The sequence below is a fragment of the Malus domestica genome, chromosome 03, assembly GCF_042453785.1.
Source record: "Malus domestica chromosome 03, GDT2T_hap1".
In the NCBI taxonomy this organism is placed as follows: domain Eukaryota; kingdom Viridiplantae; phylum Streptophyta; class Magnoliopsida; order Rosales; family Rosaceae; genus Malus; species Malus domestica.
Window position 1 is genome coordinate 18,477,994 of NC_091663.1, and position 61,624 is coordinate 18,539,617.

The 61,624-nt window shown below is 36.4% G+C and overlaps 2 protein-coding genes and 1 long non-coding RNA gene across 7 annotated transcripts; 1 reads left to right on the forward strand and 2 right to left on the reverse strand.

Annotated features, from left to right (window-relative positions):
* Positions 1-7,231: 7,231 nt before the first annotated feature.
* LOC139194226 (uncharacterized) lies at positions 7,232-7,976 on the forward strand. 2 transcript variants are annotated; one of them, XR_011578987.1, is made up of 2 exons: positions 7,232-7,576; positions 7,707-7,976. It is a non-coding gene; the product is annotated as an uncharacterized lncRNA (long non-coding RNA). The 2 variants fall into 2 exon arrangements; XR_011578986.1 differs by having other exon boundaries at positions 7,719-7,976.
* A 2,919-nt stretch (positions 7,977-10,895) lies between these two features.
* On the reverse strand, positions 10,896-13,308 carry LOC103425529 (protein disulfide-isomerase LQY1, chloroplastic-like). The gene is made up of 4 exons (XM_008363624.4): positions 12,963-13,308; positions 12,629-12,665; positions 11,539-11,622; positions 10,896-11,117 (listed from the first exon to the last, which is right to left on the reverse strand). Exons 1-4 carry the CDS (start codon positions 13,272-13,274, stop codon positions 11,065-11,067), a joined length of 486 nt encoding a protein of 161 aa, XP_008361846.1. The 5' UTR covers positions 13,275-13,308; the 3' UTR covers positions 10,896-11,064.
* Positions 13,309-26,300: 12,992 nt separating this feature from the next.
* LOC103425512 (ubiquitin C-terminal hydrolase 12-like) lies at positions 26,301-45,546 on the reverse strand. Of its 4 annotated transcripts, none has more exons than XR_011579315.1 (32): positions 45,294-45,546; positions 44,884-44,953; positions 44,434-44,584; positions 44,201-44,358; positions 43,425-43,690; positions 43,112-43,330; positions 42,925-43,033; positions 42,726-42,841; positions 37,861-37,959; positions 36,965-37,074; positions 36,106-36,180; positions 35,170-35,248; positions 34,931-35,077; positions 34,494-34,574; positions 34,270-34,389; positions 32,260-32,382; positions 31,458-31,535; positions 31,283-31,371; positions 31,074-31,182; positions 30,611-30,679; positions 30,428-30,535; positions 29,805-29,860; positions 29,486-29,663; positions 29,354-29,408; positions 29,155-29,226; positions 28,890-28,955; positions 28,192-28,257; positions 27,986-28,072; positions 27,742-27,858; positions 27,530-27,604; positions 27,301-27,387; positions 26,301-27,136 (listed from the first exon to the last, which is right to left on the reverse strand). XR_011579315.1 is itself a non-coding variant. In XM_029099961.2 (32 exons), exons 1-32 carry the CDS (start codon positions 45,321-45,323, stop codon positions 27,095-27,097), a joined length of 3,354 nt encoding a protein of 1,117 aa, XP_028955794.1. In that variant the 5' UTR covers positions 45,324-45,546; the 3' UTR covers positions 26,301-27,094. The 4 variants fall into 4 exon arrangements, 2 of the variants coding, with proteins under 2 accessions (XP_028955794.1, XP_028955793.1); XR_011579314.1 differs by having other exon boundaries at positions 44,434-44,587; positions 45,294-45,535; XM_029099961.2 differs by having other exon boundaries at positions 29,307-29,408.
* Between the last annotated feature and the right edge of the window lie 16,078 nt (positions 45,547-61,624).

The window sequence follows — 61,624 nt, forward strand, 5'->3', positions numbered from 1 at the left end:
CATACTCTTTTAATTTTAGGTCAAGAATCGAATGAATTGAAGAATATCAAATGACAGAAAATAACAAAGAGTGAAAAAGATAAAAAAATTGTGTGTGGATAGCACATCGGACATTATCAGATTATTGAGTGAGTTGGTGAAGTTGCTTACCGACTTGATCTGCCTCCAAAGTTGTCAAGAGTGCATAATGTGTTCCACGTGTCCATGCTTTGGAGATACGTCTCTGATCCATCACATGTGATTCCTGATCAGCCGTTAGAGATTAACCTAGATTTGACTATGATGAGGTTCCAGTGACGATTCTTGACTAGAAAGACAAAGTTCTCAGGAACAAAAATGTTCCTATGGTGAAAGTTTTATGGCGAAACCACTTTGTTGAGGAAGCTACTTGGGAGACAGAGGAGCGTATGCAAGATCTTTATCCATGTTTGTTCTTTGACTGATCTTTAGTAGCGTTGAAATTTCGAGGACGAAATTTTCTTAAGGGGGTAGATTGTGACGACCTGTCCCTAATTTTCTATGTAATTTTCTCCCCGAGTGTGTAAATTGAAGTTTATGCCCTTTTGGGCAACGTGGACGTAGTTATTTGTCTTTAAATTATTTTTCTCGTTATCGTAAGTAAATAGTACTCGTCGTTATAAGTGAGTGAGCGCTAGCCAGATCCGAATCGAAGTCGTAATGAAAAGTTACGTTTAGTTAAAGTACGTAAACAACAGGTATAATTGTACATGTGTGCGCTAATTATTTAGTACTGGAAACTACGATTTTTTTATAGGGTATGCTAGATTTCGTCTGATTTCAAATTGTACAAAACTTATCTCTTTTCTCTTTAAAATTTGATCCGTGCCCTACTCTACCTCACCACCAATCAATTACTTTCCCACATTTTCTCACCCAATCAAACAACACCCTCTCTCTTCTTTCCATCCAATTAGAAACTTCTTTCTCTCTTCTTCTTCTTCTTCTCTCACCCCTTAGCTCTCTTCTTTCCTCTGCAACACCAAGGATCACCATCAAACTTCATAGATTGAGCCTAAAATTATCACCATCGAGATCCTCTCATCCTCACGAACCCATTCGTACCAATTGATCCTAAAATAATCGAGTTTTGAGGGTCCAACTCGGAGCTCCGACTCGGGTGGAGTTTTCCCCGACATTTTTCTAATCGAGTTACAAGATTTTGAGAGTTTTGGAAGCATCTAGGCAACTCCCCGAGGCCATTAGCCTAGTTGTGAAGTGGAGCCGACGAGAAAACCCACGGGTTTGAGACAACGAAAATAGGATCGAGAGTCTTAAGCCTATTTTGATCCATTTCTGTTCACCTTTTGGACTTTTAAGAGGTACAATCTTGTTCTCTTCTTCTCCAGCTTCATTTCCATATAAAGTACGTTGAAAATGGTTGAGAAATGAAGAAGATATAAAGTTTTAAAAATTTCCCAAAAATCCGACGAATTTTTCCAAAAACTGGCGAACCAAATAGTGGAGGTCAACCGGACCACCAACTGGCGTGTGCTTGACGTGTACAGGTCCGTGACATCGAGTAGAATGTTTTCGTATATTTAAACCCTCCGTTTGAGCAAACTATGGGGGATTTTCCTAGCCTTTTTGTGTAGGTCCTAATTAATTAACTAGTAAAGTTATTTCACATATAGGTGAGACTTACCCCAAGAAGGTATGAGGACAAACAAGGCTAGGAGGCTACAATCCATCGACGTATCAGTGAGTGGACATTTGCTTATATATATAAAGTTTGATGGTTTTCACAAGTGCTTTTGGTTTGATTTACACCTATCATGCCATGTTTTATTTAATTTTAAAAATACTATTATGACGTTGAGATTTATATATTGTCATGGCATGTTCATACACTTTATATTTGCTCATTATGCATGCTTGCACTGGTGTAGTACTCGCCCCAGCCAGGGCCAAGTTTCACATGTATGTTCACATCACACCACATGCTCACCTTGGATCCATTGTAGGTGCCAGTCTTGTCGTCCAGGTTGCAATAGGCAACTTCGACTCGTATGTAATGCGCCTAGTGCCAGTCTTCACATGATTGTAGTACTAGAGCATATGTTATGATTACACCCAGTCATGTTCATGTCAGATTCCCTCTGCATGAACTCGTGTATTAGCATAGATTGATGAACACTTGATTTTACTTATGCTATTGTTGAGATATTATGATTGGAGTATTTTTGGATTTACTGTTGATTTGCATTTGATTTCATACTTATACGTAGTATGATTTTCTGGAAACTATACAAGTTTTACGGCAAGGGGTTAGTATGTTCCGAAAATAAATGTGTTTATAAACCCTTGTTTTTGCCCACTCGCCCTTCTGTTTTTCGCCCCTCCAAATCCTAGTTAGCTTATTACTCTGTGGCGTACAAGGAATATCTTGCGATTCTGACATATCCATAAATAATTGTAGGGGCTTTTCCTGGTTGTGTATTAAGCACTTTAACTAGTTTCGACTGAACACTTTTATGTCATCTATACTCTGAACACTTGTGTTTTATGGGTTCTTCCCACTACTACGCACTCCCTACTTTAGATTAAATAAATGTTAGCTTTGGTTTAAATTTTATCCATACTTCATGCTTCACTTTCCTTTTTGGTTACGTCACATTCGGGTGACGGCCAGCATGCCTTGACTCCGATCAGGGTGTGTCAGACAGAGTGAGTGGTGCTTGAATTTTTTTTTTTTTGAAACTTCAAATTGACTTCTTGCCATTGTAATAATGAGGTGGTGTAAATACAAGAACAAGGAGGAATCGATTATTTTAAAAGGCATTATAGTGTGAGAGGATGTCCGCAACATTGTTAGGGTTAAACTACCTAATCATGGAAGCAAGTGAATGCTAAATAAGGAATTGCTAACCTTCACAAAAAAGAGAATGCTCATCAACATGATTCAAAAGTTTTTTAACAAAGCATCATGATTTGGAATAAAATTCTAAATCTATTGAGTTGAATCATGAGTTGATCACTAAGGCAATTGAAAATGAAATAACCTAATCAATATGATTAAGAGCATTGTATTATAGAATGAACATATTGCATTGTAATTGCAACGGAATACGTTTTTTCCTAAATACTACATTGACTAGGGGACCATAACATGCGACTAGGTTTCTTGCATGGTCTATGAGATCTTTGAAGAGAATCATTGTTGTCTTCACAAAGAGGTGGGTTGAAAGATGAGTTTTAGGGGGTGTAGTCAATTTGGATTTCAGACAATTTTAATGGATTTTCTTTAGGTGATAAATTTTAAAGGATTTTAAAGGATTTTAATAGATTTTATGATTCCATATAGATTTTGACATATTTATAAGAATTTCTATTATTAATTTGTATGGATTCCTTCTTGGATTTCCTAAGATTTTGAAAAAATTGAGATTGATACACAAAGTAGTAGGATCATTTTTAAAATCCTCCGGCTGGGATTAACCACTCCAACTTTCAGTTGGGTTTCTGAACTGAAATTAAAAAATAAGAATCACCAAGGGAATTATTATTAATGTGATTAAAAGTTAATGATTTATATCCTTTTATTTTGCTTCTTATTTTTATTTATCTAATATTTTTTTTCTATAACTTGATTTATATAAATATATGAATTAAGCCCTGTAATCAATTAATTTGTTCAAAATTTGGAACATTTGAGGCTGGCACTATCAAATAGTGATCAATTCTGTACTCTCAGTTTTTGGGTGGAGGTGTTTTAACCAACTAGGGTTTGGAGCATTTAGATTTTCCAACTTTTGTGGCTTGAATTGTGGTTATACAGCAACCGGGGCACTGCTGATGTTACTACTCTTGTATTGGAACTATGGTCTAAAATATCCATAATATCTCGATATTTTCATCGAAATTTCTATGTTTTTGGACTACCGATATTTTTTTGGACTACCAATATTTCCGATATCATCGATATTTTAGACCTTACTAAATCACTCATGTATCTTACCATGCAATGTAAAAAGTGTAACATATTGTACTAATTCATTATATATAAATGATTATGGTGTGTTTAAACTTCTTTCATTAATTACTACATATTTTCTACACTCACAATATTTGCCAGCTCGCTATATAATCAACTTAAATCAGTTATATCTATCATGCAATGCATTTCCTTCCAATTTTTTGTGATAAACTAATAGATAATTGACTAAATAAACATCCTGCAAAGTTTCAATAAAAATTTCCAAGTTTTTCTTACAATTTCCGTGGTTTTTATTCAATTTTTATTGATATCGATAATATCCCGATATTTCCAACGAAATTTTCGTGTTTTTGAACTATCGATATTTCCGATATCATCGATATTTTATACCTTGATTGGAACCAACGCAGGCACGCTATGAATTGAAGCTCTTCAACCACTGGAGCTTCGATGATATCTGGGTTTCTTGCTATTTTGCTTAAATTTCGTATCTTTGTTAACCAGAATTTATGATGAATTTGATGAAATATTGAATTAGGTAAAAGCTCAGAAATTCAAACCTGCAGTTGGTATATGTGTTTACGATTAGAACTTGCATAAAAAAAACAAGGAAAACTAATGAAAATGGTTTGAAAATTATGAGTTTTAACGATAAGGATAAAATAAAGGGAAAGTGAATAGTATTAAGATTGACTTTTTAGTGCAAAAATGTGATTTTTAGTTAAAATGAACAGTACCGGAAGTATTTCATTAAAGTTCCCAAAAAAAATTCCATTATAGATGAGGATGAAGAAGATTTAAGTCGCAGAGAACTCTGAGATATGAGGAAAGTAGGTGAAAACGAAGAGGCTGGCAAGTTTTTGTATGTGTGAAAATAAATGGGGGGGGCGGGGGGGGATAGGATTCTTAATGGCAATTTGGATTTATACCACTTTCAAATTCATCAAAATTCTCTATTTATTGAAATATTAACAAATCTTTAGTATCCTCACTACACCTAGAATTGGGTGGACTTTCTAAAACTCTTATGGGTATAGTCAATTTGAATTTCAAATGATTTTAATAGACTTTTCTAAGTGACAGATTTCAAAGAATTTTAATATATTCTAAATTCTTTATAAATTTTGGCAGATTTATATGGATTTATATTATAGATTTCTATGGATTTGCATAGAGCTTTTTCATGGATTTCGTAGGATTTATAAAACGTCACTAGATCACCAGAACAACATAGATTGAATTTCTTTGAGATATTTAGGCCTGGTTTGGTACTGAGGTAATTCTGAAAAAAATGGGTATAAAAAAAAACTAGGAGTTTTTTTGTGTTTGGTAAACATTCAGCTTCAGTTTTTTTTCACAGTTTTTGGTGAAAAAAAAAGCCAAAAACACAAAGATGCAAAACCCAGCTTTAAAAAACTGGTTTTTTTTTCACATCTGTTTTACATAAAAGTTTACCAAACACTATAATACTGCTTTTTTTTCTTCAGAAGTACTTTTACAAAAAAATTTGCTAAACACTCTGCTGCTTTATTTCGCTTATTCAGAAGCAGTTTTTTTTTTTAGAACACAGCAATACCAAACCAGCCCTTAATCAAGCCAAATATGCATATACTAAAGCATCGAGAGACCAAATCACCAAACCCTCTTATATTCTCTTCTTCCTCCTCCTGTCAAGAAGGAAAGGGACTCGAGCTTTATGAAGTGCAGATCACCTCAATGAATGGACTACGAGGAGGGAGGGAGTTTTTTCTTTGAGCACTTTCCAAACATAATTTAAGAACAAGACAAGGGTATTACAATTTGGATGACGGTATGCGAAAAGTGTGTGATTCTCTGAATTTTGCATCTAAATAGGAGCAATTATTCCAACAGAAAACTCTAGAAGGATGGCAATGTCTATGGTCATTGTCTCTGCACCGTCTAATGTTTATAGTCATGGACTCATCAAAAGGCAAAAACCCACAGGCCACGTCTACATCGTGTCTGGAGTAGTTGCTTTGAAGCAGTTTTGAGACAATTTACACATCAGACCAAAGTGGATCACTATTGGTTGAGTAATGAGCATGGAGCATTGAACTGGAGGAAGATGGGAGACACACTGACGGCTAGACGCAGGATGAGAGAGGGTAAGAACATGAATTGAAATTCTAGGGGTTGAGGTGGGATTCCTTTTAGTTTTGGTTATATGTATTTTAGCTCATAAATCCAACGAAACCCACAACTTATCGAAGTACTGCCAAATCTTTAATTTTTTTTAATACACCTAGGTTTATAATCACTCTAAAAATATCAATTAAAATCCCAATTGACTACCCATAGACTTAAATGTATTTTTTAAATTATCTTAAATCATAATTTGACTACCGCATGATTTCAAAGTTTTTTAAAATCTTCACTGACTACACTCTGATTTTAAACTCTATTAAAATTCTATCAAATCTTATCAAATTTTAATTTGACTACACCCTTCTTAATGGATTTGGAGTATTTTTTAAAATCCTATCAAATCTTAATTTGACTACACCATGATTTCATACTCTTTTAAAATTTTCTTTCAAAATCCTAATTGAATACACCATGATTTTAAAATCTATTAAAATTCCAACAAATCCTAATTTGACTACACTCGTCTTAAATTCGGCAAAATAATTAGAAGAGTCAAATCATCTACAACCTAAACCAAGAGAACCTAGAAGATTGCACTCTCTATTCTAGGTTTAGGGTGATGAAAATGATAAATTAGATTAATTAATTTGGAAAATAATTAATTAGATTAATTAATTTTAGTTTGGGAAAGTAATTAATTAAATTATTTAATTAGTTATTATTATGGTTATATATATCTAAGATGGGCCTCGAAATAGTGTTAGGAGTTGCCGAGTCCATAGGGCCGAAGTCCATTGGGCTTGTTTCAAGTTAAAATATGATTTGGAGTCAATAGTGGCCCAAAAAGGCCCAATACATATTTTGAACAAGAATGGCATGCAAAATGGTGTTAAAGGAAGGGGTGGAAAAAAAATACCAAAAATCCCAAACTATACCCAAATCATATTAAAACCGAACCGAAAAAAGCCCATACCGAAAATCTCGAAAATTTTAGTATTGAAACCGAACCGATCCCAAATTATTCTGTATGGGATTCGGTCTCACATTTTAACATCATTGGGTATTCTCATCCCAAACCAAAATTTAATAAATATTATATATATATATATATATATGTGTGTGTGTGTGTGTTGGAATGTCTATAATGGGCCTATTATATATTAGTATTATTAAAATAAGTAAAGTGTGCAAAAAAGCACATGGGTGTTGTCTAAAGACACGTCACATAATACTCTCTCTCTCTCTCTCTAATTATCTCTCTCACCAAGAGTCTCAGACTTTCTCTATGTTTCCTCTTGAATTCGAAGCTCAACAGCCACACACCCACCCATCCTCTCACAATCTGACTCTGATGAACTCTCTCCACTCTAGCAACCACCACACTGCACGGCTTCATCCCCACCTATGATTCTCTCCAACGATTCTCTCTGTGTGTGGGGTTTCGAATTAAGGTTAGGGTTTCAAATTGGGGCTTAAGGTTTCAAATTGGGGGCTCAACTCAGGAGGAAGACACAGGTCTAACTATCTCTTCACTCTGTCTCTCTCTTGACCTTCAATCTTCACCGATTCACTATCACTGTCTCTGATTTTAGTTTGGGCTTTTAACGCAGTTCAAATGATTACAATTTCAATTTGGATGATTTAGATTTTGATGCAGGTTTGATTTCGGAAAATCTCGAAATACGGAAAGCATTTCGGGAATCTTGAACTTCGGGAATACCGAAGGTTCGGTTCGGGATCGGTGGTCATATTCTCATCCAAAAAAAGTCGGTTTGGGACTTGATATGCCGTTTTTGGTTCGGTATCCCATACCAAACCAGCCTTAGTTAAAGGCAATTTGCCTTGTTTAAAAAAAAAATTGTTTATGTTGTGCTGTGAGAATGAACAACTATAAAATAAAGTAGTTATTGGTAAACTTTGGTTGTTAAAGTGTTTTTTTACAATAAAAACAATGTGTAAGTGTTTGGTACTTTTACGTAAAACTGTTGTGACTACGTTATATGACTAAAGAATGTATGATGTTGTAAGAAAATTTTGGATGACATGCAAAATGGCGACAAAGGCAACATGCCTTTATGCGGTGGTGTGTGAAGGAAGATTGGTGAGTAAGAACTTCCACAAGAAGCTTTAGTCTCACTCATTATACGCATGCAAGTTTCACATGGTGGTACATCAAGTATTTTTATATAAGTTGTGGAAAATTTTATTTTTTAAGTTAATAATTTTTTTTAATATCATATTCCATCATTTGTATAGTAACACATGGTGTACCATCCCGTGTTCCGGTTACACTGAAAAATCTCTCCTTAAAAAGAGAGAGTTGTCATCCATTTATTCTTATGAGAGAGAGAGAAGCTCTCATCCTCACATGCAGTCTCTCTAACTAAGTAGAAAATGTGAGTTTTCAAGAGTGAGTTTTCTTTCTGAGCCTCAAAAAGAAAGAAATCTATGAGTGAAAACACCAACACCACCAAAGTCATTCCTCCTGTTTGAGTAAGTGTGTGTCCTCGTTCAACACTCTTGCTCCTCCATTCTCACCTTAGTTTCATAGGTGAACTACGGCGGTTTGATCTTCGTTGGAGACAAAGTACGTAGGCAACCTACTCATATGACGGCTAGGTACAACAGAAAATCTACAAAAGGTGTTCTTGATCTTTAGAGATGGAGCATGCATATCAAGGAAGAAGGCCTACCTTAAAGGAATTCAATACTTACCACACTAGCCCTCTATTTTGTTATTATTATAAAACATGAAAGTTTTAGTCTAATTTGAATTCAATACTTACCAAATATATATTGACAAGTCAAATTCAATGATCTGAATAGTCTATGTAGAGCCAAAACTAATTCAGAAAATCATGGAGTTGAACCAAAAATTAGATTGGTGAGGCCCACATTCCGATTATAAATGAATATAAATATAAATTAAGCATGATCTCATCTGGATCCAATTCGTTTACATGATTAACCATGATCTGATCCAATAGCCACATTCTCTAATCTCAAACTACAATGTAACCATAATTACAGTTTGATTTGGTTTGATAGAAGCTTCAACTAACTTAATAATAAAAATAGAGAAAACTTCTTATCGTTTAAGATAGAGAAGTGATGTCAAATTTGAATGGTATAGAAATTTGAATTTTTGTATTAAATAAAAACTTTTGATCGCAAATAATCTTTTAAATTGATCAAATTCCTCATTTTAGTCTATGAGTTTCAAAGCCCATCAATTTTGTCTTTGACTTTCACTGCTGCACATCAATATGGTTCTTCTATTAAAGTTACGTTAGTAATTTTTGGGTAAATTATATAGTAGCCCCTCATGTTTGAAGTCTATTACAATCTCATACAATAACTTTAAAACATTTCACTTTCATACATCACGTACTATTTTATTTCAAAATAATACATCCGTTACATTTTTCATCCATTAATCCGTTAAGCATTGTCGTGGCTACCACATTTGTGCTGATGTGGCTGCTATGTGGCAAAAAAAAAAAAAAAAAAAAAAAAAACCCAAACCTAGAAATGATTCCCGGCAACCCCACATCCCACCCCCTACCAATCTCTTCCTTCCCGTCCATTCATGCCCTCCACCACCTACCCATCTCTTCCTTCCCTTCTGTCCATGCCCTCCACCCCCTACCCATCTCTTCATTCCCGTCAGAGTTGAGTAAAAAGCTAAACTCGTTTTGAGCCTCTCTTACCAATATCACAAACAAAACGAGTAAAATAAACCCTAAAACCCTAATCAAATCAATTCCAAACTCTTATTCTAGAAAATTTGAGGGATTGCAAACACCAATTCAATCACCAATCGAGAACGAAATGCACAAACTTCAACAAATCCAATTACAGAGATAGAGAGAGTTGAACCTCACATTGGCTGTTGCCGCCGTGGCGCTCGCTTCGATCTCCTGAGACGACGGTGTCGGTTGGGATGTCCCGGTCAGCGGACAGCGGCGGGGCCGGGACGATCTCCATGGGCTGGGTCGGATCAGGTAAGGGGTGGGTTGGAGTCTGCGTTGGGTATTGCCGATCGGTCCTCGGTGGGGGTAAGGTAGTCGGAGAGGGGGTCTGATAACATGGCGGAAAGGGATTGGCGACGTGTGATGTTGTGCGCTTTGGTGAGGGTCGTGAAGAGTGTGAGCGTGAGGAGGAAGGCGATGGCGGAGTTGCATTGTGTGGGTTTTGGATCTGGGGATTTTGAGGGGTTTGGGGTTCGAGAGAGAGAGAAAGTGAGGAGAGTGAAGGAGGATCGAGGGAATGGGTTGCTGGGTTTCAGTTTTTTTTTAAATTTTAAATAGGGTTAATATTATAATATTTTTAATGTATAAAAGATTTTTTTTGCCATGTGGCAGCCACATTAGCACAAATGTGGCAGCCACGTCAACACTTAACGGATCAATAGATGGAAAATGTAACGAATGTATTATTTTGAAATAAAATAGTACGTGAGGTATGAAAGTGAAATATTTTAAAGTTGTTGTATGGAGTTGTAATAGACTTCAAACCTGAGGGGTTACTATGTAATTTACCCTAATTTTTTTTAGTGTGCTAATTTAACTATTTGATAACCATTTCGTTTTTAATTTCTTGTTTATATTATTTTTGAAAGCCAAAAATTCGTTGGCCAACTATTTTTAGGTTTTAAAAATATGAAAAACTAAAAACTGAAAGTTACTTTTTGAGTTTTGAAAATTTGGCTTTAAGTATTTCATTTTTTTTTTTAATCTAAAAGGAGTGTTACAAAATTGTCTATCAAACAGCCACTTAGTAAACGATTTTCGTCCATTTCTCACTAAACGAACAATGCTTAAGAAGATTTCGATTCTAATAAGAAACAAAAAATATATATACAAGGGAAGAAAATACAAATCAGAATTTACAATTTCTCATCCTCGACAATTTTTCGAATAAGCACATGAACATTAGAAAATTTGGCTACACTTGAAGGAACAAAAAGAAGATATGCATCTGGGGAGAAAAAGGAGTTGAGTTCATAGCCGTCGAGAGTATCCAGAACCTGCACATTTCTTGCAAAGTACCAATCCTACAGAAAAACAGAATTAATTTGAGACAGAAAAAGGAGAGACGGAATGGAACCGTACAAAACCAAAGCCGAAAAAAGTTCACAATCTGATGAATAACTTGACAATTTGATTATTACCAGAATCATTGAGGGGTTAGATTATCATAATACACCTTAGTATTAATCTACGCGATTTACTTGTTCAGTACTACAACTTGTGACATACGACATGGTACTTCTGTAGTACCGCAGACATCTCAGTACTACAACTTGTGACATACGACATGGTACTTCTGTAGTACCGCAGACATTAAAAAATCAGAACGGCGAGAAGTATTATTAACCAAAATCATAGATCGATTATGTCCTTTGATGACCATACATGCCTAATTGAGGTCTAAGGGCCATAATAATACAGGAAACAAGTGTCAGAAACTGTTACCTGCACCCTTGCACACCTTGCAGTCAACCAAGCCCGTCTCTACCTTCATTTTTCCATTGTTGCAGAAGACACATTTTGTACCACCTACCGGTCGCAAATCACATTTATATATTAGGTCAAGACGGACAGTGAGACACCACCACGGCAAGTCTCACTGTAAAGTGGCAAAATGTTGAAAGAAATAAAACAATTACTAAATGTTGAAACAAAGAAACATAACCGATAATGTACAGATTCATATAATTTGACAAGCAGTACTAACATTTTTTGTTTGCAGCACTGTGATCCTAGTCCTATATATGATATATCCTTGAATGCTTCAAACTAATATTCTGTAGAGTAGGGATCAACTATTAGATGTTGAACGCTACATTAAGTTCTAATTGTTCGAGAACGCATCCAAAAACCTAACTCAAACTGTGAACAATACTGCAAAATGCTTACAAAGAGAGATTCCACCAAGGTGTATGGTGGTCACCTTTTTCTTCTCTATACTTTTAGCCTTAACGTTTCCTTTCTAGGTTCTTGCAATACTTGTGCTCTTCTGTTAACGAGTCTATCTTTTCAACGGAAAGAACATAAATCGTAGTATCCACAGCACATTGAAACTGAGAGAGCTCAAAATTATGAGGAAGATACAATTCAGAGTAGACTGCACCCAAGTTATAACGTGCGACAGTGCGAGCTATAAATGGTAGTTGTACTTAAAACCCTTCAGTCTAAACTGGTTGGGTTCAGTCCTCTGTTAAAACCTCAATCTACGCAGGTCACCACTGGAAAATCTTACTTGTCCGGTGACCGAAACTATGTGAGGAATACTTCTAATCGAAATCCAAAAACCACATCTTGTCAACCAAGTCCATCTTCGGCTTATTTCTAACAATGAAAAGTGCTTTTGCCTAAGTTTGGGAGAAAAACTAAAAAGTAATTATGGGTCATAGAAGTGCTATTTAGAGAAGCACATAACTTGGATTTTTTAATAAAATTTAACGTGTTTCTAATAAAAGCACTTCTAGTATTTCTGTCAATCATTCATTTCTTATGTCAAAATTAAAAACCAAGATAGCAAAAGCAACCGGAAAGTGATTACCGTTGCCAGCACATCTCTCACAAGGCACAGGGTCACCCTGCAAATGATTCATCAAGCTTAACTCAAAGAAGCTAAAATCCATAATCCCCATTTAGTAAGCATAACCCTAATTTGGAAAAATAGCTACAATAAATAGATTTTGACATTTGGCGTGCATAAATGATTTGTAAAGACGACATATTGATCCCATATATCGACCACAACCCAACGATGATATAATAAGGACAAAATAAACACTGATCAGTTCTGCAACCAAATGTCAAAATATGTTTATTGTAGCTAATTGGCCTTATAATTTTTTGGAAAAACAAAGGCAGAAGGGGTAGGTAGTGACCTTCAGACCGAGAAAGAGGGAGAAAGCAATGGCGGCCAAGACACTGATTGTGGCAAGAAAAGTTTGGGTGTCCAAGGGTCTGTCGAAGCCAGCAAACAGGAAAATGGGTTGGACCAACAGCCTCGCAGTTGGCTGAATTATGATTTCAGGTCCGGCGGCGGCAATGGTGGCAATGCCGGTGGCGGAGCAACGGATGAGTGGAGGAGGGGTTTCGGGTTTTGTTTGAGGTTGGTGTGGAAAAGAATGAGAAGTTGCTGACGGAGAAGAAGAAGAAAAAAGAGGGTGGAGGGAATAGCAGGAAAGTGTGGCCATGGATATAGAGTATAATGAGTATGTGGAGCTCAATTTCGTTATTTGTATTTGATTTTTTTAATTAATTAATTAATTATTATTATTATTTTTTTTATCAAACGATATTATTTACATTAAAGTAAGGGAGGTGATTAGTAATAATGTGGTTCAAATTCTCTTTTGGCAAGAATCGAACATAAGGGATGGGCAAAATACCCGCGGATATAGGTAACCGTGGTTACCCGCTCATTTAAATTTCACGGTTACGGTTATGGGTAACCGTTTAGATAAATAAACTGTTATGGGTATAACCGTTTACTCCTGAAATTTAAATAGGTGGTTATGAGTATTAACCGCGGTTATAAACGGGTAACCGTTTACCCATTTATTTTATATATGTAAAATTAATACAAACCATGGTTTCTATCGAACAAAACTTAAATCAATGCTATTGACTATAGTGTATGGTTTATATAGCTAATTATATATATTATGTTAATACTTTACATTATAGGTTAAATAACTCAAAAATATTGTTTTCTAAACAGTTTTCGTAACAAAAAATATTTAACAAATATTATATTACCTTCATTGGTAACATGGATTAGTAGTAAAAGTTTTCCCAAAAGATTAGGAAAATAAATAACAATTCCCCTTAGTCCCACTCACTTAATTCAACCCAAGGCCTGTTCCTCAAAAATGTTGCGACTTGCCATTTCAACTAATCCCTCACTTTTGTTAGCATTGTTACTAATTTATATATCCTATATTCCAATTTTGTCTTTTAAAACTATTTTTCTTGCTTTTTCATTCTTTATCAATTAAAAATATCGTTCGTAAATTATTATTTCAATTATTGGAATAGTATGAGGACTTAAAAATTAAAATATGGAAATGTATGATAAATGTACCTATAAAGGTGTTTAATTCTTAAAAAAAAATTATGACAATTTTTTTTTTAATTTTCAAGTTGTTAAAAAACATGTAGACGGGTGAAAAATGGGTAATGGTAAAAAAAAGAAAAAAGATAAAAGGGTTAAAAAGGGTAAATGGGTATTAAGCGGTTGCGGATAAATGGGTATGTGGCTATGGGTATGGTTAACCGTTTATAAACGGTTATGGGTATGTGTATAACTGTTTAGGCAATTACCCAACGAGTAAAAGGTTATGCGTGTATGAGCATAAACGATTATGGATAAAAAACCTCGGTTACCTGCTTGCCATAACCGTTACCCATCCCTACTAAAACCTCTTACTTACAAGTAAAAAAGATATCACTATACCGTAATACTAAGTAGCTATTTCTAATTTTTTTTTTCAAGGAAAGGAAAGAAGGGAGTAAAAGACCCTTTCCAACTTTCTTCGTAAAAATTCTTTTCCTACGCTTTTCTCTTTACATACACCTTATTATTCTTAGTATTAATTTAATAATTTGAGGGAAAAGAAGACATAAAAAAAAGGTTGCATTGAATGGTAAAATGTGTGTGTAAATAACTTTGACTTTCAGTTGTTTGGTAAATATTTTGGCATCAACTTGAAGTTGTAGGTCTTCGATACAACTCTCGTGGATGACAAGTTCGATAAAAAATTATTATGGATAACTCATTGTGCCGAGTAGTCCAAGTCTATCACCACTAATATAAATGAGTAATTATCAGGGAGGCCAACTATTTAGACCAAATTTTGTAAAACATATGACGTGGTGGTTGATGATCATATTATTACTTAAGTATTTGTTAACGTGCTTATTTTATAAGAAAAGCTAATGAAAATGGCTTGAAAACTTTGAGTTTTAACGATAAGGACAAAATAAAGGGTAAAGTGAATACTACCAGGATTGACTTTTTAGTGTAAAAATGTGGTTTTTCGTTAAAGTGAACAATACTGGGAGCTTTTCATTAAAGTTCTTTATTTTCTATTGGTGAAACACCACATAGTTTACAAATTTGGTATTCCTAACCTTCTTCAATATGAAGATATTGTTGAACTCAAAAGAAAAAAAGTCATAACTTGGTAAAGGCCCAACCAAACTACGCTATGATGTGAACCCGACCCAATAATTGTTGGACATAGACTTGACGATCTATGGGTGCAACTCGACATATAATCTGAACGAATAGTAGGTGAGGCCTAACTTTATTAGAGAGATGATACAAATATGAGATGAAACATATGGTAAAGGTAGTATTTTTGAAACAAGTGACCGTTTGAACCCACTTAGTGACATTCGAACTGGATCCAACGATAATCGGACTCAACATGATGACGACCACCTGTTGAATATTTCAAGAACATATGGCCTCGTTTGGTAGCTCATATTGTACTGACTATTTGAATCGTATATGATAAATAGTCATCGGATAGTACTGACTAAATTAGTCGGCCGTATGTCGGATTAATCTGTCTATCAGTAATATGTCGAACTATGATAATTTTCTAAAAAAATTCACATAATAATTGTTGGTAAAACTTAAAATGAAAAATGTGAGAAAACCCCAAAAAAAACCCACAAGCCAAGAAAACTGACACATAAAAAACCCACAAGCCAAGAAAACTGACACATAGGACTTTGTTTGATTTAAGGAAACAGGCTAGCTAGTGCTATAGATATAGATTGAGTTGGGCAAGCTTTTAAGTAAATACTAGTGCTCCACTTCTAGAATATTAAGTAACTGGTGAAGAAGGAAGGTTAGCTTTAAAGAAGTCATTCATTGGCGAGGAAGACTAACCTCTTTTACACAAGGTTAAGAAGTCACTTAGGTATACAATATAGAATTTCTATTATTCCTCAATTTTTTTTTGGAGAGGAAATTCAAGGAGGACTTTGTTTTTTTTTTTTCTTTCAACAAACCAAGAACACTCATCGGACATAAAATTGGGCTGACTATGATTTGGGCATTGGGCTGGGGAAAGGCATTGACAAAATTTGATTTGGAGAAGGGGAACGGTCGAGTGACGCCTCCAGATATCAGCCAATATGACGGATCGACAATACCTAACAACCACAAATGTTTCCCCTGCAAGACTTCATTCAAAGGCAGACAGGAATACAGGGTCATACTCAGCTCTCGAGCGGCTAATTCCTCAGGTTCCCTTTACCCTCTCTGTACAGCTTGTGGAACACATCGTTTTGCCGCCGATCTCCATTCTTCTCTCTCTCACTCTCTTCATTGTTCTTCTGTGTGCTTTTCGCTGGACGAGACAGAAAATTGCTCGGCGACTGATTGCAGAAGAGTGGCGCCCAGGGTGGAGAACTTGTCAAGGAACTGCTCGAAGGCCTACAATGAAAAGTCGTTAAAGGCGGCCTCGTGAAGATGGAAAGGATATCGCCCAACTAATTATCCCCAGCTTTTGAGGTGTTTTAATAGTACGGTGTCAACCGTATAAAATTTGATGGATGGATAATTAAGCGGGTGCTTATTTAGTATAAGAGTGCACCAAACAATTGCTTCAGTATTATTTATTCTATCTAATTCTTTATACGGCTTGCCAAATGAGGCCTATATGTCGACTAGTGTTAGAAGAGAATGAAGTTAGGTATTTGGCCAACAGTTATTTCTCTTCAAATTTAAGCATTGGAACTTTTCCATTTTTGGCTAAAAGGCACGATCCATGATCAACTAGTGCATCTCTTTACTGACAGACATAATATTTGGGTCATTGGTGCTTTGCGTCAGACATGCCCCATTGAAAATATTGCTTTTTTACTCAATTTTCTTGCTCTCTCTCTCTCTTTCCTCTCCATCACATTCATATAATTTCTTTCTAGTTATTTCTAAGGGAACTCTGCATGTGTAAGTTTATCTTACATTGCCGGTCCCAAGCCTGGATAAAGGAGGAGGGGGAGGGCGTTAGGTAGTCGACAGCTGGCACTCCTAGGTTACGTCGAATCCTTATGAAAATTAATCTAGAACGAATTTGCGCTAAACTAGGGCGTCACCCGTAAGTGGTGCGCTGTGTGGCTCGAGCACAGTGATAAGTGAGCAAGGGTCGCTGTATCTCCATCGGCACCCAGATGCAGTGTTAAATGAGCAAGGGGGTCATAGAAACTTCTTTTTGAATGACTCCACTCAAAGTTGTTTAGGAGCATATTCTCCTATCAACTTTACACATGACACACAAAAGAAGTACTTTGATCCTATTAGACGGGGGAGGGTGAAGAAGCTAGGACAGAAGGTTAGAGTTCAAGAGAGTAATATGCGTTTAGGAACGTGGAATATAGGAACATTAACGGGAAAATATATGGAAGTAGTGGAAGTTATGATGAGGAGAAGGATAAATATTAAGTGCCTACAAGAAACTAAATGGGTTGGTCTTAAGGCAAATGATCTAGAAAACTCAGTTTTAAACTTTGGTATTCGGGCACAAATAGAACGAGAAACGGTGTTGGCATCATTGTGGACAAGATCTTGACACAAGATGTTTTAAATGTCAAGAGGGTAGGAGATAGAATCATGGCAATCAAGATTGTAATAGGACAAGAACTCATCAATGTGATTAGTGTGTATGCACCTCAAGTAGGGTTAGATACGAGTTTGAAGGAGAAATTTTGGGAAGACCTTGGAGACTTGGTGCAAGGAATTGCTCAGATGGAGAAGGTATTTATATAAGGAGATTTAAATGGACACGTGGGCAAGGAGATAGGCAACTATGGAGGTTTTTATGGTGGTCATGGTTTTGGGGAGAGAAACGAGGATGGGAAAGCTATCTTGGATTTTGCAATGGCATATGATCTCTTCGTAGCCAACACCTTCTTTAAGAAGAAAGAAGAACATGTGATCACCTACAAGAGTGGGTCATCAAAAACACAAATAGATTTTCTTCTAATGAGGAAAGGGGACCGTATAACTTGTAAGGATTGCAAAGTTATACCAGGAGAGAGCTTGGCTAATCAACATCGCTTGTTGGTGATGGATGTACATATCAAAAGAGAGAGAAAAAAGAACAAGACTTGGAAGTGCCCAAGGACTAGATGGTGGAATCTTAAAGGAGAAAAACAAGTCATTTTCAAAGAGAAAGTAATCACCCAATGCATGTGGGATAGAGAGGGGGAAGTTAGCCAAAGGTGGGATTCCATGGCTAGTTGTATCTTAAAAGTAGCAAAAGAAGTATTAGGAGAGTCCAAGGGCTTTGCTCCATACCAAAAGGAATCTTGGTGGTGGAATGAGGATGTACAAACAAAGGTGAAGGCTAAGAAGGAATGTTGTAAAGCCTTATACAAGGATAAGACCGATGAAAATGGTGAAAGGTATATAAGAGCGAAGCAAGAGGCGAAGAAAGCTTGAGAGAAGCTAAGCTATCGGTCTATGACGATATGTATAAGCGACTAGATACCAAAGAAGGAGAGTTGGATATCTATAAACTAGCTCAAGCAAGGGAAAAGAAGACAAGGGACCTGAACCAAGTGAGGTGCATCAAGGATGAGGATGGAAAGGTTCTTGCTACAGAGAACGCGGTCAAAGACAGATGGAGAGGTTATTTTCATAATCTTTTCAATGAAGGACATGAAATGAGTACTTCTTTGGGGGAGTTAAGTAACTCAGACGAGTGTAGAAACTACTCATTTTATCGCCAAATCAGGAAGGAAGAAGTGGTTGTAGCTTTGAAAAAGATGAAGCATAGAAAAGCAGTGGGCCAGATGATATACCGATCGAAGTGTGGAAGGTCTTGGGAAAGATGGGTTTAGCATGGTTCACTGACTTTTTCAATAGGATTTTGAAAACGAAGAAGATGCCAAATGAGTGGCAAAATAGCACTTTGGTGCCTATCTACAAGAATAAGGGCGGTGTACAAAATTGCATGAACTATAGGGGTATTAACCTAATGAGTCATACAATGAAGCTTTGGGAGAGAGTCATTGAGCATAGATTGAGGCAAGAGACACGGGTTTCAAACAATCAATTTGGGTTCATGCCAGGGCGCTCAACCATGGAGGCAATCTATCTCTTACGAAGATTGATGGAAATATATAGAGATGGGAAAAAGGATTTACACATAGTCTTTATAGATTTGGAAAAAACGTATGATAGGGTCCCAAGAGACATTCTTTGGAGGATTTTAGAGAAGAAATGAGTACGAGTAGCATATATCCAAGCAATAAAGGATATGTATGATGAAGCAAAGACTATTGTAAGAACTTATGAAGGACAAACCGAAAGCTTCCCCATAACTATAGGGTTACATCAAGGCTCATCCTTAAATCCTTACCTTTTTGCATTGGTAAGGGATGAGTTAACATGACATATTCAAGAAGGGGTAAATGCAAAGCTTAACCTTTGGAGAGAAGTGTTGGAAGCTAAAGGTCTTCGCCTAAGCCGATCAAAGATAGAATATATGGAGTGCAAGTTCAGTGCAAATGGAGGCCAAAATGAGTTAGGGGTGAGGATCGGAGATCAAGAAATACCAAAGAGCGACCACTTTTGCTACCTAGGATCTATCTTGCAAAAGAACGGAGAATTAAATGGAGATGTCAACCATAGAATACAACCTGGATGAATGAAGTAGAAGAGTGCATTCGGTGTGTTGTGTGACCGCCGTATGCCACTGAAGCTCAAGGGAAAATTTTATAGGACGGTAATAAGGCCGGCGATGCTGTATGGCACATAATGTTGGGCGATGAAGCATCAACACGTACATAAAATGGGTGTAGCGGAGATGAGGATGCTTCGTTGGATGTGTGGGCACATGAGAAAGGATAAGATTAGGAATAAGGATATCCGAGGTAAAGTAGGAGTAGCCCAAATTGAAGGAAATATGAGAGAAAACCGGTTATGGTGTTTTGGACATGTGCAAAGGACGCTCCGGTTCGAAGATGTGACTACCGGACAGAGGTTCAGGGCCTAAGGGGTAGAGGAAGACCTAGGAAAACTTTGGAAGAGACTCTAAGAAAAGACTTATAGTACTTGGATCTAACGGAAGACATGACACAGAACCGAACGCAATGGCGTTCTAGGATTCATATAGCCGACTCCACTTAGTGGGAAAAGGCTTTATTGTTGTTGTTGTAGTTATTTCTAAGGGAATATAATTTGGTTTTGCTAATCAAATATTTCATACTTTGCTATATCCTGGAAGTGATTTGCCAAGAACCCTTTGGTAAATTCATTCGAGTAGATAACACATAGAAAACGACTCAAAAGACATGGTTCAAATTATTCTCTATATTTCTACATTTATTCTAACACCACAGAGCCAAATCTAATGATTCACAGTAACAGAAAAAAAGGACACAAGGAAGCATGCATGGCTAAGTTTCACTGGACTAAGCTAGCTTAGCAAGAACTCTTAGTCCGTGTTTGGTGCAAGCACGAACTAACTTTAATGCGACTAAGTTGGACTCATGTGGATTAAAAGCTTCGCTTGGTTGCCTTAGTGAGAACTTCCAAAAATGAGGGGATTACTAGTCCTGTCTCCAACACCTTCTTTCCTTCACCTAGGACTCATCCAATCTACTTCACACCATCTTCGTAGCCGTTCAAAAAGTTGACGATGAACCTGCATTGCCGCCGAAGGTATCCGTCGAAACCAAAATCCCAAAAAATGAGCCTCTTTGCAAGCGCAAGACTAGCCTTACCATTAGGACGACGTCTCCCACTGCAAAATTTGATCACTAGCAAAAAGGGATGACGATCTTGCACTGCAAAATTAGGACAACGATCTCGTATTGCAAATGTAGGGCGGCAATCTAGCACTACATAATCGGACATCGATCGAAAAAATCTCTTGAAAAATTTGGGTCTTGCAGTAAAAATAGTTCTGAAGGATTTGAAATTTTGCAAAAAAAAAGAGGGTGAAACAAAGAGAATGGGATGAAGCCAAAGAGGGAGAAAAGCAAAGAAGTTTCTAGGAAAAATGAGAGTTTTTTAGAAAAAAAGATAATGTTGCACTACAATAAAATATTACTAGATAGAAATTAAAATATTAACATATATGTATTAAATAATATAATATTAGACCATCTCTAACCCTTGGGTTAAACCTAAAATTTTTAATCCAGAAAATATCGGTTTTAACCAAGAAATAACTTTTCTACTCCAACCCTTAATGGTTAAAATTGTAGCCCTAGATTATTAAATAATGAATTTAGGCTACTTTTTCTTTTTCAATTAACTTTTAAAAAAAAAATATGTAGACTATCCTAAATTACTTTTATGAACATTTTAACCTAAAAATATTTAAATTCCAATAAATATTAAAAAATCACTAAATCGACACATGAAACACTATGGAAGAATATGAAACAAATGATAGAGATGTATAAACGCAAAACACATGAAACACACAAAACACATATGAAACACATACAAAACACATGATAAAGATGTATAACACACCAAATATATGAAACACACGAAACACATACCAAATACATATGAAACACATGAAACACATAAAACATAAACTTACACACATGAAACACAAACCTTCAATCATCCTCTATAAAAACATAGGTTGAATATCTAACCATCACACAACATATTCACCAATCATCCAACTTTCATAGTGTTTTTGTTTCCTCAATATCATCAATATCTCATCAATGGGTGATAGAAGAAAGCGTAGCTTGGCAATGCAGATGGTACAATACCAAGCAAGCCTTGCAACTGGGGATGCAGAAATGAACAACGAATTTGCAAACTCACTTATGCAATCCAAGCACCTTGCTGAATCTAGCTATTGTGGTTCTGTCACGACACATTTGTGCAGTATGATAGAGAAGAGTGTCATAACTGGATGATGAAAGACTATTTCATTGAACATTAAAGATATCATCCTCATGATTTTCGGAGGCGGTATCAGATATGGATAGAGCTTTTTGAAAGCATCATGACCACTACTTTGCAAGGAAGATAAATGTTATAGGCTGACAAAGTCTATCACCTCATTAGAAGCTCACATCTGCATTTTGGATACTAGCCAATGGGTGCTCTGCTGACTCAACTGATGAATATTTTTGACTCGCGGAGAGCAATGATATTGAGAACCTCAAACGCTTCTGTAAGGCAATTGAAGCCATATATGGAGCCACATACCTCTGAAAGCCAAATCGTGAAGATTTGAAGAGGCTTATACGCAAGGTAGACAAAAGAGGCTTCCTTGGCATGATAGGAAGTCTTGATTGTATGCACTGGGAATGGAAGAATTGTCATATTGCTTGGGCTGGCCAATTCAAGGGTTGTCAGAATAAGCCCACCATTGTGCTCAAGGCTGTGGTGTCTTACAACACTTAGATTTGGCATGCATTCTTCGACACTCCTATATCAAGCAACAATATCAACATTCTTTGGTATTCTCCTATGTTCAATGATTTTGTCAATGGATGGGCACCAGAATGAAGGTACAAGGTAGATGGTATACTTAACTAATGATATTTATCCTAGTTGGTCTACCTTTGTGAAAAGTTATTCTCATCTCGATAGTGCGAAGAATAAATTATTTTCGCTGAAACAATAGACTTACAGGAAAGATGTGGAGAGAGCATTCGGGATCCTACAAGCTCGATGGGCCATTGTTAGAGGGGATGCACGATTGTGGAATGTGGAAGATCTCCATTCAATCACGATGACGTGCATAACTTTGCACAACATGATTGTTGAAGATGAGTACGTAGAAATTGAAGAATATGTGGATGGCGACCAACCAACATATGTGAGAGCTATGGAAAGAGATGTTGAATATCTCGCTGCAACCACATATGAGACCTGACATGATAGGGTCACACTGAGTTAGTATATGAGACGTTTAAAAAGAATTCAAGCTCCTCAAGGTCATGACACACTCTGAAAGGATTTGGTTAAGTATATATGGCCCCGAGAAAGAGAACGGTGATGATGGATAATCTTAAGTGTGCTAGTGTGGTTGTTTTCTTCTAATAAATTTAAGTGTGCTAGTGTTATTGTTTTTTGTAATAATTTTAAGTGTGTTAGTATGTTGGTATTTTCTTGTAATAAATTGAAGTATCTTCTTGTCACGAGTCTTTTGTCAAGTACGTTGGTAATAATTATTGAAAGCCCTTTGAATTATTGATGTACAATAGATGCCTTCAATAATTCAAAGGATCTTCAATAATTATTACCAACGTACTAGACAAAAGACTTGTGACAAGAAGACACTTCAGTTTATTACAAGAAAATACCAACATACTAACACACTTAAAATTATTATAGAAAACAACTAAACTAGCACACTTAAATTTATTAGAAGAAAACAACCACACTAGCACACTTAAGATTATCCATCATTATCGTTCTCTTTCTTGGGGCCATATATGCTCAACCAAATCCTTTCAGAGTATGTCATGACCTTTAGGAGCTTGAATTCTATTTAAATGTCTCATATACTCACTCAATGTGACCTTATCCTGCGGCTTTTGTATGTGGTTGCAGCGAGATATTCAACATCTCTTGCCATAGCTCTCGCATATGTTGGCTGGTCGCCATCCACATGTTCGTCAGAATCTTCTTCAATTTCTACGTATTCATCTTCAACAATCATGTTGTGCAAAATTATGCACGTCATCATGATTGAATGGAGGTCTTCCACATTCTACAATCGTGCAACCTCTCTAACAATGGTGCATCGAGCTTGTAAGATCTCGAACGCTTTCTCCACATCTTTCCTGTAAGACTCTTGTTTCTGCGAAAATAATTTATTTTTTCGCACTATCCAGATGAGAATAACTTTTCAGAAAGGTAGACCAACCAGGATAAATACCATCAGTTAAGTAGTAACCTAGCTCATGCCTATTACCAACCTTGTACCTCTATTCTGGTGCACATTCATCAACAACATCATCGATCGGAGGAGAAGACCAAAGAACTTTGATATCGTTGTTTGATCCAGAAGTGCCGAAGAATACATGCCAAATCCAAGTGTTGTAAGACGCCACAACCTTGAGCACGATGGTTGGCTTGTTGTGAAGGCCCTTGAATTGGTCAGCCCAAGTAGTACGACAATTCTTCCACTCCTAATGCATATAATCGAAACTTCTTATCATGCCAGGGAAGCCTTTTTTGTTTGTCTTGCATAAAAGCATCTTCAAGTCTTCATGATTTGGCTTTCAGAGATATGTGGCTCCATATATGGCTTTAATGGCCTTACAGAAGCGCTTGAGGTTCTCAATAGCAGCCTTTGGCTAGCATCCGAAATTCAAATGTGAGCTTCTGATGAGGTGATAGACTTTATCAGCCTACGTCATCTATCTTCCTTGCAAAGTAGTGGTCATGATGGACAATTGCGTTCAGAATGCTTTCAAAAAGCTCTCTCCTCCTCTAATAGCACCTTCAAAAATCATGAAGAGGATATCTGGAACGTTCGATGAAATAATCTTTCATCATCTAGTCATGACACTCTTCTTTATCACGCTGCACAAACGAACGCCCTGTGACAAAACCACGATAGCTAAATTTAGCATGGTGCTCATATTTCATAAGTGAGTTTGCACATTTTGCTTCTTTGTTGTTCATTTTTGCATCTCCAGTTGCAAGGCTTGCTTGTTATTGTGCCATCTGTAGTGCTAAGCTATGTTTTCTTCTATCACCCATTGATGAAATATTGATGATTTTGGGGAAACAAAAGCACTATGAAAGTTGGATGATTAGTTAATATGTTGTGTGATGGATAGATATTCAACATGTGCTTATATAGAGAATGATTGAAGGTTTGTGTTTCGTATGTTTTGGTATGTGTTTTGTATGTATTTGGCATGTGTTTCATGTGTTTTCATGTGTTTCGTATGTATTTGGTATGTGTTTCGTGTGTCCCATGTGTTTCATGTGTTATACATCTCTATCATGTGTTTTGTATGTGTTTCATATGTATTTTGTATGTTTTGTGTGTTTCAAGTGGTTTGTGTTTACACATCTCTATCATGTGTTTCATATTCTTCCGTAGTATTTCACGAGTTTCATGTATCGGTTTAGTGATTTTTCAATATCTATTGGAATTTAAATATTTTTAGGTTAAAATGTTCATAAAATTAATTTAGAGGTATAAATTTTAACCAAGAAAGGTTGGGGTAGAAAAACTGTTTCTATATTAAAACATAAATTTTTTGGGCTAAAAATTTTAGGTTTAAACCCAAGGGTTGGAGATGGACTTAGTGTAAACTGTAGTCACCACAAGTGACAAACCGAAATGTGACTGGGTTTAACTGGAACGAACAATGAACAATCATGACATACATATCCTCTACGTAGGATGCTGGATGGAAAAACAAAACATTAATGCAAATAAAATTTGAATTAATTATTAGATGCATACATACATACACATGTACTTATAATGTTTACGTTCATACACATTTACACATATATGTATGTGTGCGCGCGTGCCCGTGCGTACATACAGACAAACATAAAGAATGTAGACTTGCATTCCATGTACGCATAGTGTTAGAATTGGAATAAATTATCAGATTCGTTCGTACATACACACATACGCACATATGAACGTACTTACATACATACACATACATATGTACGTACATACATGCATACATATTGTAGACTTGCATTCCATGGACGCATATTGTAATCATCTTATTCCTTCTCGGTGCAGCGGTTAAAGACGGAGAGGATTATGGGAACACAGATTCATTGCATACTCCGTAATTTCCAACTCCGAGCAAGCAACAAGCATGCATACATGCAGATTATACGACCCCAATCCAAGAGAAATTTTTTAGTGTGCCGGGAATATAACCTTGTGTACTAAGTGTCATAATACAAGTCACTTTAAATTCGTTTTTCTATTACTTTTTCATTTTTCAGTATGTATGGTAGATATAATAGAACATGAAGAAAAAATCTTGGGCAACTATTTTTCGTTTTCATTACTCCGGATATTAGGAAATGGGAAAGTTAAGTTGAGAAATCTATTGGATCGGAAATGAAACTAATGTTCCCGATATGAATTGCCTGATAAGCTGGTGGTTGTGGTGGTTGGGCAGCGGTGGCGGCAACATCATGGTGCAAGAGATGGTGGTGGTTGGAGCTGGTGATGGTGACGGACATAGAGAGGCAGATCTAATAGCAGGTAGAAATGTAATTTGGAAATAGGAAGATTTGTAAGAAATAAAGTTCAAATTTGTCAAATTCTTATGAACCCATACATGAGAACTGGTATATTTTGATTTCAATTTTTGTCCTTGGTCTAAATTTAAAGTTTAAATCCCTCGTTCAAATGCGAGGTTAGCGGATAAATCAACAAACGATAACGATGCTGGTTCCAGGATTCGGAAGAGGTTGCTACAAGCAAAACAGCTGTTGCAGAACATCAGAACAGGGCTTCCATAACAAAAAACACAGGGTAGAGATTTACTGCCCTCAATTCACCGGCAGCGCCTGGAAGGAAAATCTGTTTTACAAAAGTCCAGAAACATGTTTGGAACTGACTAATCACGCACGACACCACCCCCGTCCACCTCGCTACCTAAACTGAACAGAAACGCGAAGAGAAACACGCAAAAAGCTCTCAAACTGTACCCGTATACATTCACTAGTTCAAAAATCTTGTTTATTTACTGTCAAACTTTCACATTCAACCGATGGTGCAGTCCATTGCCATGACACCAAAAGACGAACTGCCTGTGTCTAAAACTGCAGTTAAGATCAATGCTTGCAGACTGATTTACGAAGAGTCGTCCCCAACAACTCTGGGAAAAGAATTAAATAGCTAACAAATCTGCCTACAAAGTCTTGCCTGACACCTTTTCAAAAGCTAATATCACTGGATGGCTGCACCATCACCCTTCACCAATTCCCACTTTCACCGCCACATGATGCGAAGAATTTACCAACGCATCTCTGGAGTGATGAAAAGTTCATTCATCCAACTATTTCCTAGTTGTAAATTTTTACTGGCTTTTCAAACATATGACGATTCTGCAAAAGAACAAATTGTGAAAATGGCAGTCATATCTACAGGCAAGCCTACGCACAAACATATTTGAGCAAATATATAATCTACTGGTTTCAATGACATCCTTTTTGTTTTTAAAGAAAAATGGTTACATGGAAGACGGACAAAACGAAACTACGCATCTTACCTGATTAGCTGCATAAGATCTTTTAGGAGCACTGTCAGAGTGCTCCAGCCCAAGATATTGCTCCCAAGCACCATAGACATCTCTTCTCTATAAAGGATGGCAAATGAAAAACAATCAATGAAAATAAAATCTTAAATTAGAAACAACTATGAAAGTAATCAACTTCTATTTCTAAAAATTTCCATATCTATAGTAAGATGTTTACTGATTTTCCATTTCTAATTCACACCTGAAACCGACTAGACACAATATCCGAGTCCTGAAGATATTCTGGGCGACCTAAGGAAAGAAACGCAAACTTCCACTGGCAAAGGAAACAAAATTAATTTGATGTTTTATCAGTAAAATACAACAATCCCATTCATTTAAAACGAATGAGAATGTCTATATTTCTAATGAAATTATGAAAGTGCATGATGGTAATGAGAACTTAGGTTGAACCTTAGCAAACTCCTCATCTGCAACCTGTAATTTCTTTTGCACTCGAGCTTTAACTTCAGCCAAAGTTTCGCCTTCATGTATGACCAAGAAAAAAGGTTCCCCAAAGTTTTGAATTTGCTGTGAAAGAAAGGACAAATTTGAGCATATGAGATACACGTCATCATATGATATTCGGTTTTGAAAGGCAAGCATATATCTGGCGGGGAAAAATAGCAGAACTGTGAAACTAAATCGTTGCAATTACCATTTGGTTCTGAGCTGTGTCTTTAGTGAAATGGTACACATGAATTACACGATCATTAGGACCAAGATTTTTCTCTTCCTCAGGAACCTATGTGAGTTGAAAGGAAACGAAAAAACATCAATTAGACACTCATAACCTAAAAAACACAACCAATAACTAGAATTAAGACCCCTTCGAGCATAAGCATGTGAGAGAAAGAGAGAGACCTCTTCAGCTCGCAATGTCCAGTATTGATCGTTTATGTTCTCAATCTTTTCACTGTGAGGAAAAACCTGCAGATATTGTACATCAAGATCAATTAGCAATAACAATAAAATTCAACTTAGTATTTATAAGTATTCTAACAGCCATATAGAACGGAAATGTGGATAAACAGTAAGCCCCAAATCTAAATAATCCCATTCTTCCAACTAGTTATATCACCATTTGGTTGAGGAAAGAACTAGGACAAAAGGAAAGGTAGATCTCAAAGAACCATGGCAAGCCCAAAAAGTAATTAACAGAATAGTGTCATGCCAAGCACAAATGTGCTAGGTTTTTATGGACTCGTGCTTTAGTTTACTCACTGTTGGATTTCATGTCCTCACCATACCTGTAGTGCTTGACGAATATAAATTTTGATGAAAAGCTATGACTATCGCAGAATTCATGATGTTGTACATTTGATATGCACAAATATAAAATAGCCAATTAACACTCAGCTCACAAAACAGGGAAAAAGAAAACAGCGCTTTCAAAGAGTGTTCTGAAAAATTGTATACAAATAAAATTTAATGCTATCGTATAATTTACTTCAGAAAGAATCTGTTGCAGACCAATATATATCAATCTTTGTCTTTCATATATCTACTTCAGAGGTATGCTAGTCACACCAGTAGTTTTCATTGGAAGATGAAGCTCAGACCTTGTAAATCTTGTGATAGAAAACTTCAAGCAGCCTAAGTTCTGCATCCGGATGAGACAATTCAACCTGCTCCAAGATGGGATACACCAGTTAGAACCATAAAATCAGAGTAGTAAACTAAGCTATTAAACTATTAAGGTAAACCATCAATAAGATCAACAATAAAAGTGGGAAAAAAATAAAGAGTTCTACACACTACTAGTAAATAGGAAGTTTCAATTGGTTGGATAGGATGATAGCAACACTAACAAGCCAAAAATGTCACCTTAGTTTTAAGATCATTAATTACATCCCCCACAGTGCTCTGTTTTGGCAGTCTTATGGTGTGAATAACCACCTGGTAAATGACAGAGATATGTCAGAAAATAATTAAAACTAACAAACCATAACCTTGTAAGATCTCCTACGTGTACTCACTTCTTCCTTAGTAGCAAGATGGAATGCAACTTTCAGAGTTTTCAAACCTTGTAATTCAGGCAGAGGGATGTCCAACACTTCATAGTACAGTATATCTGAAGTCTGCCATTAGATTGTTGTAAGAGTTTTGATCTTCTAGGTATTAAAATAAATATCACCTGGGGCTGTGGAGTTATTACCTGATTGTAGTGGACCAGCATATCAGTCAAGTGGTCAACCCCACGATACTTAATTGGCTGGGGTTTGGGTTGTTGTGAGTAACAGTTGTGCGGTGTAAGCCTAAGTTTGGATGGATCGTCCAAACCAAGTTGTTGAGCTACTCGTTCCACAACATCATCATAGGTATGAAGTTTTGACCTTAAAACCAATATGAAAATACATGAGATTGTAATGAAAAATAATTTTTAGATCATATACAGGATATTTAATGAACACAAATGCATATTGTAAATAATGTACATGAACATTGACCAATAATAGTATTATAATATAACTTACAGTTCTAGGGAGAAATCATCTTCCTTGGGTTTCTCAAGGGATCGGAAGTGAACAACCTGTGATAGATCAGATGATAAAGACTTGGTGAAATCAGGGTACCTTTTTATGAGAAACAATATTTTATTAAAAGTACACAATACTCACCTCCTAAATTAAGAAAATTGTGGCAATAAGAATATTTCATCAGCACAAGAATACATAATAAAGATATAGGATACATTATCTTAAATGATGCTCCTCAAGAATATTTATGATGAAGTAACTAGACATCGGACACAACAGTCATGAGAGAGCATGGTCTGGTAATCTAAGATAATAAATAAAAGTCCTCCCAGAAATTAGGAAACATGACTATTCCATCTTATTATACATGACAAAAGGGCAACACCTGAAGTGCACCACGGTTAACTTCTTATATGGGTGGGTGAAACAACCCAATCATCCAGAAAACAAGCATGTATTTTAAATCCTTTTTCTAGCAACATGACCAGGCACGAGATCAAGCTTCAGTAACAGTCTCACAGCTATGTCAAAAGTCTGTTCTCATATGACTACCAATTCAAATAAAGCACCAATGGAATAGTAGTTTCCAATACGTAAGTATAAGTTTCGGGAAGTCTTACTTGACGGTTGTGCACATATTCCAGAAAAGATGGGACATCAGGATAGCGGAGATGTTCAATTTCAACTGAAGTTGGCTTCTGAAAGCAGACAATGTCTCCATCCTCAAGCTGCATACAACAAGAAGAAGTTCAAATACTGACAAGCAAAAGTACTCATGAACACTGATAACATTTAGAAAATACCTGGCAGGCTCGAAATGTGAATTTCTTATCAATGGGTTCACACATGACAGTGGGCTCAAACTTGATTTCCTGAGAATCAGAGCACCAGTAAGAAACCATGGTTGACAACTAATGAAAGAATCAAAATAAATCAACCGCCACATAAATAGAAATAAAAGAGACCACTAATCAGGCAGTTCTACACCAGACAAATTCAACTCATGGCTCATGAACCTTGGATTCAACTGGTAAAGGCACAAGGTTTTGGGTACTTGTTTATAGATGAAACGAACAAATTATATTTGTTATGAGACAACCAGAAATTTCTTCAGCTAGACATGGTTACTGTCATGAACTGACTAATGTGCCATCCTTGCCAGCTAAATTGCAAGTTTCATAGACATAAGGACATATACAATGTAGTCCTAGAAGTTACCGACAGAATGACACAAGGAACTGCCATAAGTTGTAATTGCATACAAACCTCATATAGGTCAATCTCTTCCTCGGGAGCATAGCCAGCCATTTCATTTAATTTTGACAAGATTTCAGCTGCCTTACCAGTGCTCTTCACAAAAAGTCTTCCAACATATCTGACATCATGGAGAAAATACGCAAAAAACATAAACCTTCATATTCTTCCATAACTGATTAAGATTAAAAAGTCAAAATAAATTTTAAAAAAAAATGTACCGCAGTTCTTCTTTTTCTGGATCATAAAGCTTAAAGAAAAGCAGGATATCATCCTTTGTTTTGTCAGGTGGAGCAATATGGTGTAAATCCTGAATAAAAACGCAGAAAATCAGAGAAAATGCTACAAAGAACATTCCATACAAGAATGACACAATTTAGTTGTAAATACAATTACCGGCCCAAGCTCTACTTCTAAGAATAACTTTAGTTCTGCATTATGAACCTTGTTCGATACCTCCCTCAACTGTCCAACCTACAATGATTGAAAGAATGACTGAGCCGCGCACATATTTGTATACAGAGGTTTGCATAGATAGCAAAAATGAAACCAATGCACTTTTCTCGAATATGTTTGATGAAATAAAAAGAAAAGTTAAGTCATCTATGTGGTCTTTATTACCGTACTTTACACATTAGCTAATTTCAGAATATATTTCATTAAAAGCTAAAAACTCTTTACTTGATGTTGATGCATTCAACTATGCGCAATCAGAGGAAAACATTTTTATAGAAAGAATATTTTGAGTCTTTCCAGAAAAATAATTTTATTCAAAACTGTAACTTTCCGTGGAAACTTTTCCCAACTAAGAAATACAAATTGTTGAACTATTTTTATTGAAACAATGTGGTGCAATTCTCATTGAAACAATGTGGCCTAAAAAACCATATAATTTCGGCTAGGCTTCACCACCAATCAACCAAGTGTAATAATCAAGCATATATAGTGCACAAAGATGGATATAAGACTTCTATACAGAAACCAAAATAATAGGGCATCAGATATAATGCAACATGAGAGAACTGCTTCAATAACCCACAAATCAAAGACAGATAGTATGACTTTTCTTTTTCATTTTATAAATCGCACTATCTGAAAAGCATTAGCTTGTACATGCGAACGTCATCAGGAGCACTGTAGAAAAAGGAGGAAAAAATAAACTTAAAACATAGACATAGTAACAGCACAAGATAAGTACAGATTGTGTTTCCTCCATAGGCGTCAATGGACGGTTAGGACGATATGTATGGTTTTGACGTTTTGCCCACAGCCAAAAACGCTGAAATTGCACTGGTATGCCAAACTCTTTTGCAACCTCCTCCTGAATGAATCATTATGGAGAAAAATTAAGAAGCACAGGAAGGAAACACAATCAATGTTACTTGAAGCACGTCACCACCAAAAAGAAAACACAAGAATATATAATAATTTAAATAAATTTCAGAATGGATATAATCACCATATGCTAGATACCTTGAAGTCCACTTACAATACTAGGCAAAAGGCATAAATCCCTTAGAATGATTCACTGAAATTTGATTCACATTAGCAGAAATTTTCACTGAGCTACCAGCCAGTTCACCAACAAATTTTTTAACCTACGATCCATGTAACAAAAAAGCTACCTATAAAACTGCATAGGAGCTCTAGCTGGCATTCTCAAAATCTTTTACCTTTGATTTTTAAATCTCAACAGGGAAGCAGAAATTTAAAAAAATCGGGATACAAATTGAGAAATCATAGTTGAAGAAATTTAAAAACAGCTGAGCACCTTACTCCCAAAAGAAAGAAGAGTATGCCAGGAAAATCCAGAAGAACATGTATACATACCGTTCAAGCCTCATTTGGCACATCCCAGATGATGCCAGGCTATTACGAGTGTTGACTGGGACTAAGTTAGAGGTACTTTAGCTACCTACACTTTCTCTTATGTTTTCTACTCGACTCTTGTTTTCTCATTTTATTTAGTTAGGCCTATTTTCGTACTTTTGTTATACTTGGGTTTTCTTAGGTTTAGGTTCTATAAATGTCCAATTGTAATCCCTTTGAGAGGATATGGATGATTGAATAAAGTTACATCAGTTTTCCTTCCAATATTTCTTCAGTGCTACTGGTCACTAAGTGCAACAGTGTTTGGACCGTTGGATTTTAAGACTGGTCAACAAAATTAAGCCGTGGATTAAATCTAACGGTCAAAATCCTTGTTACACTTAGTGACCGGTTGCAGTGGAGGAAAATTGGTTTGCATCTACCAGGATTGTGTGTTGCAACCTAAACCTAACCCTACATGCAAAGCCACTGGGAGTGTTCCTACAAATTTAAGCCCTGCATCATACGTTCAACAATTACTCAATGGCATCAAATTGAAGCCACTCGGAGAAAAAAATATAAATACCCACATCTCACCATGAAACTTAATCGAATTCATATATAAAAAAAAAAAGAAAAAAGAAAAAAATAAACAAGGACCTGCCATCCTGAATCCATGGTAGAAACAAATAGAACATACTTTGGTATACCTATAAATATTTTGTTGCACAGGTATCCAGTGCTCAAAACCATGACATGATTATCAATGTTGAATGAACGCCAAATTTAATCATACATTTGTTCTCTATATATCACTTCAATTTCCAGTTGCCATAATATTGTCATGTTTACTACTGTTCTAATTCCCTATAGCGCAGACTCTCAATAATACTCACACACCCCTTCAATATTTTAGGTTTATATATATAAAGTGGGAGAATTTTCTTAAATAGGTAAGAAGCTGCCTCCATATTCCTCTGTGTATGCTTCCGCTTCTGTAGAATGCTTACAGTTACTTAACCGTAACTAGGGAAATGAAAATAAAATTTGACACAAACAGGTCAGTTAAATGTTATGAGACAATGTAAGAAGACTTGAAAGCATCAAGAGCTCTATCCTCTGCTTCTACCTTACATTCAACCTACAAAGGTGGGAAACAGAGCCTGCTTTCTTTAAGAAAAAAGGAGAACAATCCACAAGTAATTACTCTAGCCTTTTGAGTTTTAATACACAAACTAATATCTTGCAGAACCAAAAGAGGACATAAGCGACCATTAAAGCCATAACGTATTTAGCAGACAATATGGATAGTTGGATACCAGCGGAAGGAGAGAGTTTTTTTCTTAGACTGAAGAAAAAAATTTAAAATCAGGTGCAAGAAGCACCTTCTGAGTTGTACCTTAAAAATGTTAAAAGGAGTCTGCTTCTGAATACGAAAACTTCTAACTTTGTCATGATCCACAAGATCAAAATAAATATCCTTCCCAATTTGCTCCATGAGGTTCTCATCCCGAGCAACCTAGATGAATCATATATCTCATAAGCATATTCAAACTAGAAACTTGTAAAAATTGACCTTAGAGTCACTTGTTAATAAGGGAGACATTAGCAGCTAAACCCGACCTTTATAATAGTATACAGGTGTGCTTCTGCCTTTTCTTTCTTCTTGTGCTCCTTTTCTTCTTGTTCTTTCTTTAACCTCTCCTGACACAATTCAATGAATTTATTTAGAACTTATCTCCCATAAGGTAAAAGTATATTTGTTTTCCTTTGTATAAAAGTAACTCATAAATTAACCAAGTATGTCTAGAAAGCAGTTGATATGCCAAAATGTATGAACCAAACAAGCAAAGCATGACTTTATTTGTATCTCATTTATTTCTGATTCCAAGTTCAACAGAACTTGGATCATTAGAGGAATTTGATCTCAAACAACAGGATAATTGAGATCAGCATTGTTCAGAGGTTCATTCAAATACATCATCAAATGGAGAAAGTCACGCTTCCAATTTCTTAAAATGAAAATACCCTAAAACTTGGCCTTAATAACAGGATCTCACCCTCAGATGTTCAGCAATGTCCTTTTCATCCACATTGCAGATTATTTTATCTCTGTCACTTTCCCGTATGTACACCAGCATGTATGCATTTGAATATTTCGTGAATTTGAAAGGAGTATTATTAAATCCAGGGTTTGTCTGCGGTAACTGTTAAAACAATAAGCAAATTATGAAAGAGGAAAAAAAGTAAAAAGTAAAACATCGATTCAATATTGCAGGCAGAAATTGGAAAAGCATACCTCTTCCTCACCACCATACTGCTCCTCTAGTGCCCTCTTTATATCTTCTTTAGTTACCCTCTCATCGTCAAATTTATACCTGTGAACAACATGCTTAATGACATGTGAAAATAAAAGATGCTTGATTGAAGATAAGTAGCAACCTCAGTTACTCGCATTCCCGGTATCCTATACGCATTTCTCAAAATTCAATCAAATTCTAGAATTAGCTTAAGTATACGAATTGGGATACATAATCGGCACAGTAACACACCAACTGAGATGCTATTATGACCCAAGGCCTCAAAATATCTGTATGGCATAGTCATTTACTATGTTAGAATTACCTTATTTGTGGTACACTGGTAAATGTGAGTGTATCTACTTATCGAGGAAATTGATATGAAGGTGATGTGCTTAGTTATAGATAGATTGATATATAAATGGTACAACTACATCCATCTTCATATAGATAGACACTGCTAAAAATCAAACTACAGTTCACCCAGAAAGGAAACCAGATGCATAAACACACTGACTTGATCAGACAAAAAGATGAGGTTGACAATACAACTATAGTGAGTCATTAATTGCCTTCAGATTCAAAGAATTCACAGATAAGATCTCTTTTGTATTAGATAAGCTTCTTGTTTTTTTCCCGCTTTTCTGAAGTGGTCCACTTGCCCAATTTTGAAATTTGGATTTCTACGGTTTATGAGCAATGAAATTGTCTCTCCTCGAAAGACAAATGTAGAAAAGGGTCCTCCTGATGCTTGGAAAGAAGTAGATGAAATTTAAAATGTACAAGTATAAATGTGTGCTTCCAGAGCTTCAAACAAACAATATGAAAACAAAACTAGGGGGTTGATGCAGCAACGTAATGAGAACCAATCATAAGTTTTCCACACAAGCAAAACATGCGTGCACACCTCAGATAGATACAGAGCTGATACATACCACAGATCAGTAAGTGTTGGCCTGATAAAGGCATAATAGTGTCCACCGTGCACCCCACCACTATGCACCAAAACACTGTAAAAACCATAGATGGATAAATACAATAGAAAAATCAACTACGAATCGAAACTAATTCTTTTATGGGGAGATAAAAAATAGTTATCCTGAGTCTAAGGAAGACATAAAAATGCCTCAAAGTGTTTGTTTATTCCAGAATAGCAATTTTTGTAAGAAACAAAATATTATAAACAGAAAATTATCAGCTATACATTATACGTTAACGAGCAGTATAAGACGGGAAAAAAAGGAACAAGAAGAAGAAAAAATAGAATAGGAAAGTCCACCACATATATAAAATGAACCATTTACACCTCCCGAAAATGTAAAATGAGATGTAAAAGTGGCAGTTACAACTTAAATTTGCATCTCTCCATTGGAGATGCTCTTAGTATTATGAATCTCATGGATGGAGAGTTCAATGCCAATTTATTCCCCCACAAACAATATGCAACAAAAGTGAAATTCAGCACCCCTATCAGATAATAAGCGTTGACCAAAAAATCCTCACAGCAAAAATTGTGGCACCCTACCAACATTTATTAAAGGACGAAAATTTTTCTGTCCAGAAAAAGGAGATGCAGCTAAAAGAGCAAAGGGATTTCCCACAAAGCATGCATGAGGAATTTAGAATTCTTTCAATAACAAGAGCTGCATAGAATCCTTCCCCAACTATATCAAGCACCAATAAGTGAACCTCATAACTATCACATAGAGGGATCACCAGAAAGCTTCCCTAGGACATTTAACTAAAGAAAGTGGTCTCCGATACATGACAAATAAGAATGATGCTGAAACATACCTGTGAAGTGTGTAAAGGTTGCGAACGCTCCTATCAGCTTCAGGTGATAAATATTTTCCATTCTCTCGATCAAGGTCAAGTTGCAACGGGAACTCATAACGATCATTAATCTACATAAAGAGAGCATAAAGAACTCTAATCTTTTATGTCGAGAAAAGAAATGCAATCTCTCAGTCTGATGTGCTCAAATGCAAATCGCATCATTCCAATGTCATCCGCAATAAACTATTAATAGACCAATATATAATGGTGCAATACACTTAAAAGTTTTGCGAATAATTAATAAACCAATCACTATGGGAAACTAGATGGGAGAAATAAAGGAACTCAAGCTCTATTTGCCGGTGAGGAACCCATATATGACAGACCAGTCTAATTATATTATCAGTTCAACTGGTAAAAATAATAAAAAGGGTCATGCAAGTCAAATATCTGATCATATGAACCAGTAATGGCCAGATCACAGGACACGCAAATGTAAGGATATCTTTAATGCAAACACAACACAGGTCCTTACCCTTTTTTTATCTAAACTTTGATCCATATTGGTTTAATTGACTGAAACTGAAACTTTCAGTTAAATCTAATTTACTCATTTGTATTCTTTCATTAGCATTCATACCGAACACACCTTATCAAGTAAAATATGCACTGATTGTGGATAAATGGATATATTGAGCCATTAAATACAAACAACAATTTCCCATCTTCATTTTCAAACAATTATTTGGACACAATTGTAATGGATAAACTATAATGACATTCATGGTAATCATGCACAAATAACAGTCACAATGGCATGTCATATAAAGTTTTCTTTTAAAAGATGTTATGTGGAATAAGGCTTGGTTGTTGTTGTTAAAAGAAGATGTTATAAGAAGCTTATTGAGTTCCACCTTCACCATTGTGTCCCGCATGAAGTCGTACTCAAATCGTTTCAGTTGAAGTTGAAGCACAGGGGGGAAGTCAATGAACAGAACACCCTTCTTGGCATCCTGAAATGATTCCACAAAGTCCGAAACGATCATCCAACAAGTATGCCAATATAACAATTTTTTTCTTATAAACAGCCAAAAACAAAACGCAACAAACTGAAGAAATAATCACACTTGTGGCCAAAGCAAGCCAACTATTAGAAATGTTACTTTACAGTCCCTCCACAAAACAAAAGACAAAGGTAGATTTAGCATGGCAAAGAGAGAGAGGAACAATAAATAGGAAAGAGGTAGACAACAGGAGGGAACCAAGGAAAAGAAAAAAATCGAACATAACGGCCCACCAAATCAGTTTTTACAACTTTCCAAGATGAGATCCACTTTTACAAGTTCTATTCGATTTTACAGAGCAATTTTGATATATCTAAGGGAAACCAATGGTTTGAAAAGACCATCAGTTTCTTTTGAACACCCCTAATATCATGTACAGCTAGGCAAAATGAATACCTATTTCTGTCTCTTTATTCGAACTTTTTTATGCAAAACAAACTTTTATTACAGATTAAAACAATACAACAGTAAACAAGATCTCTCTAAATTACAAGACAGAGGCTTTCAAGTTCTGAGAAGCAACATTAAAGAGTGACCCCAAGCCAACAAGGCTCCCCGCTGAGGGTCGGTGTGTTTGGGGGGGGGGGGGGGTTAGGTTTTTCCAGCCCATGATAAGTTGTCCTAAGTCTATGAGGAATTATAGTCTTAGAGGATTAAATTGTTTTCCCAATTGGAGTTAGTTTCTCAATTGGAGTAGGATTCATAACTAGATTCCAATTAGGACTAATAGTACTTATTGAAGAAGACCTTTATTATGTCTATATAAAGGGGCTATTGTACTCGTTTTGAATTGGAAGGGAGCAAAACAATAAATTGTATACCGCTCAAGGGATTAGAGTGAGAGAATATTGTAAAGTGTGTGCGAGAGAAAAGAAAAGAGATAGTGTATTTCTTCTTCTTGTTCTTTCAGGTTTTTCATCAAGTTCTAGTTCTAGAGATTTGGCAAGATTATTGGTTGTACTCATTATTGATATGGTGAAAGATTGTTGTTGCTGTCCCATGGATGTAGGCACATATTGCCGAACCACGTAAATTCTTGGTGTTATTTATCTTGGTTATTTGTTTTCGATTTCCGAAGTTTGTTCTATTTTTCCCATTCTTAAACGCAATATTCTCAACAAGTGGTATCAGAGCTAGGTTTGGTTGATATCGTTTAGAATGGAGGGTGCAACCCGCTTTAATTGGATTACGTGGAAATCAAGAGGAGGACATGCTTTATTGGACCAAGATGAAGATAAGCGATGTTTTTTGGCAAAGAAGTCTATAACTGCCTTTGCCAAGGACGATGGTAGTTTGATCAGGGGGAGCTTGGTTATGGGTAATTTGATCAGGGGGTGTCTGGTCATGAAAAGTTCGATCAATGGGAGTTTGGTCAAGAGGAACAATCCTATTTTTTGGTATACCTTCCTCATGGTCTGGAGGGGGAGATTGTTAGGTTTTTCCAGCCCATGATAACTTGTCCTAAGTCTATAAGGAATTATAGTCTTAGAGGATTAAATTGCTTTCCCAATTGGCAATTGGAGTAGGATTCATAACTAGATTCCAATTAGGATCAATAATCCTTATTGAAGAAGACCTTTATTATGTCTATATAAAGGGGCTATTGTACTAGTTTTGAATTGGAAGGGAGCAAAACAATAAATTGTATACCGCTCAATTTCTTCTTCTTGTTCTTTCAGGTTTTTTGTCAAGTCCTAGTTATAGAGATTTGGCAAGATTATTGGTTGTAGTTATTATTGATATAGTGGAAGATTGTTGTTGTTGTCCTGTGGACGTAGGCACATATTGCCAATCCACGTAAATTCTTGGTGTTATTTATTTTGGTTATTTGTATTCGATTTCCGAAGTTTGTTCTATTTTTCCCATTCTTAAACACGATATTCTCAACATATATTACACAACCTTACCCTTGATTTACAAAGAAGTTGTTTCCACGACTCATACCCATGACCTTTCGGTCAAAAAGGAGCACCTTTTTGAGAAACAACATAAAACAAATAATTACAGGACGGAGGCTTTCCATTTGACCAAATAACAGAAAATGAGATCTCTCTGAATTCCAAAGCTAGAGCGCCACAAAGAAGTCCAACAGGATGCCCTTTCCCATAAGCATTCCACCTCCTCACCACAATATTCTCCAAATTTCGGCTTTTCCTATCCACCCAAAAAAATTGCCATCACAGCACACCTCCCTTTTCTTTCCATAACATAATAACTTATTAGATGACACTGCAATGGACCAACATAATCCTGCCTCCTCAATTAACCAACCCCACAAAGAAAAAGCTACTAAGCAGGGCAACAACAAATGATCCAAAGTTGCAAAATTTTCGGAGCCTTTCTACACAATACACCAATGGAAAGAAAAAGAAACAGAGGGTTGCCTTCTTTCCAATTAATCATAGGTGTTTAACTTACCATGAATAGTTCCAAGCTAAGACCTGCACCCTTGGAGGAACTTTGGCTTTCCAAATTACAAGAGATGGAGCCGGGATATCCGAAAGGTGTATTGGGAGTGACTTAGAATACAACGTCACAGAATGTTCCAATTTCCAAACTCTCCTGTTCGCTTTATGAGGGACGAGGGAAACTGATTCTAGAGTTGCAACAGCAACAACTCAAAATAATTATTGGAATAAAACAATTAGAAATATTGTGATTACTTGCAGAGATGGAGATAAAACGAACAAAACCTGTATCCCCAACCCATCCGTCTTACCAGAACCTCACTTTAAACTGTGCCCTTTAGAAATATATGTCCATGGGCAGCAACTTTTATCTCTTGCCACAAACATAAGATCCCACCAAATCAGATAAACCATATTTCTGAATTTGTTTTATACCCTTGCAGCTGCCAAGAACAATCCAGTAATTTAGTTCATTATGCCCATAGTATAATAACTCTTTAAATTTCCAAAACCCTGAAGGTTTATGAACTTGGATTGTGTAGAGTGCAGCCATTCCAGCAATCAGGAAAATAAGTTTAACAGCTGCCAACCTATTTCTTCCTCTCCCTCAATTTTAACACCTATTTACCACGCCTCAATCTTATTCATCAATTTGAAGGGCCTATGAATGCCCAACCCTTGCGACTTTTGCTTTTCATAATTTTCGTCTCTTCTTTAGATTGAAAAAAAAAAAATCACCTATTCACCATCCATTTGCAAAAGTTCGATAAGCTGAAAAAAAATCGCCAAGTCACCATCCATTTGCAATCATCTTTTCTTTGTCTGCCTCAAGTTAACACCTTCAACTGGCTCATGGAGATCTTTACAATAAAGCATATCCTCCATTTGATTTCCACATAACCCAGTTGGAAGAAGTACACACATGCTTTCTCCATCACAAAGAATAAACAAACAACCAAAAACACCACACACAAAAGAAAATGCACACCATGAACACAAAGAATTATAGTTCTTCGGCCAAAACTTGCCTACGTCCACTCCGATGATTACCGAGATATTTCACTAGCATGCAAGCCTCTTTGTTTTACAATAAAAACCCCCTTTGCTGTCACAAACCCCTCTTTGTTTTACAATAAAAACCCCCTTTGCTGTCACAAACCCTAGGTTTTAATATCTCTCACCCGGTCACCCTTCACTCTCTCAAAGTGTTTCGTTCTGCTGTTCGTGTGAATATTCAACCCCAAACAAGCCTTTTTATAGTACATAGACTGATGGTTACATCTTACATGCCTATTTTCTGATTAAGTTTCCTATTCTATATGGAATTGGACAGTAAACCTTCTTCCCTATTCTATATGGAAAAGGAAAGTACAATTTCTTTCATATTCTATATGGAATAGGAAAGTACACTTTCTTCCTTTTCCAATTAGGCTTCTAGGATTCCTCATCTAAATTGTACAAGGAAACTTACTTCTTTCCTAATCCTTTTAGGACAAGAATCTGTGCACCGTTAGTTTCCCTCATATAATCCTAAAAAAAAATTAGTTCACTAACAATTGATGAGCCAATTCCTAACGTTGGAACGGGTGAGTTTCATCATGGTGCTAAGCGCACCCTCCATTCTATATGGTTTCAACCAAACGAGGCTCTGATACCAGATACCAGTTGTTGCGAATATCGCGTTTTATTTTAACGAACATAACTCGTAAATCAAAAAACAAAACAAAACAACCAAGACAAATCACACCAAGAATTACCGTGGTTCAGCTATATGTGCCTATGTCCACAGGGCAGCAACAACAATCTTTCACTATATCCATAGTGAGTACAACGAATAATCTTGTCAAGCCTCTAGGATTAAACATGACAAATAACTTAAAAGAACAAGAACAAGGAACAAGAAATACACCCATCTCTCTTTTCTTTTCTCTCACACACACTTTGCCCTCACAATATTCTCTCACTCTAACTCCTTGAGTGGAATAAGTTACACATTGCCCATACAATATTCTCTCACTCTAACTCCTTGAGTGGTATACACCTTATTGTTTTGCTCCAATTCAAAACTAGTGCAATAGCTCCTTTATATAGACATAATAAAGGTCGTCTTCAATAAGGATTGCTAATCCTAATTGACATCTAGTTATGAATCCTTCTCCAATTGAGAAACCAACTCCAATTGGGAAAATAATTCCAATTGGGTAAACAATTTAATCCTCTAAGGCTATAATTCCTAATAGACTTAGGACAACTCATGCAAAATTGCACCAATTATCTGCACCCTGAAAAATGACTAGAGTTACCAACCTGTAATCCATAATGTTCAGCATGATACTTGTTATCACCCTCAAGACGTTCCACTTCAACATACTTATCAAAAGAAGCATAAACATCACGACAGCCTTTAACGTCAAGCTGAAGGTCTGCCAGGCACATATTAAAAAATGTTAGCATTATGCAAAGAAGTATAAACATGGGAGAACTCAAAACAGAAACAATGTAGTACCATAAAATGATTCCTTTCTTGTAGATTTGTAGTCCACGTTGATACATTCAATGTAGTTCATATGGTGTCCTTCAAATAACTTCTGTATAGTTCCCTCTACAACAGTTCCCTGGTAACAGGAAAAACAGTAAAACTTTTCATTAAGTATTTTGAAAATTCATCAAACTAAGTTAAGTTAGAATCGTACCTTCATTTTATCCTCAAGTTTTTCACACAAAACTCTATTGAGTTCTTGTACATCATGCTGCATAAATGAATCATATGTGTCCCATCCAAAAGACTTTGTCAGCTCTTTGGTTGCGACACTGTTGTCACTGTACTGGAGCTTGTAAAATAGACTCTGAAGAGCCAATGGTATGCTTTGTGACGGCAAATCATTCTCAGTTGTGGGCATATGGTAAACAGCCTGAAAAATAAATCCAAGAAATTGTTTTCCTCACAGATCTCTAAACAAATAAGTTAGCATGAGGGAGAAGACAAAAATGTCGGCAGCTGCTAACCTTTCTGAAATAAGGAATATGATACAAAGTCTGGAGGAGGGAGTTCATGTAGCACGTTGCTCCTTGGTTTTTAAGCCCCACATAACCTGTCTCCTTTTTTGAGTCATATGTCCAGTAATCTACAACCCTACGAACGAGAACCTCGGCTTCAACTATAATCGTATCATTCACAAGATACCCTCTACTGGGATCGTAAAGTTCACTGAGAGGCATAAAGGATGTAAAACCCCAATCACTTTCCCGCGCATTGAACTGATGTTGTGTGTCTGTATCACGCAAATACATTGAGTTAAAAATCTATAAACACATTATCGTTTAATTTTGCAGGTTCTTGTCAGTGAGTATACAAAATGTCAGAACCAGCTTAAAGAAGTGGTAAAAGACTATTGAATTTCTAAATCACATGAGCTGAAATCACCAAGTACCAGACACAAACCAAAAGGCCAAACATAGATAAGTTAGACATTCTGAATTTCCCAATGACATAATGCACTCCTCACAACGAAGTAATCCACTGGACCAAAACTTTCATTGGGCTCCGATACTTGTAATGAACCATGAACGATTTCCCTCCTACCAAATCCACTTATTTTCATCAACATAAGAAACCATTTTTTGCTACAATCTTGATTTCCACATTTAAATGCACACCCATTCTAATAGATAGAGAATCACACTAGCGTCGTAGATTAAGGCCGGAGATTCTTATTATGTCAAATGATCCAATCTGAAATTTAATAAGCAGTGGAAGAGTAGAAGAATCTCCAAGGTGTTACCTTTTCGTACTGAATACTTGTTATGAATTTGATTGATAACCCCCAAGCTAAATTGTGCATATCTGCTCCACCCATATGGCAAACTTGAAGAATCCGCAACATCCAAATACATGGACAAATGATCCACATTATTTCCCTTTGGAAAAATAAGCACGCGCCTGCCAAATAAAAGCAAAGAGGAACATATCAGAGCAAGTGACGATGTAAAACAAAGAGAGAGAAATGACCAGTACCATTTGTAGCTGCCAACTACAAATACATCTGAATAATGCTTCTTTGTATTCATCCTAGTAAAGTTGTCAATTCTCCATGTGAATCTTGATGATGGAGGATCCTCCACTGGCTGGTTCTCCACATTATTAGCAGTTTCAGGTTGTGCAACAACTACTAATTTGCAAAGGAACAAAAATAAATACATAAATACGTTACAAATTTTTCATGCTGTTAGTTGTTGAAAAAACAGTACTGCAAGAAATCGAAAAAACTAAACTCAAAAGATATATTTCAGTATCCAACAGTGCAGAACATGTATACATTAATCTTCTTGGATGGATACTTTATGAGCACTTCCTTACAGTTTTGCTTTCAAAAGCATGAAAATAATCTTAGTCAACACAACCACTTGTCAGATAATCGAAACACCAAAATTACTGGGAATGGACAAGCTGTACAGATCACAATACCTTCCATGGGCTGGTGATTGTTTTCGGGCAAATCCGAATGTGGGACAAGCATCTCCTCGTCCTCTGGTTGCTGAAATAAGCACACAAGTGTGACAAAGAATTTTCAGCATTTGCCAAAAGCAAACCCTTATTATTGTTTCCAACAGAACCCTAAATTTCAAACAGAAATGGATAGAATCGTAGACATGCTATGGAAAATTGGAAACCAAAGCCCTAAACAGCCCCAAATTTCAATTTGAGTTCTGGAAAAAAACCCCAAATTACAATAATTTTATGAACTAAATACAAATTTGAACCAAAGACCACCTCTGCTATCGGCATATACACCTACACACGCATATGCAAACACCAAACACATAGATGAATGCATACTTAGAGAAAGTTGAGAGAGAGGAGAGAGAGGCGCATACATCAATAGGGGCAGGCGTCATGACTGTCATGGTTGAATGAAGCTGTGGAATGAGATATGGGAATAGCACAGAGAGAGGTAAGAGAGAGAGAGAGAGAGAGAGAGAGAGAGAGAGAGAGAGTAAAGGGTTGCAGTAAGAGAATAGAAGTGCAAAGTGGCGATCACCAGAAGCTGGTCGAGGGGAGAGAGAGAAGGGGGAAGAGAGAGACGGTGTTTTTAGTAAACCAACCGACGGGGAACATGGGCCATGCCTGTTCCTGTACCCGCTGGACTTTGGGTGGTAGTTATTTTAAAATAACTGAAAATGTTTTTAGCGAAATTTTATTTTATGTTCCAAAAGTATTTTAAGTGTATTTTAAATTTTGGGCAAAAGATTGTTTACTACCTTCATATTTCATAGTTTTCAACATTTAGTATATCAATTTTTTTTCGTCCCAGAGTCATACCTAAAGTGTAAATTTTGGGACAGTTTCATACATCCGTTAGTCAAACTGTTAATTCTCCCGTTAAGTGATGACGTGGCGCCCATGTGGACAATGATTGGGCGCCACATGTCATTAAAAATATTAAAATATTATTATTATTATTATAAAATATATATATATATATAATAAAAAAAATAAAAAAAACCTGTCGTCTTCCCCACCCCGACCCCCCCTCCCTTCTTTCTCCAACCCCCAACCTCTGCACCTTCCCCCACCCAGAAACTGGACTGGACAAAATACCCTTCTCTTCTTTGCACCTACCCAACCCCAACCTTTGCACCTTCCCTCACCCCGAAACTGGACTTAACAAAATGCAAGATCCAGCCAACCCGAAACCGGATCCGAGCTCCAACTCTCAAGACGCATGGCGCAGCCATTGCCAGACGCAATTCCGAGTGCCCCGTTCCGGGGCTCCTACCACCGTCGAACCCAATCCGAGATCCATTTTCTGATCCCGATGACCTGGATCTGCTCTATGACCCGTTTGAAGCCCGTCCTGCAGCTTCGAAGAGCTGGGCGGCTCTGAGGACAAAATCTTCGGCACCTGCTGGACATGGAGAAGCTCGAATCCAAACTCGATGATGGACCCTCCAATCGACTGTGCTTGGGAGAGAGAGGTGAAGATGGATGAATGATGGGGATCGGGGAAGAGGGACGGGGGATGGGGTTGGGTTGGGGTGCAGGATAATGAGGAGGAAAAGGGGGTAGGGTTAGGAGAGGAATGGTGGAGGAGGTGGTGGTTGTGGAGAAGGGGGGATTAAAATAGGGGAGAGAAAAGGGGGAGCCGAAGAGAATGTTGCAGAAGGAAGAAGGAAGGGAGGTGGAAGACAGGTTAATTTACTTGATTTGGATGTGCAGTGGGGGAATATAGGGGGTGGGGGAAGGTGCAAAGGTTGGGGGTTGGGTAGGTGCAGAGAAGAGAAGGGAGAGGGAAGGGAAGGGGGTCGGGGTGGGGAAGACGATAGGGTTTTTTTTTTTTAATAATAATATTTTAATATTTTTAATGACACGTGGCGCCCAGTCATTGTCCACATGGGCGCCACGTCATCACTTAACGGGAGAATTAACAGTTTGACTAACAGATGTATGAAACTGTCCCAAAATTTACACTTTAGGTATGACTCTGAGACGAAAAAAAATTAATGTACTAAATGTTGAAAACCATGAAACATGAGGGTAGTAAACAGTCTTTTACCCTTAAATTTTTATTATGAATTGATTTAAAAATATTTTACCAAAACACGTTTTCAGTTATTTTAAAAACATTTTTAAATTAGTTACATCTTGTCGGAAATTTTTGATAAATGCAAGGCTAAAAAAGAATTTTGACCTTCCTTTCAAAATGAAAATTTTTAGTTAACACGTATAACCTCACGCTACATCAAACTTTGAATATAATTTGTCTTTTTCCCTGTATGACATAGTTACCATCAATACACGATGAAATCAACAATAAAACTAAAATTTATCAATAAAATCACACTCAATCATTAAAACCTTTACCATCACGTAATCATTTTCCTATGTTCTATTATGGCCAAAATTCTATAATTGAGATAAGACAAAAAGTTATTTTTGTTTTTGTTTGTATGTATGTTCTAATATGTATGTATGTAAGGTGGGCATGTGCTAGACCGAGTCCAACTTGAAGGGACATGACCAAATTTGTTTTAAAATGAAATGGGATAGGTCGGGCCAGGTATAGCAATTTTGATCATTGGAACCGAACTTGAAATTGACCGGTTAGGATCGAGTACATAGGTCCAATCACTTTTATTTTTTCCCCAAAAACAGATTATTATTAATAGTAACATTTTCTTAGTTGCAGGCTGCAGTACAGAGCAGCACAAAAGCATAACATGGAATGTAAAAATGAAGCTAGATTTCATAAACTTAAGCCATCTACAACCGAGGGTCAGGCCAAAAGGGCTCGTGGGCCCCGCTGGACAAAAAAGAGCCAAATGGCCAACCGGCTGACCCAAGGGAACCAGCCAGCCCCGAGCTAGGCCACATATTCAAAACCAACGGCTAGTTGACGTCAGTTTTTTTTTTTTCTTAGGCCAAACTTTTCTAAAAAACAATATTTAATTATGGGTTTAGATTTTTTGGGGCGAGAAAGGTGATTTGGTCAAAGTTGGGGTGTTCATTTTATAAGTATGTTTCCTTGCTCATTCATCTCCCACGACCAATGTGGGACAATTATAGGGTGCAGTTGTAGTTGTAGTTGTAGTTCCTTTCATAAGCATGTTCCTTTCACAATTTATTTTAAATATTTAATTATATTACATTTAATTTGTTGTAGTTGTAGTTCCTTTCATAAGCATGTTCCTTTCACAGTTAGAGATGATCTTATGTCGAGAAACCAAATTCAACACAAATATATTTTAAACTAAATTCTCGAATGGGAGAAATTATTTTAACATGTATTGAATCCCCCGTAAAAATTTGAAATAAACCCAAATTAGGAACACAATTACATCAACGAATCTACCTTTACAGACAAACCAACACAAAATAAAATAAAAAAATGATGGTGGAATGTGGACACAACTAAATTGGAATCAAAGGCCTGAGAAATGTTTCAAAAACCCAAATTAGAATTACCAGAAGGCGTCGGGTTCGAACTTCGACGCCTTATTTTCTTCAGTTATCTGGGACAGAGTTTTGAGTGTGACTATCCACTCATTGAATCCTCAAGGGATGAAAACAAGAGTGCTCGGTCATCCAACTAGAGGATTCATTGTCTCTCATCGCTGTAAGGTAAAGAACTTGGCTTGCAGCAATGTTGTTCGATGATAGAGCCATAAGCAAGGAGTTGTTAAAGGAGTCCTGAATGAATCTTGGGAAAACTTCGGTGAGGTGAGAATCTCAACGAAAACAGTCAACCTCTACATCATCACTGTTGAACAACCAAAAATATATAATAAATAAGAAATAGAGTCCATACAAATTGGATCAAGCTAGAAGACAAAATGAAAAATATAATTTAGCCCAAAAGGTGAAGACGAGCTTTCAATACAGATCAACATCCATAAATAAAAAAGAAAATATGCATTTCTTCCTACAAGAGGGGAAGTGGCGCGTAAAACCTAAACTTCTCATCATTCTGCAACAAAAGAGGACGTGGACTGTATTAGATAAAAAATATATATAATAAAAGGGTAAATCGCCAAAATGGTCCCTGAGATTTACATAACTCATCACTTTGGTCCCTAAGATTCCAAATCGATAAAAGTGGTCCTTGAGATTGTCCACCATCCATCATTTGGGTCATTCCGTTAAAAACTCTGTTAAGTGTCTCGGAGCTCTTGGCCGGAAGTTTGGGCAATTTTCAAAGCTTCGTAACTCAATCGTTTATTAACCAAATTCGACCCATAAGATATCAAAATGAAGATAGGAAAGTGTAGAATACGATTATACCTATTTCAAAGCCCAATGGTAGCTGGAGATGGCCGGAAAATAGCCTCAAAGTTGATTGGTCCGAGTGAAAACTTGAAAACTCGCCGAAAACTGGTAAACTTTAAACGTTCATAACTTCTTCAATACTTAACGAAATCACGTGATTCAAAAATTAAAATCATACTTCTCGACAAGACAAAGATAATGGTACCTTTTTCAACGGTTAACTCGTCGTGGTTTGGCCAGAAAACGACTTGAAAGTGGTTGTCTTGGTCTCGGGTTAGCCATTTTTGAGTCGTTTTCCAACAAACCACAGTGATTTAGCCATCGAAAAAGGTACCATTCTCTTCGTCTTATCGAGAAGTATGAATTTTATTTTTGATTCACTTGATTTCATTGAGTAATGAAGAAGTTATGAACGTTTAAAGTTTACCCAGTTTTCGGCGAGTTTTCAAGTTTTCACTTGGACTAGTCAACTTTGAAGCTATTTTCCGACCATCTCTGGCTACCATTAGGCTTTGAAATAGGTATAATCTTATTCTACACTTTCCTATCTTCATTTTGATATATTATGGGTTGAATTTGGTTAAGAAACGATTGAGTTACGAAGCTTTGAAAATTGCCCAAACTTCTGGCCAAGAGCTCCGGGACACTTAACGGAGTTTTTAACGGAATGACTAAAATGATGGATGGTGGACAATCTCAGGGACCACTTTTATCGATTTGGAATCTCAGAGACCAAAGTGATGAGTTATGCAAATCTCAGGGACCATTTTGGTGATTTACCCTATAATAAAATAATGAAAATGAAAGATGTGGGAGAAGTTAAGGGAAAGTATTGGAGTTCATGGAAAATGATCATCGCCAGATTCTTTTACTGGGAATCCTAGAGATCATGTGATCGTGACTGTGCATTGTGCATCGTACATCATGAGGTCAAAAATCATTTCAAAATTTAAAATTTAAAATTAAATATAAATAGTACCAAACAAAAACTAACCGCACGATATACGATGAACAGTCACAATCACGAGATCCCTAGGATCTCCATGAAAAGGATCCGGCAAGGATCCTTTCGAAGTTCATGGCTTCCATCTTACCCCACGTTAAACTCTAGAGCCCTTCTAAGATGTCTATAAATGGGCATCAGTTACAGTAAAAACATAACACAAAAAAGGGAAAAGGCATAATGCCTATTTCTTCTCTGATTAAGCACCAAGATGAGAGCCCAAAAAAGGCGTCCAATGCATACTACCAAAACCAGTCACATGACTCTCTACGTAGACACAAAGGTGTCGGAAAGTGATAATCAGACACTAATGCATCAAAACTCATTCAAAATATGGCAGACACAAATAGTGCATTACTACAAATACTAGAGTGCAATCCTTACCTTTGGAGCCATGAATCAATACTTGTTTTCAACAAACTCAAGCTTGCAAATCAGAAAGGAAGAATTAGCATTGTTCCTTGATATTATAAATTCTAAGTACTTGGAGAATTCGAAACCTTTGCTACATAGTGAAATTTAACGCAAAGTGCAATGGAAAATACTCTCTTAACAAGATTTGAACGACCCCCCCCCCCCAAAAAAAATTAAAGTTTGGATGCAACCTCAACCCCCCTCCCCAAAATTGAAGTTGGGATGCAAATAGATGGAATCTCTCCTTCAGTTTAAAGAGAGAAACACCAAAAAATTGCAGAAATGTTCGGAGAGGTTGTGTAGGTATAAGACCCTTTCCAATGGAAGAGCTATTGGAGTTTGTAAGGAGACAAACAAGATTTTTCACAAACATCTTAGGCATACATGCAAGAGATTAAAGAAGCAGAACCAAATTGTCGATTTCGGTTACACCTAACCATCTTGTGAGTAAGTTGCCAACATATTTTCATCTCCAATAAAGACCAAATTGTCGTAGTTCTACCAAGAACCAAGGTGTGGATGGATGGTGTGCTAGAGTGTTGAGCAAAAACACTCTAGCACAAAGGGGAGGAAACATTTTTGGTGGTGATGAAGGTGTTCTTGGTTTTACTTGCATTTGAGGCTTGTAGGTGTTTTAAAAGAGACTTGACCTTCTTGTGGAAGTTATCTCTTTTTCAAGTTTTCTCTACAAAACACTATATAAAGACAAGTTACTTATATCACCATTTTCTCTATTATTCCCGTTCGGAATAGATATTGGGCCATTTTAGGCCACTTGTGCACTTCAAATCATCCCATAACGTTAAAGAAGCCTATTTCAAACCTTGTTTAACAAATTTGTAACATATTTTTGTTGACGCATATGAATGCATGATAGAGTGTCTGAAAGATATGAAGGCTAATAAAGGAATTGAGCTTGCCAAGATCCTTCATATCAAACTCTATGCTCAAATTTTGAACCAAGGTAGCAATGAGATGAATAATTACCAGTAAGAACAATATTGCATATATATAATAAGAGAGTGAGACTAAAGTGATCATGTGCTCGAAGAAAGAGAGATGTATATACCTCTAATCATTTAAAGCCAAGAGTAAGAAGATGAGAAGTAACCTCTCATCCATGCACGTGAAGCCTGTTTCAAGCTATATAAACAGTGTTTTAAAAATTGGCTTAGCTGGTGTCTAGGTGCTACGCAATGGTTAGTCGTTGGGATTAAGCTCAAATCAGAAGGTAAATAAAAAAAATAGATTAATCTGGCGCTTAAGGAGTCTAGGTGGGCAGTGAAAAGCCTAGGCGATAAGGGCAGAGTTAAAAGTTGGAGAAGTAGGATTATATTTTCAAATTTTGTTTCTGTTTTTAATCTACAGAAGAAGGAGGAGGAGTTCCTTGTTCCAACGAAGAAGACAATGCAGAGCTCACTTTCCTATTTCCCACGTGACAAAGCAACTTTTGGTCTTCATTTGTAACTAATGTCCAATGAGACTACGCGACCTGGCACACTAATTAATGAAATAGGAGGTGGTATAGATGTCGACAAAAATAAAATAATATTAGGAGGTGTACTGCCTCCAGATGTAGGACCTTTTATCTTTTTTTGTAATTGGTATCCAATGAGGCTGTGCCACCTAGCGCACCAATTAATAAAGAGGTTGTATATGTTGAAAAAATAAAATAATATTAGGAGCTTTTTATCCACGTGTTTACACCATTATTCTTTTTAAATTGACTATAAATTCAAAAAAATCTCTAAAAAAAATACTTCTTAGAGTAGTACAGACTCAAAATCACTTGAATTTCATCTCACACCATCAAAATTTCTAAAATACTAAAGCAAAAATTCTGAAATTTTGTATGTTAGATATTAAATAATAAACCCAAATTCCTAATATAAATATATGTTCTTAAAATATAAATAGACACTTATTTATATGATATATAATAAATGTACTCAAATCCGCCTAGGCTCCCACCTAGGTGCCTAAGCGCTAGGTGGGTCCACCGCCCGACTAACTCCTTTTAGAGCCATGCATATAAAGACATGTGTAACTGATGAGTCCATATTATACTATATATTTTATCCTATTCTTAGTTATAGTTTATTGATTATTTTGGTAGAATTTTGATACTTTGTTATATATTTTCAATGTAGGACATTCGACTTCCTTTGGAGCAAAATATAATCAAACGGATGAATTTTGGAGTGATTCCAATTGGAAGATGTTCATGAGTCTTTCAAGACGATTGTATCAAAGTTTCAGATTTTTCCATTAAGCTGTTTGACCGTGGCAATGAAATAAAGACCCAGCGTGCAGCTTTTCCAGATTTACGTTTATGGACATTTTGGATATTGTGAAAGTCAAGATGGCATATTTTGAGAAAGATTCCTTCCGAGTATTTGTTAGGGACGTCACAAGCTTTAAAAAGAGATATTTTGGGACCAAATCGAAGTTGATTTGGTCGGTCAAAAGTCTGCTTTTCTGATAAGTCCGAATTTTAGTTCAAATAGGAAACCTATTATTTTCTAGTTATCTTATTCTATTATGTTTCTTAGTTTTTAAAAGACCTTTTCTAGGTAAGATTTTATTTTGTAGTAGTATAAATAAGGCTATTTAGCCATTAGAGAAAGGGAGAGGCATCAATTTGGAGAACTTAGCTAGGCTTTGACAATTTGTATTTCGAGGTGTTTTCTATCTTTTTTTCTATTTCAATAAAATTCCTTCTGTTTTATAGTTGTTCATAACTAAGTTCTTTTGCTAGGTGATGCGAAAATTATCTTAACACACAAATTTAACCCTCTTTTGACAATTGTAGTACAAGTATAAGTAGGGATCGTTCTGGACCGGGGATTAAGAGGGCTTGCTAATAACCTCTGAACTGACTCAAAAACATAAAACTAAACTTAAAAACACTTAACAAGACTCACAAGACTCAAAGCAAACTTAAAATACTCAAAACAGCTTAAAACAACCAAATAAACTTAAACTAGACACTAGGAATGACTTTAGACGCAAATTGACTTTTACTTGAATCAAAACACTTAAAAACACAAAATAAAACAGATTTGAAACACGTTGAAACAAGAAACTAAAAGGGGGGTTTTGATTTGGATGAAGTTGAAACAAACAAACAAGTATGAAAAACTAGACAGATTGTAAAACGAATGTGAGAAATAAGATGATGGATAGGATAGCTAGAGACTTTTTCTCCACACATGACATGTATGCAAATAACTCAATTTCCAGTTACTACTTCATTAAATTATGAACGACAATGCTCCAAATTAACCGTGACATCACTAGTTAACTCTCAAATTTTCCTTGTTTTATTGGATTGGATGACATCATTCGACAACCCAAAACATTCTTCAAAAGTTCCCTACATGACATCATAATAGAGATACAATCAAAGATCAATATGTTTAATGAAAATCATAAGCATTGACAAAACACTTGCAACTATGACATCATGTCGCTTATGCTAGGAATTGAACTTAACGCGATCGTTTATAAGCGACCTTCACTACATATGAATATAAGTTGGTAACGATTATGTGAAACTTCCTTATATTCTAGCAACAGATTTATGCATGCCAATTAAGTGTCAACCCTTAATTAACAAATATAAATAAGTTATCAATCAAATAGTTAAACCAATTGCATTCACGATTCAAGAGTTCCTAACTGGAATTTATCAAATTATATTGCACACATAATCATGGCTTTGAAATCACCCCTAGCCAAGAGGGGTTTAGCCATTCATATTTACAACAAAACGAAAGGAAATGAATTTAAACATTAGAAACAAAAGAAAGAAAACACCTAAATGCTCCAACGATCCAAGTTGGACAGCAAGCACGTACAAGCACTTTCCTTCCCTTCCTTTGCTACGGTACAAGGTGTTGGTGAGTGTTTGAAGATTTGTTTGTACGGAGGAATGGATGTGTTTGGATGAAGGTTGTGTTGAAATGAGAGTGAATAATCTAACTAAAACTAAGCTAAATTTATGTTACACACACTTTCTTTTATAGAGGAAGTGCATGGCAAATGGAGGGGAACATGGAGTGGTGTAGCAATTGAGTGCAATGATGCATGAAATCTGAAATGATGGAGGGAACAAGGAATGGTGTAGCAATTGAGTGCAATGATTCAATGTAATGATGCATGAAATCTGAAATAATGGACGGGACAAAGGTGATGATGCACGGCATGGGTGGAAATTGGAGTGATTTATGGCAGAAAATAGGAAAGGGATGGCTCCCTTGCACGATAAGGAAGAGAAATGGTGAATGATGATATGGCTTGGACTTTTAAGGCAGGTTTAGGACTTGTAGAATATGTAATGAAATGTCCTAAAGTATTTGGAAACCCTTCGTGTGACTGAATCTTTGGTAATTTAGATTAGAAAAGGTAAAGACAAGATAAGACAAGTTTGACTAGTCTTTCCTCTTTCTTGATGGTTTCCTTGTCTTCCTTGGTCCTCTATTTATTTTCTTCCTCTCCTTGGCACATTCCTAGCTTCTTTAGATCTTTAATTTCGTCCAACCACTTTGCTCCATGCATGTGCTATCCATTCCAAGCCCAAAACTGCTCAAAAATGCACCAAAATGCATCTTATTGCATACTTTGTCCTTAGAACCTGAAATTGCACGAAAATGACTTTAAACACTAAAACAACTAAGGAATAACAATATAAATGCATGAGAACAAGCTAACTCAGTCGTATAAATATGCTCCTATCACTAGGGCAAAGCCATGAGCCTTAGCATGAATATGTGATTTTATTAATTTGCTTATGAATTGATGCATGCTTGCTTTGAATTATTAATCACAGTGATTAAACTATCTAATTGTCTTAATGATTCGCGACCATTAGGGTTTTTAGACAAGTAATTTGATGCAATTTTTGTTGGAACATCACCCTAAAATTGAAGAGGGCTTCTAGTGATTAGTAATTGTAAGTTCACTTAAGGCGAACATCACGTTCTTAAGGGTTGCATGGTTTTTCAAAAGGTTTTCACAAAGCTTAATAAGTCTTGCATGTTTAGATTTGATCTGAACATCCCAGATGAATTGCATGTTAGATGTAAGTTTTTGCTTGAACATCACGAGGAAAATATGCATTAGGAAAACCTAACCTTCAAAGCATGTATGTGGAAATTCATAAGTAATTGGTAAATTTGCATAGGATTGTTAATGGTGACGGTAGAACCTTAGTGTCTAAATTGTTTTCAAAAACCCTTTTCTTTTACTTTCTTTGCTTTGTCAATTATTTAATTATTTTTATTATTTTAAATTCCAAAATCAACCTTTTCGAAACTTTGTTTTAAATAATTAGCTAAGAATTAGTTTAAATACAAATTATTCATTTAATCCCTGTGGAAAACGACCTTACTTGAGCTGCTATACTACGATAACCTTGTACTCTTGCAAGTATTTTTAAGCCTTTTTATCGTTACTTTTGCAGGTGGTAAAAATCCTATCAGTAACTTCCATACATAATGTGGTCTCAAAATCCAGGTTGTGGGACTATAATTTTCTAGGGACGAAGTAAGACTAATTTGAATATAGTTACCTCAAAGTTCGGTCATGGACTCACCAGCTCTAGGCGGAGTTGCATTAGACAGAGTAGCAATGCCACCGTCACTCTACTATGGGGCACTAGCCGGAGTCGCGACCATGTTTGTTCCACAAGACACACTATCTGATCTGAATAAGGACACAATCAGATCCTATAAGTCTTGGAGTTCCTACAAGCTAGGAATTGGTGTGTGCCGCAAGTAATCATAACTCCTAAGATGATGCAATATCTACTCTTATCTGTAGGATTCTTCCGGATTAGAATGAAAATTCTATCCTAAAAATGTCTCTCTCCCAACAGTATAGATACACCCATATTGGTTCATCTAGGGTAATGCAATCTAAACACTTCAATTTTCTTACCCATTACTTGAGTCTAAAATCATGCACTAACTTGACCATCAGAAAGCCTTTGGCCGGCACCCCTCTGGGCTTGCTTACAGTTGTTTCATTTTTTTTACAGGTTGCTTGAGTTTGTGCTTAACCAACTCACGGCGTTGCGCAAATTTGGCTCCAACACATGTGGTTGCCGCATATAAACTTCTTCAAGCAACACCATGTAGAAAAGCATAAATAATGTCTAATTGCTTAAGTATGCACCTGAATTGGGCAGCCAGTGCCAAAACAAGACTCATTGTAGCGATTCCTTGGGAAGGAATCATTAAACTACAATTATAGGTCATAAACCTTAGAGTGGGGGATCCATCATAACACACAGAGCCTAAAATCCAAGAAAGCATCACTCTTACTAACCTCCCTTCGAGTTTTTTAGTCATCATAAGTCTTATTACCACCCTAGGAAACCCATATATCCAACCCAATACACCATATGACCATACAAACTCTCTCTCATGATAAATTGATAAACTTCTAGCTTCCACACCACGCTTATCTTAATCAAGTCATTATTTGCCTAATCATGCTATCTTCGAGCCATTGATCTAACCGAGATATTTCTTTAGACATGCTAATTCTTTTGAGATATTTCGGGACTTGGTACGAAGTCGAACCAAGGGAGACAATATGACGTTCTCAAAGCCCAAGTCCACTTTGAAAATTCCCCCAACATAAATTGGCAACTTTATTAGAGACAGGTCGCGATCTTGATTAAATAACTCCAAGATCTAAGAAAAATACTACCAGGAGTGGCAATGTCTCAGAGGCAGGCGATGTTGCTTCCCGACTCTACAAGTCTCAACGTGAATATCAATACCAAGAAAGCTAGGAAAACTTGGACGAATAAGCCATATCGGACATCATCACAGCCATTCATGCTTTAGGTTAAGCCCAAAAAAAATTGCTCTCAATGCCAAGCGACAAGGCTAGTGACAAAAACTGCATGCCCAGGGAAAAAAATTTCCAAGAAGAGTCAGTTGCTGCTACATGCAAGGGTTTTGAAAAATTGCCATTGTGGGACCATGATTTCTAGGGCTAGAGTAAGGCTAATCCGGGTAGAGCTGTATCAGACAGAGTTGGATGCCACCATCATTCTGCTCCGAGGCACTAGACTCCACTAGATGACCATGCATGTTCCGCAAGACACGCAATTTGTTCCGGATATGGACTCAATCAAATCCTATATCTTGGAGTCCCTACAACCTAGGGATAGTTGTGCGTCGCAAGTAATCACACTCCTAAGAAGATGCAATATCTAATTACTAGATATCCTCTCGAATTCTTGTAATACCCCGTATTTAAAAAAAATGGTTATATAAATGTGTGTGTAAGTACTTATATCTATATCAAATGTAATGATTTTTTTTAATTTCCTTTTATATATTATAAGTACAAGAATTTGTATTTTCGACATGTAAGTTAGTAGGATTCTTTCACTACAAAAATATATTTTTGTGCCTAACTAGTGCTTTTAGACTCAAATGTCTCCAACTAGAGAGGTTTCTATGTTTTTTTTTACATCCTCATCATAATTTTGTAACTTTGTCCAGTAACTGTGTATCTTAAATGTATATATGCATTAGTTTGATTTGTTAGGGTTTCTACTTATCCTTTTCGTGCCAATAGCTACTAAGTTACCCTTGCTAGCCTTTTTTATTTTAATTAGTGAAGTGTAAAAGGGTTAGAGAGTTAAGCTCTAAGAGGTGGGAATTTTCTAGTAGAGTTAGCTTGATTTTTCTCCAAAGAATGAGGTGGAAATTGGTAATTAATAGAAGCTAACAATTAGGGTGAAGAGGTGGAGTCTATAGCATGTGTATGTTAGTCTATGTGCATGTAGGTGGCAACACTTTGAGGTATTAGAAGTGCTTACTCATCAATCTATAAGAATCTTAATCATTAGGATGATATTCACCACCCTAAATAGAGGAAGATGGCAACTTATTGTGGTTAGAACATTTCACGTGGCCTTTGATGCAAGGAACATCTTGCATGATATTCATTAGTTCATGATTAACTTAACACTTGTTGTTTTTCCATTGGAACACATTTCATTCTTAATGATTAGGACAACACATGTTGCTTTGTTATTGGAACACATCTCATGGTAATGATTAGCACAATACTTGGTTTCTTTCGATTGGCACACTTGGAAGCTTTCTACTCAAACTAGATGGGAAGGAAGAGGTTATTCAATCCTTATAAAGGAAGGAGCAAAAACCAACGGAAGGGACATGGAAAAAAGAGAGAGGAAGAAGAAGAACAAGAAAAAGAACAACTCTAACAAAAAGACATCCTCCCTTTCATATTACCTCTTTATCTTTCTTTTACATACTGTTAAGGCTTTAAGCCATCTTTCATTGTATTTGTAAGTTTCGCATATAAAGTGAAATACAATGAAAGCAAACCCCAATGGATGTAGTCGATTTGGCGAACCACTTAAATCTTGTGTTGTTTATGCATTTACATTTTGACATCATTGCCATGAGAAGCACTCCACTAAACCATCGAAAATCTCCATTTACTTCCCTTGAGAATCTTGTAAAATAAGAGAGACAAATCCTAGAAAATGCATGAGAGCTTACCCAACGTAATTGCTCTATGGAACTCAAATGGAGTCATGCATCAATATCACCTAGAAAGAGATGGAGTAAAATGGTAAAGTAATATTTCTCAATTAGATTGTTGTGTGTTATCAATACTATCTTATCGGTAATATAATACAATTTTGGCTACTAACAATTTAATTAGTGTTGTAGATGTCATAGAGCATGTGACTATTGATATCCTTGTTACATGGCATATACACAAACATGCTTGTAAAGTAAGAAAAATAGTTGTGATGTGTCAAGTGCTCACTTGTGTAAAGTGTTTGAGTTGTGAGAATAGTCAAGGGCTGAAGTTTTCCTTGAATATAAAATAATGAACCTTGTATACGTCCAACATCAGGGGAAGGGCTTGAGGTATACAACTGGTTGGTTATAAAATAATGAAATCTTGTATATATCAGACGTCGGGGGAATGGCTTGAATATACAATTGGGCGTCGGGGGAATTGCCTAGATAATAAAGTGGAAATTGAGAATTTAATTACAAAAATTGGGTTTAAGTGATGAATGGGAGTTAACTCATATTCTAAGGTATTCGGAGCCAAGTGGTATAAGTATGGTATGGGACGTGCATGCTTGGGTGCCTTAGGTATGTGTTGACATGATTAGGAGGATGTGAGAACATTCATCCATCTCACTTGCATATATGCATTTGAAAGAATTGTTACAATTTAATTATTGTAATTTTTGTTGTGAATTAATTTGTACACTATAGTTATTTCCGCTGCGTATTCAATAAATTTTATGTAGTAAACTCAAGTGTTTAGTATGTAAAGTTGTTAACTAGTGTTATAAGATGTATTGTGTAATCAGCTCCAAATAATTTAATTTTAATTTTTCCACCATATCTTGGTTGTAGAATTTATTTCTATAGTTAAGATATGGCTCATACCCTAACTTGTGAATAGTCTTTATTCGTGGGTCAGGGCGTGACAATTCTCCTGGCTTAGAATAAGGATTCTATCCTAAAAAGGTATCTCTTCCACGTGTATAAATACACATATCTAAGGTTCATCTATGGTAACACAATCTATACACTTGAATTCTCTTGCCTATTACTTGAGTCTCAAATCATTCATTAACTTAACTGTCGAAAAGCTTTTGGCTGGCACACCCTTTCCTCCCCCCCCCCCCCGGGCCAAGGGTTTGCTTACGGTTGTTTACTGTTTTGTAGGTTATTCCAAACTACATGGATTTGTGTTCAACTACCGCTTACGTAGGTGCGCAGATTTGGTTCCAACAACCATCATTTGTCACTCAGGAAGACGTCATTGCCATGCTAGAAAATGAGTTGCACATGAGTTCAGATGACTGGAAGTATGTTCCTAAGCCACCATATCCAATTAGCCTTCTCCACATGCTATACCCTATGGGATACGAGACTCTCAACCTTGTCCTATTTGACGGGAAGAAAGGTAGCCCTAAGGAACATATAAGTCGTTTCATTGACGCTTTGGGTCCTCATGCTAGTGACTACAACCTTTGCCTCATGGAGTTCTTGAAGAGTTTAACCGACTGTACCTACATTTAGTACATTACCCTCGCGCCAGGTTCTATCCTAACCTAGGAAGAATTGGTAGACAATTTCTGTAAAAAGTATTTCCAACATGAGGAAAAAGTCAAGACAACTTAGCTCAACAAACACACGTCAAAAGCACGGGGAAGATCTTGTGACTTTTGTTAAGCGTTTCTGAGATCTCGCCCTAGATTGCTACGACGAATGGAAGACAAAAATCGAAAATCAAACTGGAAGAAAGATCAAGTACCTGAGAAGTGACAATATATGTTAGTACACAAGTAAGGAGTTTGCCGATTACTGTAAGCAGGAAAGCATCACAAGACACTTCACATTCAAAGAATAATCCACAACAAAATAGAGTTGTTGGGAGAATGAACATACTCTCATGGAAAACAACTACTACTCTCAAACGAACATGGATGAGTTTTGTGATAGCCATGTAGTATAAGTTGTTAACCTATTAGTACCGATTAATAAAGGTTTGACTGGAGAGTAAGTTGATCATAGAGGGGAATGAGGCTAAAGCCAATATAACTAATGAATCAGCCGGGCGGAAACCTAACTTAGTTGAGTGGAGATCCATGCTCTAAGTTCAATAGGCAAACTGGTTGGGCATGATTCAAATACACTGTACACTTTATTCCTATGGTGGAAGAAGTGTGTTGTTCTGCAAAAGTTACAAGTGTATATTTATACTTAATGACAGTGATATCTTAAAAATAAGAGGAAAATAGAAGACTACTCTTAAACAGTGATCACCTATGTGAGAGTAGAAGTGGGTCACTTCTATAAGAATGAGATGGCTAAATTCTCTAAAACTATCATGAATCAAGGATTTGTTTATGACCAAAATGTACACAACTGTATGAACAGTAATATATAAGGATTCGTGATGTGTATTGCTTATTGTTTCGATTTGTTGCTACAA

What these genes read in the sequence shown, in the direction of transcription:
- LOC103425529 (XM_008363624.4), bottom strand. Translation starts at nt 13,274, where the DNA reads ATGGCCACACTTTCCTGCTATTCCCTCCACCCTCTTTTTTCTTCTTCT. An exon ending in TGAGAGATGTGCTGGCAACG is followed by an intron (nt 11,623 to 12,628) that starts GTAATCACTTTC and finishes TGCGACCGGTAG; the next exon opens with GTGGTACAAAATGTGTCTTC. An exon ending in CAAGGTGTGCAAGGGTGCAG is followed by an intron (nt 11,118 to 11,538) that starts GTAACAGTTTCT and finishes GTTTTTCTGTAG; the next exon opens with GATTGGTACTTTGCAAGAAA.
- LOC103425512 (XM_029099960.2), bottom strand. Translation starts at nt 45,323, where the DNA reads ATGACAGTCATGACGCCTGCCCCTATTGAT. An exon ending in GTAGTTGGCAGCTACAAATG is followed by an intron (nt 44,359 to 44,433) that starts GTACTGGTCATT and finishes TTTATTTGGCAG; the next exon opens with GCGCGTGCTTATTTTTCCAA. An exon ending in CTATGGAGGAAACACAATCT is followed by an intron (nt 31,536 to 32,259) that starts GTACTTATCTTG and finishes CAATCATTGTAG; the next exon opens with GTTGGACAGTTGAGGGAGGT.